Raw genomic sequence first — 72,089 nt, forward strand, 5'->3', positions numbered from 1 at the left:
AGATGCCTAGGAGTGGAATTGCTGGCTCATGAACATTAGTCTTTGTATTTGTCTAAGGATTCTCCACATTGTCTCAAGAGCGGTTATACTAGCTCACTCTCCCACACCTCTCTCCACATCCTCTCCAACACCGAGCTTCTCTTGTTTTATGGATGGAGCCCATTCTCACAGGTGTGAGGTGGGAGCTCCGTGCGGCTCTGATTTGCATCTCTCCAGCAATGATTCACTACACACGTGAAATTCTCAATCACCCAGGAGACCCTCTCGGCCATAGCAGAGATGCCTATTTCTACCCCGGCTCTTGAGGGTGAATCAATGTCCAGCTCCTCCCTTCATCCACACCTGTCCTGAGCTGGGATCTGGTGACCTGATTTGTAACCCAGAAACCCATTTTCCCTGAAGGCAGATGGTGGAGTCAGAGGGTTTGAGCTCATGCTCCCCATTTGCAAGGGGAAAACTTCAAAAGTGCTTAAGCAGATCTGCAGGTGCCTTTCTTTCTTTTGCCTTCTATCTCCCCCTCTTCTCTTAATTTCTTTCTGTCCTATCCAAAACAAAAAAAAAAAAAAAAAAGAAAGAAAAGAAAGGGAAAAAATGGCCTCCAGGAGCAGTGGATTTGCAGTGCCGGCACCAAGCCCCGTTGAGAACCCTGGAAGGGAAAAGAAAATGGCCCAGACTCCCAGAGGGGGAGAAATGTCAGGGGAAGATGCCCAGAGGGCTCTGAACTCCAACTCCATCAGGACCCAGAGAGAAGAGGAAAAAAAGGAAGGACGCTTAGAAGTAGTAACAGATGTAGGTGTGACTAGAAAGGAAGAGAAGGCAGGCAGGACCATAAGAAAAACCCTCAACAACCCTGGGTCCATGCTCCCAGAGGGATAGAGAATGGGAAAGCTATCAGGGGAGGGGATGGGATATGGAGATTGGGTGGTGGGAATTGTGTGGAGTTGTACCCCTCCTACCCTATGGTTTTGTTAATTTATCCTTTCTTAAATAAAAAAATATATATTAAAAAAAGAAAAATTGGAAAAATATAGCTAGCTAGATAGATAGATAGATAGACAGATAGTTACAGTAATAATAATCAGCATGTATCTGTGACCTTGGGAAAACTACTTCAGTTTCCAGCGAAGGGATGGGGACACAGAACTCTGGTGGTGGGAACCGTATCCCTCCCATTTTTTTTTGCTTGTGTAAATCACTAATTAAATTAAATTAAATTTAAAAATAACTTGGGCCTCAGGACAAAGAGAAGGAAGTATGTCTGGGGACATGGCTCCCAGGGCCGTGTGAACATCCTGCTGAGATGGGCTGAACACTCCTCAGACAAGCCCACCTCCCAGGAATCACATGCCCAAAATGGTAGGGCTAGAGGTAGAAAGAGTAACCGCCGTGGACTCTTAAAAATATGCCTAGAAGAATGTGAGGGCCTCTGAGAGGTGTGTGAGATTCCAGCAGATAAAATCAGACGGCCGTAAGCACAGTTCCCTACCTGTCACATTAGCTAAAGGCTTCTGACAGCAGAGAGGGAGCACAGCCAGACTGGGCCGGAGGAATAGCTCGCCAGAACCGTGTGCTGCTCTGCCCTGTGGACGGCCCAGGTTCAAACCCCACTCCCACAGTGTTACGGCAGCTTTGATGCATGCTTTGGTTTCTCTCTCTCTGTCTGTTCTTTTTCTTTTCTTTTCTTTCCTTTTTTTTTTTTTTTTTAACTCTCTATAAGCTAATTCTTGGAAGTTTTACTTCATTATTGCCTTGCCCAACCTTAATACATTCTTTAGAGTCAGAGAGAGAGAGAGGAAACACAAAGTAGCACAGCAAAAAGGCTAGAACAAGGATGAAAATCTTTGCCCCAAGGGAAACTTCTAGAACCAAGTCCGGATGATCAATCCAGCCCTAGCTGGAAGTCTTTCTGTTGGCTTTACCTGACAAGCTTCACTGAAAGGAGAGACTCTCCACAGGGAGCAGCACAGCCTTGCTCTGAAGGGACATTTGGCCACGTCTAGCCCCATCTTGGACTGTCCGGAGGCTGGTGAATATCCCATAATACAGAGAGACACCCTCCCCTACTGGGCACACAGCCAGCATGTGGGGTACACTCTGGGGCCCTGGGTGACAGTCACAGCCAGGTGGAGGGACCTTCAGATGAAGGGCATGTCTCTGATGACTTCCAGGGGCCATGGTCCCGGATCTCAGCATAACAAGGGTCCCTGGCAGACACTACCTACCAGATTATTCTATTTTATTCTATTTCATTTTGCCTCCAGGATTATCGCTGATGCTCAGTGCTGGCTCTAAGAATCCATGGCTCCTGGCAGCTGTTTTTATCATGTTATTTGTCAGGACAGAGAAATTGAGAGAGAAGGGGGAGATAGAGAGGGAGAGAGAAACAGAGACACCTGCAGGTGGAGAGTGAGGGTTTGAACTTGGAGCCTTGTGTGGGTCCTTGTGCTTCATACTATGTGCAATTAACCCAGTGCACCTCCCCATCCTTCCTCAGGCAGGTCCACTTCCCTGAACCCCCTCACTTCACACTGCCACTTCAAGAACTGTCTTCCTAGGAATATCCGCTCTATCAACACTCAGAGAAAATTAAAAATATATCAAATATGTAGCTCCCACTTCCTTATTTTTTTAAATTATTTAAGTTTATTTATTTCCTTTTGTTTCCCTTGTTGTTATATTGTTATAATTATTATTGTTGTTATTGATGTCATCATTGTTGGATAGCACAGAGAGAAATGGAGAGAGGAGGGGAAGACAGAGAGGGGGAGAGAAAGACAGACACCTGCAGACCGGCTTCACTGCCTGTGAAGCGACTCCCCTGCAGATGGGGAGCCGGGGGCTCAAAACCAGATCCTAACGCAGGTCCTTGCGCTTTGCACCACCCACACTTAACCCGCTGCGCTACCACCCGACTCCCTCCACTTCTTTATTTTTAACGGATGACTGCAGGGTCTTAAAAACAGACAGGTAGTGCGTCTAGATGCTTTCTTTTCTTTTTATCAAATCATGTTTGACTTGGTTAATGTCCGTGAACAGGAATTCAACACTCCGTCTTTTAAGTTAGATCATGACTATATTAATGGGATCCAGACTGATTCAAGTGAAAAAAAAATGATTAAAAAAAAAAAAAAACTAAAATGTCCCCTTGCTGTTATTCAAATGCGTGGAAGGAAAGAGGTGGTGCTTTTGAAGCTTGCGCCTTCTCACTCTCTCTCTCTCTTCTCCCAGCCTAATTGACTTGGACCTGGTTCACTTTGAGTAGGCTATGTTTTCTTATTGTAACAGCCTTTCGCCAGCAAAATCATTGCCCTCGCTAATGAGCTCCATCCTCCGATGAGAGGGAGACAGTTTTAAAAACACCCACTGTTCTCTCTCGATCATTTGAATGGCACCAAAGGGGTACCTTTTCCCATCATTTCTAGCAGGGAGACAAGGCGAGGTCTCATTAATAAAAGGCTGGCTTTGCTCGAGAGAACCCTCGGGTTGAGCCTTAACCTAGATTAGACTGTGTCCCACACAGAGCCCCCGTTGCAGAAAGCATGTCCTGTTTTTTCCCTTCACGTGCCCACCGTTGTCCCAAAGAGTCTGGCTGGTGAGCATCTGCTTAGAGACCTTCCACGGGCTTTTATCCTCAGACATCTTCCTGCGGGCCACACCGGACCAGGCCTTGGCGTTCAAGAGATCCGGCACAAGACTCGCAGGTGACAGAAGCACAAAGCCTTGCCCCCTCTGTCCGCACACCCACCCCTCACCTCCCCGACACCACGAACTTGCTCCCATCTCCCTGCTTCTGTGATGAGCAACCGAAGTCTCTTGTTTTCAGAGAGGTGTCCAAAGGACTTGTCTATCTGCCCAGCCGCTCTCCATCTTGCAGATGCTCTGAGAGTCCACACTGGAAGTGGGGTGCAGTGGTTAGAATCAGTCAGGGCTTGCCTTGCACTCACTCCTCACTGCTAAGAGTCTCACCTCATTGATCTGAAACAACTGTGCTTCTGCACTCCTTGGTGTGGCCCGGTAAGGTGAATCGGACACCTCACAGACCACCTTGTGTGTTGTGTGTCACTGAGACAGAGTGATTCTCAAAGGCTCAAGGCAAAGGAACACAGGATATTCAAAGTAAAACCCAGCAGGTTCAAGTTACTGACATCTCTCCCATCAAGGCCTGGGACAGGGGTCAGAGAGATAGCACACTGGGGAGGGCAACTGCCAGGTTTGAGCCCCAGGCCATCCCAGGAGGTGTTTTAATGCTAGAGGAAGCTGGGGGTAGTGGGGTGCCTCTCTGTCTGTCTGTCTATCAATCTATCTATCTATCTGTCTGTCTGTCTATCCATCTATCTATCTCTATTAGAGTGGAAAAGTGCTTCAGGAATGGTGGACTCAGTCTTGAGACCCTGGTTTAAAAAAGAGAAAACAAAGAATGAAGAGGTGGAGAATGAGGGACAGGAGGAGGAGAAGAGGAAGAAGAAGAGAAAGAAGGAGGAGGAGGAGGGAGAAGAGAAGGAGGAATAAGAATAAGAAGAAGGAGGAGAAGAAGAAAAAGAAGGAGAAGGAGGAGAAGGAGGAAGAAGAGGAGGAGGAGGAGGAGAAGGAGGAGGAGGAGGAGAAGGAGAAGGAGAAGGAGAAGGAGAAGGAGAAGGAGAAGGAGGAGGAGGAGGAGGAGAAGGAGAAGAAGAAGGAGGAGAAGGAGGAGAAGGAGAAGGAGAAGAAGGAGGAGAAGGAGGAGAAGGAGGAGAAGGAGGAGAAGGAGGAGGAGGAGAAGAAGGAGGAGGAGGAGGAGGAGGAGGAGGAGGAGAAGGAGAAGGAGAAGGAGAAGGAGAAGGAGAAGGAGAAGGAGAAGGAGAAGGAGAAGGAGAAGGAGAAGGAGAAGGAGAAGAAGGAGAAACAGCTTGATCAAGGCCCTGGAAGACAGATCAATTTAGATCACTTAGCACTTGCATATCTGAGATCCTAGAATTCCCAGCTTCAGTCTCAGACTGTGTAAAGATGGGCTGTACTCTGGTCTCTCTTTCTACTCTTATTTGTTCTTGCTTATAGTTAATAAATCTTAAAAATAAAATCAATGGGGGAGGTAGCATCATAGTTATACAAAAGGCTTATGACTGAGATTCTGAGGTTCTGGGCTCAATCCCCAGCATCAGTGTCAACCAGAGCTGAACAGTGCTCTGGTGTCTTTCTCTCTGTGTCTCTCATAATAAAATAAATAAAATATGAAAAATAAAAAATATAAAATACACCCCATAATTCCCTTCATGTCCAATTCTCAAAGTGCAAAGGAACCTTTTATTTGGGAGAGCAAGGATTGATTACACAAGGGTCTGAATACACATCCTGCAAGTGTTCATCGAAGATGCACCAAGCTAGGAGCTGGAATTCTGTGCCGTTTATGATACATCAATTATAACTTCATAAAGTTGTGAAAAAAGAACCATGTGACTCACAGCAAACACATAAGAGATGGGTCTCACTGCAATATGTTTATGTTGCAATTGTAGTGGAAAAAGAATTAGAGGAACAAAAAAAGCTGAAAAGAAAGAAAATACTTTCATTCCACCTGTCAGAGGATATAATTAAATACAGGAAAATGTAAGACTTCTGCATTTTAAAAAAATTGGCTGCAAACAATAAGTGCAGTGTGAAAATGTCACTTCCAGAAAAATCTCTGAAATTAATAAATAGAAATGAGGATGTGTAAACAGTGAGTAATTGGGAAATATTTAACAGAAAAAAAGATTCCCATCCATAATAACATGAAAAAACTCATGATTCCTGGGAATAAAGTGAGATACAGATATTCTTCAAGAAGACATTGTTAAAAGGCTATGAAAAAACACCTCAGTTTTGAATAAGAAAATGTACCCTGGTTTGGAAAGGAAAATTCGACACAATAAAAATGCCAGGCTTCCTATTTTAAAGAGTTAACACTGGGGGCCGAGTGGTAGCCCACCTGGTTGAGCGCACATGTTACAGCGCTCAAGCACCCAGGTTCGAGCCCCCGTTCCCCACCTGTAGGGGGGAAGCTTTTTGAGTGGCGAAGCAGGGCTGCGGGTGTCTCTCTGTCTCTCCCTCTCTATCATCCCCTTCCCTCTCAATTTCTGGCTGTCTCTATCCACTAGATAAATAAAAATTATTTAAAAAAAACATAAAGGGAGCATTGTTTTGTTTGAGTTGTCATTGTAACTAGAGGAAACTCGCTCTAAACTGTGTGTAAAAATCACTAATTTTTGCCTGAGCCAGATGCTGATGGCTGTCTGATCCCAGGGCTCCCGGAGCTCCCTCGCGGGCCTCCCTATGCTGCGAGTGTCCGAGTTTCAGCCACTGCATAACAGAGCAAACACTTTATTCAGGGAGCTAGCTCTCTGGCCCAGCACATCTTAACATCTGCTTCCCTCCCACCAGAGCTTCACTGGGGCTTCATACTTCACACTTCCACTGCTTCCTCATATTCCTCCAGTTAGCAGGTGGAAGACAGGGAGAGACGGAGAGCAGTGGAGAGATGTCCAGAAGCTCACCACTCAGGAAACCTCCACTTGCCTGGAGCCCAAATACAGCAGCAGGTAGCTGGAACCTGGTCTTAAGACATGGCAGAGTGTGAGCTCTGGGCACTGGGTGATGGTGTACCTAGTTAAGCACTTATCATCACGCTCAAGGATCTGGGTTCAAGCCCCCGCTCCCCACGTGCAGAGGGAATGCTTTCTGAGCAGAGAAGCAGGTCTGCAGGTGTCTCTCTTTCTCTCCCCCTCTCTATCTCCCCTTCTCTCTCAATTTCTCTCTGTCCTGTCAAAGGAAAATAGAAAGAAAGAAAAACATGGAGTGGTGGGTTCACAGAGCACCCACTGAGCCCCACAGGTAACCCTAGTGGCAAAAACAGCCCCCACCCAGTACTACCAGTGGGTGAGCTACTCACAACCTTCTCTCTATGTGTTTTGTTAATGGAAGAATGTGTGATGATTGTCTCTACTGCCTACAAAATCTGTATTTCTAAGGAAATTAAATTGCATGATTTGTTGTGATCAAAGGATAAAGAAGCCTATGTTTCAAAAAGTCCCAATGTGGGCAGAGATGTTACCACTTCAGAACTTCAGAACGTTATCACTCTGTGCCTCACTCCCATGCCAAACTAAAGTCCTGTGCAGGGGCATCATGAATGGAGAAAAACGAAGCTCTAGAAATAAAAGGGGGCGAGGAATGGCTTCTTTTAGAACATCTGAGACAGAGGGAGTCGGGTGGTAGCGCGGCGGGTTAAGCGCATGTGGTGCAAAGTGCAAGAACCGGCATAAGGATCCTGGTTCGAGCCCCCGGCTCCCCACCTGCAGGGCAGTCACTTCCCAGGCGGTGGTGAGGCAGGTCTGCAGGTGTCTGTCTTTCTCTCCCCCTCTCTGTCTTCCCCTCCTCTCTCCATTTCTCTCTGTCCTATCCAACAACGACGACATCAATAGCAACAATAATAATAACTACAACAATAAAAAAGGGGGAATAAATAAATATTTTTTTAAAAATAGTGTTGGAGACAGAAAACCTCTTTACCTATGACTCAAAAGACACAAACCATGAAAAATTGATAAACTCGACAACAGAAAGAAAATAAATGCTTGTCAGTGTCTAAACACATCAAGAAAAACATTGGAATAGAAGTAACACGATTAGGGGAAAAGACCCAGTTCAGCTGGGGTTAAGGGCTGATTTATTTTTATTTTTTTAATATTTATTTATTTTCCCTTTTGTTGCCCTTGTTGTTTTATTGTTGTAGTTATTATTATTGTTATTGATGTCATTGTTGTTGGATAGGACAGAGAGAAATGGAGAGAGGAGGGGAAGACAGAGAGGGGGAAAGAAAGACAGACATCTGCAGACCTGCTTCACCGCCTGTGAAGCGACTCCCCTGCAGGTGGGGAGTTGGGGGCTTGAACCGGGATCCTTACGCCAGTCTTTGCACTTTGCGCCATGTGTGTTTAACCCACTGTGCTACTGCCTGACTCCCGAGGGCTGATTTCTTAAAGCCAAACTTTTATAAGGTACGTCAACCACCTCAGTAAAAATAAATAATAATTATCTGGCAACAGATGATATTAATAAAAAGTTCTCAGCAAGGGAAATTCAGTATTTCTAGAGAGATGAAAAAATCCTTAAGGAACTCATAACCTAACAAAATTAAGATGTAAATAATACTATAATCCATGCCTTTTTTAAAACCTACCAGACGGACACATATTCTCAGGTTCTTCTACCATTTTTGAGAACAGTTGTTACCCAAGTGCAATTAGAGGGACATTTTAAGCAAAACCTACCCTACTTAACAGTGAGTTGACAAAGTGATTCATGACAAGTCACTTTTCAGTATACATACATTTCAACTATTGCCATGATATATATATATATATATATATATATATATATATATATATATATATATATACTAAAAAAGTAAAACAGTGCATTCTCACTACTTTCCTCCTCAGATAACATCCCTCTTGGCAACAGGAAGCCTAGAGGTTAGTCCAGATGAGCAGGACGTCTCAGGCCATGCCATCTACATGTGTCTCCTGCCTCCAAGTTGGCGTCCACTGTCCCCAGCTAGGGGACAGAGCAGATCCCCTATGGCCAGTGCTTGGCCCATAGAAGCAAACGAGACGTCTTCTGAGCCGGCTCGAGGGGGAAGATTAGAAAATCTGAACTGGCAAAAGTTATGTCTTCCTTCTCCCCGCCGTGCTCTGGGAAGGAGAAGAGTGGTGAAGAAGTGATTTATTAACCTGCTGGAAACACTGGCCCAGCCGCCTCGGTTCCTCTTCACTGACCTATTGATTTAAGGACGCGGCCGAGGCCCGCTCAGCCACGAGTAAGGAAATGGACATCAGGGCTGAGGCCACATCACTGGGCACCCGGGCATCACGCACTGGAGCCAAAGTATTAAAGACTAACAGGGACAGGAGAGTAACCGTCCTCCGCCCTCAACTCTCTGCAGGCTCAGTGGACACTGGTGTCTTCTACATCACCGCCTCACCCACCTACACACACTCACACACACTCACACACTCACACGCACACTCACATATTCACACACACACTCACACACTCACACATATTCACACACACACTCACACACACACTCACACACTCACACATATTCACACACACACTCACACACACACACACACACACACACACACTCACACATATTCACACACACACTCACACACACACACACTCACACATATTCACACACACACTCACACACACACACTCACACATATTCACACACACACTCACACACACACTCACACATATTCACACACACACACACTCACACACTCACACATATTCACACACACTCACACATATTCACACACACACTCACACACACTCACACATATTCACACACACACACCCAAACTCACACACTCACACACACTCACATTCACACACTCACACTCACACAAACTCACACACATTCACACACGCACTCACACACACAAACTCAGAAACACACTCACACACACACACGCACACACACATTCACTCACTCAAACACACTCACACACACATTCACACACGCACACTCACACACACACACTCACACACACACTCACACACACAGTCACACACACAACCTCACACACACACTCAAACACACACACAAACTCTCACACACACTCACACACAAAAACACACACTCACACACACACTCATACACATACACACACACACACACACACACTCAAACACACACACACACACACATTCACGCCAACACCTCTGATCAAAGTACCTGGTCATAGCTTACATGTTTTTTTTTTAAATCTCTTTTTATTTTAACATGTATTTTATTTAACTTATTTCTTAGAGACAGAAACTGAGAGCGAAGGGGAGACAGACAGGGAGAGAGACAGAGAGACCTGAACACCTGCTTCACCGCTCATGAAGCCCCCCCCCCCCACAAGTAGGGACTGGAGGCTCGAACCTGGATCCTTATGCACTGTAAGGTGAGCACTAACTCGGTGTGCCACCACGTGCCTCCCAGTGTGTGTCTCTCACAGTGCGAGTTGAGGTCCCCTCTTGCCGGGCTCTCCTCTCAGACCCCTTGAATATCTAACCTTGCAAATTCACAGTGATCTTGCCCACCTAGACCGAGCTCTCCGGTAAGCTGACTGAGCGAGCTCCCTCTACCTCTCCTTAATGCTCTTCGATTTACTCTAACCAACGGCCCCTTCAGAGTCTCTCCTTGGCAAACGCTGCCTGTCTCCTTGTAAGAGGCCAGCTGGCCTTCCCCTGACAAATAGGAAGTGACAGCATATTCACTTCCTCTCTCCCTCTGGGAATGTCCTTTGAACTTAGGGTGGGCACCCCCCTGAGATATTGATTAAAATAGTGATTAGCAAATTATTGGCTTAATGGAGAAGAATTTCTGGTCCAGGTCTAATGGGAGGTGACAGGATTGTTTTATTAATGCTTCCAATTGATTCTTGATTTAAGCGGCAGCCCTGTTGGTTTAAAAATGGCCCCTAGCAGGAGTGGACACCTGGTAATAAAGACCTAGCCAACTAACACCGTTCACTTTTGCCTATATGTCTGTCCTGGTTCAGAAAACACTACTCAAGCCACAGTAGTGATCTGAACACACCCACTGAAGACAGTCTGGCAAAGAAAAGAATAAGATGATTGTCTCCACTATTCTGAGGCTGTGACTTTTTTAAATGTTTTTTCTTCTGATTTTTATAGCTTGTTTCATTGGCACCTTTTGTCACACTGCTATGCATGACTATAAAACAGAACGAAAAGATGACAGATTCATATAATCCCAGCATGGAATGGGAATAGGCTGGGTAGTGGGACACTTGGCTGAGCACACACATTATCATGTGCAAGGACCAGAGTTCAAGACCCAGCTTCCCACCGACAGGAGGGAAGATTCAGAAGCGGTGAAGCAGTGTTTCTGTCTCCCCTTCTCTATCTCCTCTCCCTCTCAGTTTCTCTCTGTCCTATATTTTTATAAGAAAAATAAAATTAGCAAAAAAAGGTAGAAAAAATTAGTATTTGATTTGAAGAAACATCTAAACATCACATTTCAGTTACCAAACATGCAGCCTGTGAGTGTGATGTATCTGAACGGGTTTGGAATGCAGATGTTAGCTGGGTTCTGTTTCCTAAGCCGACTTGAATTAACAGTCTCTTATTTATTCCGTTTGTAAACTAGGATTGAAGACTCAGAGAAGCTAAGCAGTTAGCTAAGGCCACTCAGCCATTGAAGCCTTTACACTCCCTTCCTTATGTTGCATCTCACATTTTCACAGATGTTTAACCTCTGTGTACCTGTCTTTGAGGGGGCGAATGTCTCTCTTAACTCTGCTTTGTGTCAGAGGAGCAGAGTGAAAGGAGTCAAGCAGCTGTCCCCTGAAGACCAAAGTCCAGCTTCTGCTGGGAGGGGGAGAGCCTGTTATCAGCAGAACACTCCCTGCACCACCCCTGCAGGGCAGAATAGTCTGATGGGAGTCAGTGTTTCTCCAGGGAGCAGAGATGGGAGGGCTGGCTTGCAGGGGGTGACCTGGGCTTTCGAGGAACCCAAGCTCCAGGATGCTCTGCAGGCACCCCTAGAGCAAGGCTTCTAGCCACTCCTGACAAGTTTTTTTTTAATTATTAATGATTTAATAATGATGAACAAGATTATTATCCACATAGTTCCCACCACCACCAGAGTTCTGTGTCCCAGCCCCTCCACTGGAGGCTTCCCTGTTCTTTATCCCTCTGGGAGTATGGACCCAGCATTACTGTGAGATGTAGAAGGTGGGAGTTCTGGCTTCTGTCATGGCTTCTCCACTAGACATGGGTGTTGGCAGGTGGATCCACACCCCCAGTCTGTCTCTGTCTGTCCCTAGTGGGGCCAGGGCTCTGGGGAGGGGAGGTTTCGGGACACATGGGTGAGGTTGTCTGCCGAGGGAGGTCAGGATAGCATCATGGTAGCGTCTGAAACTTGTTGGCTAAAAGATGGTAAGATATAGAGCAGGAAAAACTATTAAGAAATAGTAACACAAAGGTAGGAATAGAACAAATGAAATCAGGGGTCTTTATGTGGGAAGAAGCTAGGAAGTCTATTTTAGGTGTGTTCTCAGGAGCCTATGACTTTAATAATATATATATTCATTATTATTATTATTATTATTATTATTATTTTGCCTGAGCCCGGCAGCTAACATGCAGGTAGACTAAAATTACCGTCTGGGAAGATGGTGTCAAGAGTTGAGACTAGGACTAGAAAGCAGGACCAGGGCATAGAGTAGCTCCCAAGTATGAGGAAAGTCTATAAATACTATTGACTGTTAGTCCCGTTGATCTGCCCATAACTATATTTATGTTATGCCATTATTTATGTATTTAAGTTATGCCCATAACTTCATATTCAGCGCAGGAGCCTGTGTGACCTCCGCCTCCCTATTGGTTTGAGCTCGCATTCCACGGTCATAGTTAAGAACATTCTAGGCTGCACTCATGTCAGGGCCCACCATCCTCGAGTGGCAGAGTAGGCTGACCCAGCCTCCCTGTGAGTGGGGCCATTCCTTCCATGGCTGCTTCTGCAGTGAGGGCCAGGTCCTGGAGGGGCCCACGAGAGGGCTTATGATGATGTTCCTGATGGAAGTGACCAGTAATGGTTGAGATGGATCTATTAGAGGTCTACCAACAACATCAACCACAAAATGGCCCCATTCAAAAGTGGGAAAGGAAATAAACGGAACGCCCACCAGACAGTCTTCATGACACGTCATGAGTGGGCCCTGGGCTGGACTGTGTGAGCTTCTCATCTGGCCTCTCATTCCCAAATTCCCTTTTAGTGTCTTCACTGCTGGGTCCTGGTAGCAGCTGACGCTGCCTCTCCTTGGTCCCCGGACCTAGCAGAAGTTCTGGCCTTGCAAGGACCTTAGGTCAACAGTTACTGAGTGGGCCTTCCAGGTTGAATCAACTGAAAACATTCATGTCTCTCAAACCTGCAGATGAGCTGTCTTCAAATGCTTCAAATGTGTTTCTGTCTATCTAAAAATATACAGCTTTCCCATTCATTGTTTTCTGGTTAAAAATGAATTCAGATTCATAACGAAAGTCAAAGATATGCCCTTAACATTTTGAACAAAGTCCCAGACGTGTGTTTGTTATAGTTTGTTCGTTTCTATGTTTCTGGAAAATCAAACAAGTTTAAATGCTGTTTGATGGCCCATTTTATCTCTTGAAAATAAGCCATTGGAATGTTTGGCACGGTGTTCAGGGCAGTGACATGTGTTCTGATGTTAGAATATTCAGGGCAGGATCTAATGTGAGCATCTGGGTTTGCAGGGCTGGGGTCTTGAGTTTGATCTTGGATACTGTGTATGCCAGAGCAATGTTCTGGTTCTTTTTCTGGCTCATTAATAAATAAATGAATCAGGGTCACTTTCCTGCCTGAGGTTCTTAGATCCCTGGTTCAATCCCCAGCATCACCATAAGCCAGAGCTGAGCAGAGCTCTGGTAGAAAACCCGTCAATTAAACACACAAATGAATAAAGCTGAAAAGACTATGAGTGTCTCTGCTGTATTGCTCCACTGAGTGGATAAAGCACATTTATTTAAGAAAACCTGCCAACACATCCTTTATGACCTCACTTTATTTCAGCTTGTAAAAGAGCATCACAGGTGGGTTACGCGTTTTTAATCTCAATTCATTTTCCAAGTAATTGACTTGTGTTTGTAGAATATCTATGACAAAGTCCTCCCAGTGGGAAGAACCCGTGAGATTGTGTTCAAGAATGAAGACGATGAATTTTTCTTTTCCTAAAAATTATTTTTAATTATCTTTTATTTATTGGAGAGAGATAGTCAGAAATTGAGGGGAAGGAGGAGACAGAGAGGGAGAGAGGCTTCACCACTTGCAAATCTTTCTTCCAGCAGGTGGGGACCAGGGACTCAAACTCAGGTCCTTGTGTATTGTAACATGTGCACCCAACCAGAATGGCACCCCCTGGCCCCCAAGATGATGGATTTCCCCACGATTTCTCAGAGAACCAGTGACCTCACTGGAGTGGCTCTATGAGATTTTCTAAAGCAGAGAATAAGAGTTATACCCCTTTTAAACTCTGTACTTTCCTTCTCCCTCTCCCTCTCTCTTCCCCCTCTTTTCACATATACATATATTTCTTTTTATCTCAGATATCTACTTATACTTTGCACTGGACATGTAGGTGAGAGAAAGACAGAGAGCTTTATTGAAGCTCACATATTGGCCATGAAAATCATCTGAATGTTTGACACGTAAGACTGAATGACTCGTTCCCGATTCGGTGCTGCTTTTGATTAGACTACTTTGGGAAGACATGGGATTGGTCTTCCACTGGACAAATATTCTAGTTCAGAGTTGCGGGGGGGGGGGGAGGTCTCTCGAGGTCTTCATGAAACTGTGAATGAATGGAATGAGTTGAAACAGCGACTTGAAATGGAGCTTAGAATTCAGGTACCCTTGAGAGACTCTCAGAAGAAGGATGAGACCTGGGTCAGGGTGACGCCTGGCTGCCCAACCCCGCTGAGCCCCTGAAAACAACAGGCTACGTCATCTCCTTAGTGGCAAAGGAAGAGACAGATGCCACGTACCTATCCGTTTCTTCAAGGGCCAATGGGAGAGGTCCCTAACCTCCTCCAACACGCACTAGTCATATTCCCAAAGATGTAGCACGCGGGGACCGGTCGCTCGCTGCCACACTCGTCAGGCCTTTGGGCCCTGATCTGAGGACCTTCTGTTGTACATTAACCTTTACTTCTCCTTTCCCTCCTCCTCCTTCTACTTTTTTTTGAGTCTTTTTTAAAATCAATATTTTTAAAAATGTTTATTTTCAATGAATGAGAGACACAGAAAGAAAGATACACACAGAAAGCAACCAGTGTCTTGCTCAGCTCTGGCTTACGGTGGTGCCGGGGATTGAACCGAGGGCCTCCGAGTTTCAGGCATAGGAGTCTTTTGCAGAACCATTGTGCTGTCCCCCCTTCTCTTTCTTCTTTTATACCAAAGCACTGTTCATCTGGCTGATGCTATTCCTAGGGATAGAACTTGGGACCTCAGTTACTCAGGCATGAACGTCTTCTTATAGAACAATGACTCTCTCTCCTCCAGATCGGTCCATTAAGAGCTAAGTTTAAGGTATCGGGACACAGTCCTGATTTTATAAAATTGTCTGCCTCTGATTTTTTCTTTCCTCAGAGGAATACATATAGACATGTTGGTGTTTGTACACACAGAAAATAATTACACACACTCACTTGCAGATGCACTGGCCTACATACCTGCACAGCACACAGGTGAATGGTTCAGTGGAGAGGTGGGTAGGTAGGTATATGGGTGTCTATGAGAGAGAGGGGCAGATTGATAAGATGGCAGGTACTGTATGGTTTATAAATATATAAGTAGAAAGGTATGACAGAGAGGTACCTGGCATGATGGATGGATGGACAGATAGGGGGATGGATGGATAGATGATACAGACAGACAGACAGATAGACGGCTGCTAGGTAGATACAGAGGACTGGCTACAGACGTTCATTCACCGCCCTCTGCTAGCTGCCTCTACATGGTGAGTTCTGGTGACTTTTATGGTAAATAAGTCAAAGTCACTGCAGGTAGAGAGAGAAGAATTTCTTCATTTATCACAAAAGACACTTTTGCTTTTTATTTTTTTTTAAGTCTCACTTTACTGGGGAAGTGTTGGCATAGAGGATTTTTGCTGTCACAGGGAGAACACGTCCATATTTCCCCCAAAGTGAGTATCAATACTTCTCACCTTCTACCAAGGCATCATCCTGGTCCAGAACAGACGCACATTCGGTGTAGACAACTAGAGTTTCTAGATCAATTTATAGCCAGGAAACACCACCACTGTCCAGATGCCATCCTCTCCTATGTGGGCTCCCTGACACCATCTCCCCAGACAATACCTTTGGCCCACCTGCATGTTAGCTGTGAGGCTCAGGCAAAAATGAGTGAAGTCAAGGGCCCTTGAAATAGACCTGAAATAGACTGACTAACTTTTTCCAAAACGGAGACCCCCAAATCTCACCTGCTATATTCCCATCTTTAAGCTCCAGATTATTAAACAACTTGTTAGTCTTTATATCTTACTGCTTTCTCAGACACTGAGTTGCAGATGCTACCATGATGCCAACCTGACTCCCCCCGGGCAGACAACCTCACCCATGTGTCCTGGAGCCCCACCTCCCCAGAGCCCTGCCCCACTAGGGACAGACAGACACAGGCTGGGGGTGTGGATCCACCTGCCAACACCCATGTCCAGCAGAGAAGCAATGACAGAAGCCACAACTCCCACCTTCTGCTCCCCATAATGATCCTGGGTCAATGCTCCCAGAAGGATAAAGAATAGGGAAGCTTCCAGTTGAGGGAATGGGGCACGGAACTCCGATGGTGGGATTTGTGTGGACTTGTACCCCTCTTACCATATGGGTGTTTTTTTTTTGATATTTGATATTTTTATTTTGTAAATAAATAAAATAAAAATTTAATATTACAATTTCCTTGTAATAAGAGCAGTTCACATATGATCTACCCCTTTAGGAAATATTTATCTGAGCAATGTAGTTTTGCAAACTATCTTCTCCAGGCTGCGATTAGAGCATAACAGAACTCAACACCCTTTTGCTTTCTGTCCCCAACATCTGGAGACTTGCTTTGATGTCCTGATTCTGAGTTTGACTCATAAAACAAAGGACCATACAGTATGTGTCCTTCTGTATCTGTTCCTTTCACTTGTCAAAATGTTCTCAGATCCTTACCTGTTACTAGAAATGACGCCATTTTGGTTTTTTATTTTTATTTTTTTATGTATAGACCACATGTTATTCAGACACTCATGTATCAGTGAGTTTTTTTTTTTTTACAATTTCTGTATCTTTGATACTATGAATGACAAACATGTTCTTTGAAACACTAGAGAAGCATGTGTGTACCTTTGACTTTGCACAATGAAACATATTTACTGGAAAGATAGAAACAGGCTGGGGGGGGTGGATCCACCTACCAGCACCCAGGTCCAGCAGAGAAGCAATTACAGAATCCAGACGTCCCACCTTCTGCACCTAATAAAGAATTTGAGTCCATATTCCCAGAGGGATAAAGAACAAGGAAGCTTCCAATAGAGGGGATGGGACATGAAACTCTAGTGGTGGGAATTGTGTGGAATTGTACCCCTGTTATCTTAAATGCTGTTAATAATTATTAAATCACTAATAAAGTTTAAAAAAGTAAAATACTTACTGGTTCCTGTTTTAAACTATGAGCCTTTTAAAATTTACTATATGGCTTGTTTGGGATTCTTACTGAAATAATTGTGTCTTCATCCCTTCCATGATCAAAAGCTTCAAGTTGATGAGCACAGATATTTGGTTACTGAATTCTGTTTAAACTTGGTGAATTGGAAACATACATTTTTTTTCCTATGCTTCTTTCTTGGAAATTAATACAATGAGAACAAAACAGCATTAAAAGGAGAAAGTCAGATGAATATTTGGGCTCTCCGCTTTGGAAATTGCTAATAGGTCTATTTTAGGTGTATTCCAAATCTTCATCTGCAATATTTCAGCCTTTAGGTTCATGATTAATCAACAATTTGTATGGCTTATATGTTAACTCTTTTGCAGCCACCAGATTCCAGATGCTACCATGATGTCAACTGGACTTCTCAGGGAAGATGACCCCACCAATGTGTCCTGGAGCTCCACTTCCCGAGAACCCTGCTCCAATAGGGAAAGAGAGAGACAGGCTGGGAGTATGGATCCACCTGTCAACGCCCATGTTCAGCGGGGAAGCAGTTACAGAAGCCAGACCTTCCACCTTCTACATCCCACAATGACCTTGGGTCCATACTCCCAGAGGGATAAGGAATAAGAAAGCTATCAGGGGAGGGGATGGGATATGGAGTTCTGGTGGTGGGAATTGTGTGAAGTTGTACCCCTCTTATCCTATGGTTTTGCCAGTGTTTCCATTTTATAAATAATTTTTTTTTTTAAAAAGAGAAAGTTAAAGAATGGAAAGAATCAAAAAGTCCATCACAGGAAAGGAACTGTCACAATACAGTGAGCACAGAGGATGACCGGTGCATGAAGAGACCAGAGACCAGTCCTTAGCCACAGAGTGGAGCTAGGTAGAGTCTTGTCTTTCATAGAAAAATGGTGATAAAACATCAGGGTATTTATGCCTCCAGAGCAAAGAAGTGGGGAGAAGTCTGAGTGGCTGGCTTTCTCAGAATGCCAAGCAAGGTCTGAAACCTGAACGGTGGTTGTGAGTGGCAGTCAGAGGTCTAGACCTTTCTTTGTTCCATGTAAACAGTTCTTGTTCTCTCTCTCTCTCTCTCTCTCTCTCTCTCTCTCTCTCTCCTCTCCCAAATCAGAGAAGACGCGTGGCTTCTTTAGACAGATGAGGACAGAGTCGTCTGGGGCTGTGGGATCCAGGAGGAGATGGTGATTCTCATCACACAGGACAGAAGGCAGGAAAAGAGATGAGTGAAAGACTTATCACAAAAGGAAGACGCCCCAGAGAAGATTTTCCTTCTAAGACTTCTGGACTGCTGAACACCTCAGGCAGGAGGTTGACCACCTTTTTGTGGAGACCTGGTCAGCTTAGGATAAGAGACACAGTGAAAGACCTTGACGGATTCCCTAGTTGCAGGCTCCTTGGAAAATGGTGTAGACATTCTTTAAAAAGCTCAGATGGAAGAGCAGTAATTCTAGTCCTCGACTTTCATATAGAGGACATCAAGACAGTGAGAGAATATTGGTATCCTTAGACTCCTAGCAGCACGAGTCACTGTAGATGACACACCCATCAACATGACAGGATAAAGAAGATTTGGGGGAAAAAAACCCCACAAAAATCACTCAACTGAATGCTTCTTCCCTGCTCGAAATGATGATCTGTTCCTTTCCCTGCTGCATGGCCTGAGGTGACGAGGTTAAGTGAAATAAGTCATGAAGTGGGATGCCATGGAAATAGCCAAAGTGGGGGCTGACAGTAGCACACCTTGCTGGGTGCACATGTTACAATGCACAAGGAACCGGGTTCAAGGCCCCTGGTTCCCACCTTCAGGGGGAAAGCTTCACAAGTCGTGAAGCAGGGCTGCGGGTGTCTCTCTGTCTCTCTCTCTCTCTCTCTACCACCCCCTTCCCTCATGATTTCTGGCTCTCACTATCCAACAAACAAACATAATAAAAAGTTTTTAAAAATAAAAATAAAGTGAGCCGGCAACACACACAAAATAACTCTTAGATTTGAAGAAGTCTGATGGAGGCTGAGGGGAGGTAGAGTAGGGCTGGGAAGACAGGAAGAGGGAGTCATTTTGATAGTCTGATGGCACTGGGTGTTGGGTGTGGATGGAGTGAGCCTTTGCATGCTTGGTGGTATACAACCTCACAGAAAAATCACTGGCAAGCCAATACAATCTGATTTTGGAAGTAGACACCATGCTTGGAATTTGAATTATTACAACTTTATATCCAAAATGAGGTGAAAGAGATGAATTCATTATTCTTCACAGCTGAGGTGTATTATGACCACAACATTCTCAGCCACTCATCTGTTCTTGGGCACCTGGGTTGCTTCCAGGTTTGGGCTCTTAATAATTGTGCTGCTGTGAACATAGGTGTGCACAGATCTTTTTGGGTGGATGTGTTTGGTTCCTTAGGATTTATTCCCAGGAGAGAGATTGCAGGATCATTTTGGATGGAGCCTGAAGGAATCTTGTGAAGTGAGATCATCCAGAAAGAGAAGAGTGAATATGGGATGGTCTCACTCATGGACAGAAGTTGAGAAATAAGAACAGAAGGAGGAAATACAAAGCAGAACTTGGACTGGAGTTGGCGTGTTGCACCAAAGCAAAGGACTCTGGGAAGGGAGGGGGGCTTTCAGGTCCTCGACTATGATGGTGAACAAGGGAAAACGAGGCTGAGGTAGTGTGTTTTGCAGAAAACTGAGACATTTTACACATGTACCGACAACTGTGTTTACTGTAAATTATTAACTCCCTAGTAAAAATTAAACAAAAACATTAATTCATTGACAATGTCAACCTCAAGAGCAGTAAAGCTGTAAACATAAACCAACAAAAAAACCTTTGCATCCAGTTTCTGTGCTTGTGAATGACTGGATAGTGCTAGCTTCTCCAACTTGTCTAACGTGATGTGTCACTCACAAAGAACATGTCAATAGGGCCGACTCAGGAGAGGACACACACACACACACACACACACACACACACACACAAGACTGATAGTGGGACAGTGGAACTGAGACGCTAGAGCAGGTCCTCTGATCCCCAACACTCCACAGACTGTTCTCCCCACAGGCTAAGTAAAGCAGACAGTACATTTTCCTTTGGAGAAAGGACCACAGCTCTAGGGTTGTGGAGGTAAAGTTACAATGTCTGTGTCCACAGGACAGTGCATGATCTGATAACTGAAAGTCAGGGCTTCCTGGAAGAGCCCACTCCCCGTTCTTCAGTCTCTCTGCCAGTAGGGGCTGAACTCCTGGCTTGGAAAGGGCCCTCTTCTCATTCTGCTTTGTAAGCCCACCGAGATGCTGATACTCCCACCAAGCATCACATGTGAAGATTGGGACAAACAGCGAGGATGAAGCGAGCCGACACTGAACAGATGAGTCGTGTCAGCACAATTCTGGGGAAACATTCCAAACTCTTAAGATCACCCTCTGCACTGAAGCATCCTCCAGCCCTTCCCAGGGACCCTTCCTCTTGCAAATGAATGATGGACTAATTACAGACCGTGGTCCCCTGCTCATTAAACCTATCCTTCCAAGGCTGTTGCTGACTTAACTGTCTGCTCATCTCCTTCTGTCTGGACCTGTCCTTGAAGGAAATACAACAGGAATCACTTTACCAACTGCCTTCCAGCCCCACCCTCGAGATTTTTGCTCCCAAGGTTCATCTGGACCAAGTGAATCTTTGTGGTCACTGAGCTCACAAGTCTTCCTGGCTTTGCCCAGAATCTGACAAATTGAAGAAATGTGACTCCCCCGACAGTGTTTTCCCAAATTGGGCATCGCTTAAGGACTATTTGGAAGAACTTAAATGGCAGCTTTGACTGAGGTTTTATTTGAAAGTGAGTTTAATGGGAAAAGAAGAAGAACAAGAAAGAAAGAAAGAAAGAAAGAAAGAAAGAAAGAAAGAAAGAAAGAAAGAAAGAAAGAAAGAAAGAAAGAAAAAGACAAGAGATGGCCAAATGTTTAGAAAGGAAAACTCTGAGTTCTGGGAGATATTTCAGGATTCTCTTTGCTTCTTCTTTGGCCCCTGTTCATCAAGGCCACTCCACCCATGTTTGATGGCCAGCCAGTATCAACAGCCAGAGTCCAAACTTCTTGCTGTCCAAGGCGCTCGTGGGCCGCCTCTGTGCAGTCTGTGCCTGAGGCGTCCGGCCAGAGGGAACCTCAGCCCTATTCCTGTGGTCCCTGCCTTGTCCTTCAGGACCTGAAGCTGGTCCTCAAGCCTGTCTCCCCACAACAATTTCCATTGCTTGCCTCTCCCCCCTTTCTATCTTATCTCCCTGGCATTTGGGGGTAAGATATCTGGGTACCACATGGAAATGTGACCCTTCAGGATTTACTCCAGCCTTGGGTTCCTGGATTAAAGACTAGTTGAGCAGAGTGAGTTTATTCTAGGAAAGACAAGTTCCTGGGGAGTGTATGTCTCTCCCCAGGGCTCCCACAAGCAAGAAATCACAGCCGCAAGGGCTGAAAACATGACCAATGTGTGGTATTCCTAGGGAAGGTGAATTGATGGCTGAAAACAAGATGGTGGCCTAACGGTAGTTCTGAGGGAGGATGTCCCTTGACTTTTGTGGGCACTCGTGAGGTTCTCACAAATGCTCTGCTCATATTCCCCAGCTTTGGTCTGCAGCCCATTTTCAGTTAAGACCACTGGAGATCTAGAAGTGAAGGAGAAGCCCTTGTCCTTCCCTTTCTCCCTCCTATCAAAGACAGATGACCATTGCACAAGCTCTTCCCTGCCCTCTCCTAATCAAAACATCTGTCACTGTGCCTCCCTGCCCTGTTATGACGAGAATGAGGTCTAGTAGCATTTGATCCAAGTTAAGTCCATCTGTGAACCAGTCTTCTCTGGGCTTCCCAGCATGGTTCTCAGAGTAGAGGCTACTTCTTCACGCTGGGCAAAAGCATCCCTCTCTCCTCTCTCTAAGGTCCTCCAGATTCCCCAACGTGGGAGTTATACACCCACAATCTTTTGCACAAGACAGAGTTCTCCTGTGCACGTTCTAAATCGACCCACCCCCGTTTGTGAACCTGCCTGATGCTGTTCTCACGACTCATCCAGACAGAGAAGGAGCCAGAGGAGTGGAGGGTAGGAACCCTGCACCCAGATGCCAGTCATGCTCAGTACCTCTTTGCTCCAATGTCACATGCCACATGGTATGGTCTCTGGGGCGCCCTCCCTGTTCCTAGGACACTAAGCCAGTCTGGTCTCATCTTAACTAGTGGTATCTGTATCAATTCTCAGCTAAGGCCAATCTGCGAGGTTCTGTGAGCCCGCTGCATCTCAGAGGCCCATTCATGAGTCACGGGAGACCATGATGCCTCATGCACCAAGCTCCCCCTCACGCCTCTAACCAATCTTTACTAAGTCATGTTTCTGCAGTAGACAAGCGTGTGATCAGGAAAGCATGGACCTCTCTCTCTCTAAGGTCTACCAGGTTGGATCAAGTCTTAAGACACACAAACAGGCAAAAGGACTCTGAAGAAAGATGAGAGGAGGCCAGGTGTGATAGGGATTCCAGGGAGAAGGAAACTAGGTCTAGCCAAAGATACCAGATAAATCAGCTTCTAGAATGGAATCGGGAGATGCAAAATAAGATGCAAACAGGCCAGAGAGAAAGGAAAGCTTTTGGGTCAAAACCACTCCACTATTTGATTTGAAAAACAAGCTTCCTTTTTGACACCAAAGTTATCAGAAGGGTTCAAACCCATTCCCAGAAGACTTTTTTTTTTCTTTTCCTCTAGGATTATAGTTGGGGCTTGGTGCCAGCACTATGAATCCACTGCTCCTGGCAGCCATTTTCTTCATTTTATTGGATAAGACAGTGAGAAATTGAGAAGGGAGAGGGAGATAGAGAGAAAGAAAGATTAAGCTTCCCCTCAGTGGATGGGGAACCGGGGGTACCAACCCAAATTTTTGTGGGTGTCCTTGTGCTTAGTGCTATGTGCACTTAGCTAGGTGCACCACTGCCCCAGCCCCCAGACTCTTCAAAACTTGCTTTTTTAAACATCTGAAATGAGGGTGAGAAACAGAGGGAGGATGGGAGGGAGGGAAGGCGAGAAAGAGGGAGGGAGCCAGAGAGAGAGAGGGAGAGATCACAGTACTGACATACATTCCTAATGTTTCTCCATGCAGAGGCTGGGGGCTCGAACCCAGGTTCTCACTCAGATCAAGTGTGTGTCATGACGGTTGAGTTGTCTCCAAGCCCAAAGTTTATTTTTTAAGGAAATCCTGAGAGGAAGTCAACTCAACTAACCCTAACCCTTCTCCCCACCACGTCCATCAGGTCCACTCTCCACATTTGCTGAGTCCATAGTCCATCAGAGTAGCTCCCAGGGAAGAAATCACTCCAGAGGCTGAACTTGAAGACTGAGACCTACCCAGACTCCTCAGTGACCCCCCCCCCTCCACTCCCCTGACACCAGCTATTCAGATGGCAATGCCCCGTCTTGCGACTCCGTGGCTGGATGGCAGGATCTCTCAGCCTATGTACGTATGTACAGTCTGGATCCAGTGACAGGAAAATCCAGCCCACAGAAATCCTATCCACTGAAAAGCAGCCACGCAGCTTCCATGGTAAATAATTAGAAACAGCAGTCTTTCCACAAGACTCAGAGAGATTCAGACGCTCTGAATATAGCTTGTTTAAGTACTCCTGCACGTGTGTGAACACACACACACACACACACACACACACACACACACACACACACGGGTATTGGAGTCACAGCAGAGCGGGTAACACTCTCCAGCCCCCTCTCTGCCTGGTACTCAAGCAGGGGTAAAAGACTTGACTGTCCAGAGAACCCTGGGTGGGTTATCACAGCTCAAGCCCTACCCCACCCTCACCCAGACAAATAAATAATGGAGGCCCCTTCCCACTTTGAGGGCTCCCTCTCTGACTTCCAAGGCACACCCCTGCCCCCCCCCCCCCATCAAAGCAGAGCTTGGTGTCAAAGCTGCCACATGGAACCCACAGAGACTCCTGATTAATCACTTTTGCGTTTCGGAAGCACATCCAAGGAGGTTGTAAAAACCGTGTTTGTTTTTGCCGTTGCCAAACCTTGTTGAAGCGGCTCTCCGGAGGCTGCCCATGATGTGCTCAAGATGCTGGGAGAGGCGAGCTGATCCGTCCAGGTGCGTGTGCCAGCTCCACGCTTCTGGAAGCTTCTCCAGACAGGTACCGGGAGAGAGGGAAGGAGGGAGGGGACGGGCAGGCGGGCGGACAGAGCAGGAATCTGGCCGCTGGCTTGGCCACTCTGGGCCTTCTCTTGGCAGTCCCGTCCTGCGTGACTCGGTGCCAAGGACCTTCCTGAAATCGGCTCTCGGATGACTGGGGGGTGTGTGGGCTTGTTCTGTTCCAGAACATTCTGTCAGCATCTACAGGCCTCACACCAAGCTCTGCCTTCGATCAACTCCACATGTGGACACACTGTCCAGCTTTGTACTTAATAGAACTTGTCCAAACACATCCATCAAGGGCTGGGGAGCAGACATGTGTGGCCAGTGGGTGGAGTGCCATCCCCTGGTGGCCACAGCGGTTCTCTACTGGGTCCTCCTCCCCCAGCCAGGGCAACAGAGGAGGAGGCAGGCTTTGGGCCTGTACAGTTACAGAGTTTTTTTTTTTTTTTCGTTTATTTATTTTTTTTCCAGGAATTCTCACACCAAGCAGTTACCTTAAGAGCACATTTGTTGAAATTCCCTGATTCCCACTTTGAAGTGGGTTCTGGGTCTTTCTTGAAACTGTGGACGAAGTAAGACTGGGTTTACATTAGCTGGCGGAGCTCACCAGACCTGGTGTGTGTGTGTGTATGTATGAGCGAATGTGTATGCATGTGTGTGCGTGCGTGTGTGTTTGTATGTATGAGTGAATGTGTGTGAGTGTATATGAGTGTGTGCCTGTGTGTGCATGTGTGTGAGTGTGTATGTGTGAGTGTATGAGTGTGTTTGCATGTATGTGTGTGTTTGCATGTGTGTGTGAGTGTGTATGTGTGAGTGAGTTGTGTGTCAATGTGTGAGTGTGTGATTGAGTGTGAGTGAGTGTGTATGTGTGTGAGTGTGTAAGTGAGTGTGTCAATGTGTGAGTAAGTGTATGAGTGTGAGTGTGCTGTGTGAGTGTGTGCATGTGAGTGAGAGTGTGTGTGTGAGTGAGTGTGTGTGTTGAGTGTGTGCATGTGAGTGTGTGTGTGTGTATGTGTGCAGATCCGCAATATTTAGAGACAGGCTGCTGAGCTGGTGGGCGCCACACACTCTGGCTCTGCCCCGTGTGGCCTGAGTGCTCCTAACAGAGCCTAAGGCACAGACTGTCTCTTGCATCAGAACCCAGTTCCCCTCCCACTCGTCTACAGGTAGGCTGTGGTGGGGCCGGGCAGTGGTGTACCCAGTTTAACGCACACAGACCTAAGGGCACGGACCCACACAAGGATCCTGGTTTGAACCCTCGCTCCTGCAGGGGAGAAGCTTCAGGAGAGGTGTGGCAGGTCTCTCTCTCTCTCTCTCTCTCTCTCTCTATCTATCTATCTCCTTCCTCTCTGTTTCTCTGGATATCTCGTTCTACTGTGAGACCAGTACTGGAGGGCAGGCTTGGCACAGGACTGGGGCTGCCCAGCACTTGCTGTGTGAATGTTTGGGGTGGGCGGGCAGGACGTGGTCCGGAATCTGGGCTCTGCGAGTGCTGACTAGCTTGGCTGTCTCGAGTGACAGTGGCGGCCGGATGTGGGGAAAGGCAGTCTCTCCTGACACCCGGTGTCCACACTGTCACTCGCCGATGGCCTTGGGGACATACATGGGGATGAGCTGCTGGTGTCATAGCCAGAGACCTGTGCAAAATAGGTCAGGTGCTGTAACAGAACTCGACAGGTCGCTCAGGAGAGACCCGGCTGTCCCAAACAATTCCAGTCAGGGAGCCAGGCCACAGCCGGATGAGCAGAGAACTGGGGCATCTATGGGGGTGACGGAGCACAAGGAAGTCGGGGCAACGGGGGCCTGCATGGGTCTGCATTAGATCAGTCATCGCACCTCTCAGTGAGGTCCCCTCTTCACTGATAAAGGGACACACTTGCTCGTGACACATGAGGTCAGTCGAGGCCTGAGTCCTGCTTCCTGCAGGAAGACATTCTCATCCCTTTTCCAGCCTGACATACCATGCCATTGCCCCTGGGCCCTTTCCTGGACAGAACCTCAGGACAAAGTGACCTTGGGACATTTCTCCTGGCTCCATTGAAACATTCTGCCACCACGGATATTTCAACTCTTTCCTTGTGTGTGTGTGTGTGTGTGTGTGTGTGTGTGTGTGGTAAGCGGCTTTCAGAGCCCTTGAAGGCTTGCAGGGCTCCCACACCAAATACTTTGTAGGGCAAGGGATGAATGTCAGTCCGGAGAAAGCAGTTTCAGGGAGTGTGTGACAATACAGATCTGGAGATAATAGGTTACTAGGGAATATACTGATGATGATGGCTCCCTTGTGACAAACCCTGTTGGAGCCTCACTGACAACAATTAGACGTCCCAACTCCTAGCAAGACCTCTCTCAGTCTGGGTGCTTTCCCTGTGAACTCACACTCAGACACACAGGTCACCTTGCTTCCAAAACCTGCACTGTTATGTAGCTCCTTCTCTCTCTCTCTCTCTCTCTCTCTCTCTCTCTCTCTCTCTTTCTCTTTCTCTCTCTGGAAGAGATAAAGAGGTAGCTGTGGGGTAGAAAACTGGTAGAAAAGAGAAAGCTGGGGGTCTGGATCCACTGCCAACATCCATGTCCAGTGGAGAAGCAATTACAGAAGCCAGAACTCCCATCTTCTGCACCCTGCAAGAACTGTGACCCAAACACCCAGAGGGGGAGAAATGTCAGGGGAAGATGACCAGAGGGCTCTGAACGCCAACTCCATCAGGACCCAGAGAGAGAAGGGGAAAGAAGGAAGGACATTCAGAAGTAGTGACAGGTGTAAGTGTGACTTGGAAGGAAAGAATGTGAAGAGCCCTAGAAAAAAAATGGGCACTTCACCAGTGCGTCCTGGAAGTCCACCTCCCCAGAGCCCTGCCCCACTAGGAAAAGACATAAACAGGCCATGTCCAGCAGAGAAGCAATTACAGAAGCCAGAGCTCCCACCTTCTGCATCTCACAATGATCCTGGGTCCATGATTCCAGAAGGATAAAGCAGGGAAGCTTCCAATGGAGGAGAAGGGACAGGCAACTCTGGCGGTGGGAACTGTGTGGGATTATACCCTGTGATCTTACAGTCTTGCTAACCGTTATTAAATCATGAATAGCGGAGGGTAGATAGCATAATGGTTATGCAAACAGACTCTCATGCGAATAAGTAAACTAATATATATGTATTATTTATTGTAATGAAAGAGATAATAATATAATAATATATGTATATTATTATTTGTTGTAATGAAAGAGAGATACAGAGAGAGACCAGAGTCCTGCTCAGCTCTGGCTGATGGAGCTGGGGACTGAACCTGAGATTCCAGAACCCCAGGCAGGAAAGTCTTTTGCAGAACCGTGATGTTGCCTGCCCTTCCCCAGAGGAATCTCTATCGAGCAAAAAAATTCCTTCAAACCGTATAGCAACTCTTGCCTGAATTATTTTTGTCACGTGTAGTCGATGCCCTAATCACATTAATAAATTACTGGTCAGGAACCGGGCACTAGGACAGCGGGTTAAGCCCTCGTGGCACAAAGCGCAGGGACCCGCATAAGGATCCTGGTTTGAGCCCCTGGCTCCCCACCTGCAGGGGAGTCGCTTCACAGGCACTGAAGCAGGTCTGCAGGTGTCTGTCTTTCTCTCCCTCTCTGTCTTCCCCTCCTCTCTCCATTTCTCTCCGTGCTATCCAACAACGATGACATCAATAACAACAATAATAACCACAACAACACTAAAACAGCAAGGGCAGAAAAGGAAAAAAAATGGCCTCCATGAGCAGTGGGTTTGTAGTGCAGGCACTGAGCCACAGGGATAACCCTGGAGGCAATAAATAAATAAATAAATAAATAAGGAGTCAGGCGGTAGTGCAGCGGGTTAAGTGCAGGTGGCGCAAAGCACAAGGACCGGTGTAAGGATCCCGGTTCGAGCCCCCAGCTCCCCACCTGCAGGGGAGTCGCTTCACAGGCGCTGAAGCAGGTCTGCAGGTGTCTGTCTTTCTCTCCCCCTCTCTGTCTTCCCCTCCTGTCTCCATTTCCCTCTGTCCTATCCAACAATGATGACATCAATAACAACAACAATAATAGCTACAACAATAAAACAACAAGGGCAACAAAAGGAAATAAATATTAACAAGTTAATAAACAATAAATAAATGAATAAATAAATAACTGGCTGGCTCCAATGTGCTGTTTTCTGGCAACAAAGGGTGTATTTGCTGAGCCGATGAATACACATTCCCTGCATGAGGACCTGGGTTCAAACCCAGCTTTCCACCTGCAGGGGGAAGTCACAGGAGAGGATACTGTAGGCATCACCTGTCTCTTATCCTCTCTGTCACCCTCTCCCCGCTTGATTTCTCTCTGTTCCTGTCCAATAAAAGGAGAAAATGCTTACCAGCAGCAGTGGATTGATATACAGGCAGTGAGCTTCAGTGATAACCCTGGTGGCAATAAAAAACAAAACAAACAAGCATACAAATAAATAAACAAAGAGGCTGGGTCTTGGTGCACCCTGTTAAGAGCACAGTATGAAGCATGAAAAGATCCGTGAAAAGATCCAGAGGTTCAAGACCCAGGCTCCCCACTCGCAGGGGGGAAGCTTCTTAAGTGGTGAAGCAGGTCTGCAGGTGTCTCTCTTTCTCTCTCTCTCCCTTTTTATCTTCCCCCTCCTCTCTCAATTACTCTCTGTCTTATTTAATAAAAAAAGGAAGAAAGGAAGGAAGGGAGGGAGTGAGGGAGGGAGGAAAGAAGGAAGGAAGGAAGGGAAAATGGCCTCCAGGAGCAGTGGATTTGTAGTGCAGGCACCGAGCCCCATCAATAACCCTGGAGGCAAATAAATAAATAAACGAATGAATGAATGAATGAATGAATACATAAATAAACAAATGGTGTGTTTGTGCACTCCCTCTTTTCAGAGCATGGGCAAGTGTTCCTCTTGTCTGCAGGTTTCTGTTCTAATTGGTTAATTCTGTTTACCATCACCTAACATTCTCTCAGTTTTGATCAGGTTCAGGTTTATTTTTGTTTGGAGACACTGCTTATCTGACAACACTTTCATGCCTCTTTGCACACAAAAGAAAGTCAGCTACATACAGTTCTGGTGGTGAATAGGTTTTGACGTTGGACTCTCATGAAGATTCACATTTAGGGCTGCAGACGGACCGTCTGGGGGTCTTGTGAACATATCCACGTGCAATGAGGAGACTGTGATTCACATCAGTCCAGAAACTGGCAGATTCAGTTCTGCCCAGAGCACACAGTCTGCTCTGTCTGACCAGCGTCGAACCTTCCTTCACTGAGAGAACAGTCTGGGAATTCGGTGATACCAATGCCCTGTGCCTTGTTAGGACAGACAACAACAACATCACGGTTCCTGTCTGCTACCAAGGTCTCCACTACAGATGCAAGGAATTCTTTAAAAACATTTTTTATTATCTTTATTGGATAGAGACAGCCAGCAATCAAGAGAATTGGAGGAGATAGAAGGGGAGGGAGGGAAGGAGAGAAAGAGGGAGAGGGAGAGGGAGAGGGAGAAAGAGGGAGAGAGAGAGGCCTACAGCTCTGCTTGACCACTTGCAAATCTTTTCCCTGCAGATGGAGACTGGGGCTTGAACCCCCCTTCCTCATGCATTTTTTTTTTTTGCTCTCTTGTAACAAATCAAGAAGTGTGCATTGAAAAATACTTATAAATAAATAGGACCTCAAGACCAGCTCTGTGGTGGTGTCAGGATGCCAACCCAAGAGCCTGTTTTGTACTTGACACAAAGAAGGACACTTCATGCTCTTGGAGGTCACCACCAGGAAGAGATGTCTCCTGCTGCCTTGGCCCCTCAGTCGGGATGGACCTCCCTGATGTTCCTGGGCTCCCCCAGCTGTGCCCAGTGCTCTGTCTTTTCCCCTCTGGCTCTGATTTCTTATCAGGGAGTTAACTGTGAGGTGAAGGTCTCTTTTTTTTTTTTTTTTTTCTTCCTTTTTTTTTTTTTCTTCTGGCCCTGAGCACTCAGCTCGGAACAATGGCCCGGCTGCCAGAAAGATATCGTCCTCTCTGAATTTTATCTTGTGTGGCTCTTCCCTGCTACCCCCCCCCACACACACACACACATACACCTTTTCTGTGCAAAGAAAAGACTGTTTTCTTCAGGTCTTTCGCCTCCACTCTGCAACCTTGACGTTTGTAGAAGGTACAGAAAGGACCCGGCCTCCTCCTTTCCCTGGAAGAGCTCAAGGCTTGCTTTTGCTTTCGGGGGTGGAGTGTGGGTGTGTGTGTGTGTGTGGGGGGGGTCACACAATAGGTTGAATGTCCTCCAACAATTGAATCTTCCAGTTGAAAAGTGGTGATGGATGTTCTGCGCTGCTGAGTGCCTTTTCTTATGACGGAAGCTTAGCTAGTTTCTTTTCCTCTTGAATTAAAAAATATTCGGCTTCTTCAACTTTTTGCTTTCCTTTTAATTATTTTATTGGTGGTTATTTTCTTAGTATGCTGTTGGGTTCGATTTGCTAAGATCTTGTAGAGGATCTTTGTGCTTGAGTTCATCATGGACACATAGGTCTATAGTTGTTTTTTTAAATTTTTTATTTATAAAAAGAAAACAGTGACAAAACCATAGGATAAGAGGGGCACAACTCCACACAGTTCCCACCACCAGAACTCCGTATCCCATCCCCTCCCCTGATAGCTTTCCTATTCTTTATCCCTCTGGGAATATGGACCCAAGGTCATTGTGGGATGCAGAAGGTGGAAGGTCTGGCTTCTGTAATTGCTTCCCCGCTGAACATGGGTGTTCGCAGGTCTATCCATACTTCCAGTCTGCCTCTCTCTTTTCCTAGTGGGGAAGGGCTCTGGGGAGGCAGGGCTCCGGGACACATTGGTGGGGTTGTCTGTCCAGGGAAGTCTGTTTGGCATCTTAGCAGCATCTGGAACCTGGTGGCTGAAAAAGAGAGTTAACATATAAAGCCAAACAGATTGTTGACCAATCATGGACCTAAAGGCTGAAATAGTGCAGATGAAAAGTTGGGGGCCCCTCCATTTTGTAGATAGCTAATAGGCATATTTTAGTTATATTCCAAAGGTTCTGTGGCTATACTAGGTTTTGTTTTTTGTTTTTTTTCTTTTTCTATTTCCCCTGAGCCTGAACTCTGATATGCAGGTGGATCCAAGTTTTTGTCTGGGGAGATGATGTCATGGCTGGAAAAAGTGAAGGGAGGATGGACAACATACTCTATGCTGCACCTGAGGAAGATGGGTCCTGACATTGGGGCAGTTTGGAATGTTCCTACTCATGACCACAGAATGTGAGCTCAGATCTACAGGGATGCAGAGGTCACACAGGCTCCTAAGCTGAATATGGGCCCCAGATCACATCAAATTGATGGGGTTTACAGTCAACACTATTTATACCCCTTTCCCATATCAGGGAGACACTCTCTTCCCTGATCCAGCTTTCCGGTCTATAGTTGTCTTTGCTGGTAGACTCCTTTCCTGCTCTGGGAATCCCAGAGATGTTTACCTCATAGAATGTGTTTGGGAGTCTTATCCTCTTTTTGATGTTCTGGGGGAGTTTGAGAATTGGTGTGAGTTCTTCTTTGAAAGTCTTATAGAGTTCATTAGCTAAGGTGCCTGGGCCTGGGCTTTTATTCTTGGGAAGGTTTTAGATGACTGATTCAATGTCTCCATGAGTCACTGGCCTGTTGCAGTTATCTACCTCCTCCTGGGTAGAGCTTGGCAGGTGGCTAAGATCCAGAGAGTGCACCCCCTCATTCCTGGGGGTCGTCTGATGGACTTGCACGGAGATGCCCACGGTGTTCTCGCATCACCTGTACCTTCCGGTCAGCAGGTACCAGTCCATCTCTCTTCTCATTCCTGATTATCTGTTTCATAATGTTCTCCTCTCAACCCCCACCCCTCTCAGTCGGTAGTCAAGTGAGTGATTTTTCCATTTTATTTATCCTTTTGAAGGGCCTCCTCTTGGTTTTGTTTGTTTTTTTGACTTTTTGGAATCATCTTTCTGGTTCTTATTTCATTAATTTTCTACCCTCATTTTAACTGTTCCCTTTGTCTTGTGGACTCTTAGGTCACCCTTCCTTCCTTCTCCTCCTCCTCCTTCTCCTCATTCTCCTCCTCCTTGTCCTTCTTTTTTGTTTTGTTTTGTTTTTACCAGAGCCCTGCTCAGCTCTTGCTTATGGTGGTGCGGGGGGTTGACCCTGGGACTTTGGAGCCGTAGGCATAAGAGCCTGTTTGCAGAGTCATTATGCCATCTACCCCTGGACTCTTGGACTTTCTTGCTAGTTGGTTCTGTTGGGGTATTCTAGAAGAGTCACAAGAAGAATACAACATTCTCATTTAATGTCCCCTGAGATCAGAATCCTCAGGCCTCACTCCTTCCCCTTCCTCCTTGATCCGGAAGCCACTTCCAGGTCATTGGCTACATCCGGTAGCTGCATCTTTACCTTTTTCATTCTTTATCCTCCATTTTCTATTGTCCCTGCCTTGTTTGTTTGGGAGGAATTCTGTTCATTTACTTTTTTTATATAAAAATTTTACTTAGGGAGTCGGCGGTAGCACAGCGGGTTAAGCGCATGTGGCACAAAGCGCAAGGACCGGTGTAAGGATCCTGGTTCGAGCCCCCGGCTCCCCACCTGCAGGGGAGTTGCTTCACGGGCGGTGAAGCAGGTCTGCAGGTGTCTGTCTTTCTCTCCCCCTCTCTGTCTTCCCCTCCTCTCTCCATTTCTCTCTGTCCTATCAAACAACAACGACATCAATAACAACAACAATAATAACTACAATAAAACGAGGGCAACAGCTTAGAGGACCCGCGTGTCTGTCCTATCAACCCCCCTGCCCCCTGCCAACACAGACACACACACACACACACACACACACACACACACACACACACACACACACACTTTGCCTCCAGGGATCTTTTGCAAACTTCCCTCCTCTCCACCGCCAGTCAGCAGGCCTCGGGCCCTGCCCCTTCTTGTCTCAGCAGCACAGCTAGATCAGACCTGTGCTGGTTTTCTCATTTAGATTAGAGGCACGGCGTGGAAATCCATCATCCCAACTGCTTCGCTCCCAGGCCAGGCTCAGGGGAGAGGGCTATTTTTTACGTACTCAAAAGCAGCAAAGTGACAAGAGCTTCCTGGAACCCACTTCCAGGCCCGCTGCCAGTGCGGCCCATGCTATGGTCTGACCTGCTTCCTGGCTCTGGAGGACACAAGCCCAGTGGCCCTCAGGGCAGAGGGAAGAGGGAAGGTTCTGGAAGGGGGCAGTGTGTGCAGAGTCCTGTGTGCCGTGTGCCGGTGCGGAAGCCAGCGGGTGGGGTTACACATGGTGGCAGAAGTGGCCCCTGGCTGTCACCTTCCCTGCCTCCATCTGTCTGGACTTGGCTACAACTTTCTGCATACCCACCCCCAGCAGCAAAGCCAAGGAAGGGGATGGTTGGGGTTTGGGGTCAGACCTCAGCCCCTTGTGGCAAAGACCTGCCAGAGAGGTGGGTGGACAGGTGTGTGTGGGGGAGGCCTTCAGGATTTCACATCAGCCCAACACCCAGCTCCAGAACCTCAGAGGCCAGAAGAAGGCCTGTACCTTGCTGTTTCTGGCTACTTAGAAGGCGTCTCTTTGCAAAGTCACCTGAGCCTCTTGCGTTCTGGTCCCTGAGTGGAACAGCAGGGGAGTCAGAGGTCATGATTTCCTGCTGTCCCGTGTCCTGTACAAAGTCAGCCCTGAGTCCCAACCAGGCCTCTGGGAAGGGAAGGCCTGATCTGAAAGACTAGACTTTCTCTCTAAAGAGAAGCATGTTGGTATTGGGCTCGGGAGAGACAGCTCAGCCAGTGACGTGTGGGCTTTGCCGCAGATACGGTCCAGGCTCAGGTGTGGCTGGCACCCCACGAGAGGTGGCAAGGAGCCTAGAGAAGCCCCAAGACTGTGACATCTCTCCCCTCATCCTCCTCACTTAAGCCTCTAAATGCTAGATAAAAAGGTGGATTTTTTTTTTCCCAGAGAGAAATAGATAGAACTGAAAAGTAAGAACAGAAACACTATTGTGGTTGGGGGTATAGCATCATGGTTCTGCAAAGAGACTCTCATGCCTGAGGCTCTCAAGTTCCAGGTTCAATGCCCCCACACTGCCATAAGCCAGAGATGAGCAGTGCTCTGGCCAAAAAAAAGAGAAAGAAATACTATCATAACGGTGAAGTGTTTTTTTTTTTTTTTTTTGGCCTCCAGGGTTGGCCACCACTTCTGGTGGTCTTTTTGTTTTTTTCTTTCCCTTTTTCTATTGTTATTATTTTATGATTACTTATTTCATAGGACATATATATTCCATGAAATATCACTCTGCAATCAAAAAAAAGGTGACACTGTGTCCTTTGGGACAAGGTGGATGGAACTGGAGGTGACGGTGCTTGGTGAGATAAGAGGTCAAGGGTAACTGCCGGCTGACTTCAGTCATTGGTGGAATCTGATTGACATGATCTTGCTAATAAATAAATAAATCCAAACAAAACAGAAGCAAGCACATTGTACTCTGGTGGTTTATCTTTGGGAGGATGAAGGGTTTGCTGCTGTTACCTTTTCTGATGTATGACATTCTCACAGGAGTGAAGTGGTATCTCATTGTTGTCTTGATTTGCATTTCTCTGACAATCAGAGACTTGGAGCATTTTTTCATGTGTTTCTCGGCCTTTTGGATCTCTTCTGTGGTGAATATTCTGTCCATGTCCTCCCCCCAATTTTGGTCGGGGTTATTTGTTGTCTTGTTGTTGAGTTTGGCAAGCTCTTTATTGGTTATTAAACACTTGTCTGATGTATGGCATCTTCTCCCATTCTGTGAGGGGTCTCTTGGCTTGGGTACTGGTTTGTTTTGCTGTGAAGAAGTTTTTAATTTGATGTAGTCCCATAGGTTTATACTTGCCTTAGTCTTCTTTGTAATTGGATTCGTTTCACTGAGGATGTCTTTAAAATGTATATGGAAAAGAGTTCTGCCAATATTTTCCTCTAAGTATCTGATAGTTTCTGGTCTAACACCCAAGTCCTTGATCCACTTGGAATTTACTTTTGCATTTGGTGAAATACAGTGGTTCAGTTTCATTCTTCTGCATGTTTCAACCCATTGTTTCCAACAACATTTGTTGAAGAGACTCATCTTTCCCCATTTAATAGTCTGGGCCCCTTTGTCAAAGATAAGATGTCCATAGGTGTGGGGCCTCATTTCTGGGCTCTCAATTCTATTCCACTGGTCAGTGTGTCTATTCATGCTCCAGTACCAAGCAGTTTTGATGACAATGGCCCTATAATACAATTTGAGATCTGGGAGTGTGATGCCTCCAGTTCTGTTCTTTGTTCTCAATGTAAATGGGCCCAACCTCTGTGGAGAGCAGTCTGGAGAACTCTCAGAAGGCTAGAAATGGACCTACCCTATGATCCTGTAATTCCTCTCCTGGGGATATATCCTAAGGAACCCAACACACCTATCCAAAAAGATCTGTGTACACATATGTTCTTGGCAGCACAATTTGTAATAGCCAAAACCTGGAAGCAACCCAGGTGTCCAACAACAGATAAGTGGCTGAGCAAGCTGTGGTCTATATACACAATGGAATACTACTCAGCTATAAAAAATGGTGACTTCACTGTTTTCAGCCAATCTTGGATGGACCTTGAAAAAGTCATGTTAAGTGAAAATAAGTCAGAAACAGAAGGATGAATATGGGATGATCTCACTCTCAGGCAGAAGTTGAAAAACAAGATCAGAAGAAAAAAAAAAAAAACACAAGCAGAACCTGAAATGGAGTTGGCGTATTGCACCAAAGTAAAAGACTCTGGGGTGGGTGGGTGGGGAGAATACAGGTCCAAGAAGGATGACAGAGGACCTAGTGGGGGTTGTATTGTTATATGGAAAACTGGGAAATGTTATGCGTGTACAAGCTATTGTATTTACTGTTGAATGTAAAACATTAATTTCCCAATAAAGAAATAAAAAAAAACCACAAGAAAGAAAATAAGAGCAAAAAGACGTAGACACGGAAAGCAAAGAGACTTAAATTCACACAGAGAAGGCCAAGTGTTCTGAGCTGACACTCAAGGCTTCTTTCCTGGACCCGCAGATGGGAGGCAACAAGGAGCAGCTCAGACGACCAATGTTTTGCAGCAGAGCAGATGTGACCATTTGATAGACGTACATCCATCAATGCCTTTGCCCCCCGTGGCTCCGCAGAACTTAGTCCTCCTCTGGGCTGGACATGATGGCTTTAGCAGCCAGGAGCACGGCCCCAGAGGACCACAAGGCAAGGCCACGGAAGCTGATTATTTAGACAGCTTCCCGGCAGCCTTCAGCCATGGAGGGAATATATCCCCACTGTCCTGGGCCAGGTGGATGGTTTATAAATCAGCTAAATAACTTTGTCTCATTGCCAGGAACTTTCTATCCTAGTGGGTGGGAGTGTCTGACTTTTTTACCAACCACATGTTCCAATTGTTCAAAGTAAAACTTCCGTCTGGGCTGGAAAGAGACTTGGTGAATTAGGGTGCCTGGCTTTGTCACACATGTGTCTGAGTGCTGTGGGGTTGCTCCCTCTCTCTCTGTGTCTGTCTGTCTGAATGGAAAAGTGGGCTAGCGGCACTATTCACGATAGGCAAAGAGTAGAAGCAGCCTGAATGCCCATCAGCAGATGGCTGGCTAAAAAGGTTATGGGATCTATATACTCTGTGGAATATTACTCTGCAATCAAAAAGATGACGTTGTGTCCTTTGGGACAAACATGGATGGAACGGGAGGTGATGATGTTTAGAGAAATAGAGACCTGCAGACCTGTTTCACTGCTTGTGAAGTGACATCCCAACCCCCACAAGTGGGAAGCCCGGATCTTTGCAGGGTTCCTTGCACTTCATACTATGTGCACTTAACCTGGTGAGCTACTGGCCAGCCAGCCTCTCTCTTGAACTTTTAGGGGGAGACTACGTGCTGAAATGTGGGCTTATCCTTGCTAATACAATGGGGATGGGGAGTGGCATCTGTTAAGATGTTCTTCTCCACAGAGGGATGCGAGTGCCTCACCTGGGGAGGCACGGGACTGAAGTGAATGTCATTAACCTTCTTCCGCTAAGGGGACCCAGGTGGGTGGTCTTTCTAATGACTGACAAACACCTTCCATGGCTCCCTGAGGCCAGTGTCACATCTCTGCTTTGCAGTTTGGGCGAAGAGGGACATTCCAGTTGTGATGTTAAGCTGGGGCTGGGGCAGCCTCCGTCAGAAATGGAAGCAAACCACTGTCGAGTTACATCCTCCTGCTCCTCCTCTTCCTCCTCCTCATTCTTTCCTTTTTGTTGGAGTGTTCTCAGTTTCTCTCTATCCTATCCAACAACAATGATAGTAATAACAGCAACCATAATAATAATAATAATATATATAATAACAACAATAAACAACTCCGACTCCCTAGACCCAAATTCTCTATGGGGAGCGGAAGGTGGGAGTTCTGGCTTCTGTCATTGCTTCTCCGCTGGACATGGGTGTTGGCAGGTGGATCCACACCCCCAGCCTGTGTTTGTCTGTCCCTAGTGGGGCAGGGCTCTGGGGAGGGGAGGCTCCAGGACACACTGGGAAGTCAGGATGGAATCATGGTAGTTTCTACAACTTGGTGGCTGTAAAGTGGTAAGATATAAAGGCTATTTTTCAATCAACAGGAACCCAAAGTAGGGATAGAACAGATTAAACTAGGGGTCTTTATGTGGGAAGAAGCTAGGAAGTCTATTTTAGGTATATTCCAAGGGGCCCATGACTTCAGTAATTTTTGTCTGCACCCAGCAGCTCACGTGCAAGTGGGCTAAAAGTATTTTCTGGGAAGATGGGGTCAGACTTGGAAACAGGACGAGAAAGCTGGATCCGGGCCGGGACAGCAGATACATACCAGTAACTGTGAGTGCGCTGATCCGCCCCAGGGCTCTTGCTTATTCACACAGGGCTGATGTCTATTCACTGCAAGGGCCATTTGAAACCCTGCTTTTTCTCCCTCCCTCCCTGGGATGGCGCTTATTCTCATCTGGGATCTGAAGTCTATCAGCTCCAAGTCTTTGTGTCTTGGCCTCTCCATGGGAAAACAAAACAAAACAAAACAAACAAACAAAAACACAGAAACAAAAACGAACTAACGAAACCTCGGGATGATAGCGACGGATTCACCATAGCCTCTTGGAAGGGCCGGAACTCTCGCCATGGTGCACAAGACCCTGGAGCCCCTGCCTGACCCCCAGCCAGAAGCCGGAAGCCGGAAGCCGGAAGCAGGAAGCAGGAAGCTGGAAGCTGGAAGCCAGGAGCCGGAAGCAGGAAGCCGGAAGCCGGAAGCAGGAAGCAGGAAGCCGGAAGCCAGAAGCTAGGAGCCAGAACCCGGAAGCCAGAAGCTGCTTTCCTGTGCTCACTAAGCCTCCAGAACTTTCTTCCCACAATGACTGCAGTGGATTTGCAGTCCGGAACTCTGCTCTTCAAAAAAAATTAAGGGTGGGGGTAGGGGAGTCAGGTGGTAGTGCAGGATCCTGGTTCAAGCCCCCGGCTCCCACCTGTACGGAAGTGGCTTCACAGGCGGTGAAGCAGGTCTGCAGGTGTCTGTCTGTCTGTCTCTCCCCCTCTCTGTCTTCCCCTCCTCTCTCCATTTCTCTCTGTCCTACCCAACAACAACGACAACAATAAAACAACAAGGGCAACAAAAGGGAATAAATAAATATTAAAAAAAAGCCCAGCCCCCTTGAGTGTTTAGAAACAAAACAAACCTGGGCGGGGAGGGGAGGCAGACAGTGGCGCACCTGGTTAAACACACACATTACAGGGCACAAGAACCCAGGTTCAAGGCCCCGGGGGGAACGCTTTGTGAGTGGTGACGCAGGGCTGCAGGTGTCTCTGTCTCTCTCTAGTTCTCTCTCCCCTCTCAATTTCTCACTGTCTCTATCAAATAAATACATAAAATGTTAAATAAATAAACCTGTCAGGATTGCAGGTGTTAAAAAAATAAAATAAAAATTGGAACAAACCCAGGGGCCCCTGGCTGCCTGGCATCTTCATCTCTGGGGAGGGGGTGCTCTACTTGTGTGGGGGGAGCGTCCCTACTGGGTGAGCCCCAGGGTGGGCACCTATGAAGATGTAGCCCCCCCCCCCAAGAAAAGTTAATTAAAGTTTTATTTTATTTTATTTTATTGCTTTGGAATCAAAGAGGCCAGGGATGAGGCAATCTGCAGGAATTATCTAAGGTCCCTCCAACCTTAGCATTTATTATTCAGCGCCTCACTCATTGCCCTGATTCTAAATATTTAATTAGACCACAACTGTAAGTGCTTGATTCTTTCAGGAGGGCCAGGGATCACTGGGTGTGGGGGCCAGGCCAGGGGAGGGGTGGGGAGAAGCCAGAGGTAGGGAGCCCCGTACTTTGCGGGGGATGATGTAAGGTCACGGGAGGGGACTCGGCCTTGAAGACAGACGACTAAATGCATGAACATGGTCTGCTTTGCACATTCTCCTGGGAGTTCAGAGCCCACCTCCACCCCACCCACCTGGTAAAGCTTCACAGCCACTGTGGAGGGGACCCTGGGGAAAGGCAGCTGACAGAGGGCAGAAGGCAAGGCCTGGCACCCAGAGGTGTCTGCTTGTCAGCACACTTACGTGCGCGCGCACACACACACACACACACACACATGCAAACACACACACTTGCACACACACACGCACACACACACATGCACACACATGCAAGCACACACACACACACGCACACACACATGCACACACACATGCAAGCACACACACATGCACACACACACATGCACAAACACACACACAGCTTGGCCAGCCTGGGCCTATTCATAATGCACGCTTAGCACTGTCTGCAAGCCCCACACCCAGGCAGGGAGAGGGTGGGGGGCAGGGGTCTGTGCTACGTCTGGGCCTTGCGGGGGGGGGGGGGCTGTCTCCCCGGCCGGGTGGGCTCCCTAAATGTGAACGGGGCGGGGCTGGATGTCACCAGCTCAGAAGCTCGCCCTGCCCACCCAGGCGGTCTGCTGTGAACTCAGGAAGTCCCTGTGTTGTAGCCGGGGTCCCCATGGGGCTCAGGTGGGACCCCATGAAATACAAACTCACAGCTACTCTTGGCCCCTGAGCCTGAGCAGTTCTGGCGTGCGGTGACCCTCACCCACTGCGACTGGTGACGGGAAAACAGGGAATTTGGGGTCAGAAATTCCTTACCAGGAGCAGCATTTTGTTTAATATTTTATGATGAACATTTTTAGAGAGAGATCCAGAAAGAGAGAGAGAGAGAGAGACCGAGACCAGAGCCCTGCTCAGCTCTGGCTGATGGTGGTGCTGGGTACTGAACCTGCGACCTCAGAGCCTCAGGTAGGAGAGTCTTTTCAGAACCATGATGCTGCCTCCCCAGCTTCCTCCACCACCACCTCCTCCTCATTATTATCATTATTCCATTTATTTTATTTAAAAAAAATTTTTTTTAATATTTATTTTATTTATTCCCTTTTGTTGCCCTTGTTGTTTTATTGTTGTTGTTGTTGTTGTTGTTGGATAGGACAGAGAGAAATGGAGAGAGGAGGGGAAGACAGAGAGGAGGAGAGAAAGACAGACACCAGTAGACCTGCTTCACCACCTGTGAAGCGACTCCCCTGCAGGTGGGGAGCCGGGGGCTCAAACCGGGATCCTTATGCCGGTCCTTGCGCTTTGTGTCACCTGCGCTTAACCCACTGCGCTACAGCCCGACTCCCTCCATTTATTTTTTTTTAAAAACTTTAAGTCCTGCTGACCTCTGACTGATGGTGGTACTGAGGATTGAACCTGGGACCTCAGAGCCACAAGCAAGAGAATTTTTTTTTTTTTTTTTGCAGAACCCAGGCAAGTAGCAGGTCTTGTGTGTGTGTGTGTCAGTGTGCTTAAGAATTATTATTATTTTTTATTGTTGTAGTTATTATTGTTGTTGCTATTGATGTCGTCATTGTTGGATAGGACAGAGAGAAATGGAGAGAGGAGGGGAAGACAGAGGGGGAGAGAAAGACAGACACCTGCAGACCTGCTTCACCGCCTGTGAAGTGACTCCCCTGCAGGTGGGGAGCCAGGGGCTCGAACGGGGATCCTTGTGCTGGTCCTTGCACTTGGCACCACCTGCGCTTTGCACCACTTGCGCTTAACCTGCTGCGCTACCACCTGACTCCCTAGTGGGTTTTTTTTGCCATATACTCAGCCTAGCTTCAAACCCAGCCCCCATGGCATTGAAGGTGCTGTGGTCTCTTTCACTCTCTTTTCACTCTCTGACTTCTCTTTCTCTGCCTAACACACACACACACACACACACACAGAGAGACGTGTAAGACATAGAAAGGGAGAGAGAGATCACAGCACAACTCAGCTCTGATGTGGTATTGCAGGGAGTTGAAGCAGGGAAGACTGCGGCCTCAGCCTTGCAAGTCTGGTGTTCCACCACTGGACCGTCTTCACCAGCAGATTCTCGAGGGCAGTGAGTGGGGTGGCAGGCAGGAGGCTGCTGTCCAGACCCGCACATGCTGGCTCTGTGGGCGGCGCAAGAGAAGCCCGGCCTGGCAGGAGAGCCGTAGCTTTTACTGGCGGAGCAATAACGTCATGATCGCTGTCGTTGCTGGCACCATATAGCTCGTTCTGGTAGATCATAATGGCTGCTAATAAAATATTCATGCTCTTTACTTCTATTTCTTCACATATTTCATCGCAAAAACAAGACGTGTGTTTATTCTCCTCTAGTGCCGTCATTAGTCTAAAATTGGCCACCCAGGAGCGTCAAGGCTGGAGTCAATAGGAACCTCTGTGTGTGTGTGTGTGGGGGGGGGGGGGGGGGTAGCGCCCTCTCTGGGGCCTGCCGGAGAACTCAGATGAAAGGAACCTTCCTCTAAACAATATCCACCATTCACAGATTGGGTGCAGGTGCTCCCAGGAGAGTGCAGGTGTGGCCAGGTGCAAGACCCTGAGTTCAAGGCCCCAGTCTCCACCTGCAGGGGGAAAGCTTCACAAATGGTGAAGCAGGGCTGCAGGTATCTCTCTGTCTCTCTATCTCCCCCTTCCCTCTCGATTTCTTTCTCTGTCCAATAAATAAATAAATACATAAGGCATTAAAAATATATTCAAAAGCACTATCATCATACTACCAGCTTCATTTAAATAATGCAAAAAAATCAGCCACAGACAGTGCAGACTTGGTTCCCTTAGACTTGTAGGTAAGTGACTCAGGGAGGCTCAGTGTGGGGGAGTGATGGACTCTGCATGTCTGAGGTCCTGAGTTCAAGCCCCAGCATCGCCAATGCCAGACCGATGTTCTGATTCTCACAGTCCCTTTTGCTTTGGCTCTGTTGCTAAATGAACCACCACATCTCACATCTCTGAAAATAACCCACAGACTTACACGTATAAGCGATTCTGTACACACCAGGGATCGCTGATGGTCTTACAAGATATAATATCTAATTTAATGTGAGTTTTATGACCATCCTTCCTTTTTCACATGTTGCCACTTGAGTCTAATTTGCCCCACAATAAATTAGTCATGAGAAACTGCTCTTTATTTTTTAATATTTTTATTAGTGATTTAATATTGATTTACAAAATTATGAGATAACAGGGGTATGATTCCACAGCGTTTCCATCACCAGAGTTCTGTGTCCCTAGTCCCTCCACTGGAAACTGCAGTGGTTTTCCTAAGGTCACAGATATAGATTGATTATCTATCTACCGTCTATCTATCTATCTATCTGTCTCTTTTCACCTATTTTTTTCTACAGCCCTGCCTTTTCTTCCTGAGTCATACACACCTACACCTGTTACTAATTCTGAATATCTTTCCTTTTTTCCTCTTCTCTCTCTGAGTCCTGGTGAAAATGGGGTTCAGAACTCTCTAGTTATGTTTCCTTAACATTTCTCCCCCCTCTGGGGGCAAGGACCTAAATTCTTTATGGGGAGCAGAAGGTGGGAGTTCTGGCTTCTGTAATTGTTTCTCTATTGGACACTGATGTTGGCAGGTGGATCCACACCCCCAGCCTGTGTCTGTCTGTCCCTAGTGGGGCAGGGCTCTGGGGAGGGGAGGCTCCAGGACACATGGGCGAGGGCGTCTGCCCAGGAAGTCAGGATGGGGTCATGGTGGCATCTACAGCTTGGTTGTGGTGACTCAGTGACTCGCTCAGAAATATATAATTCACAATTATGTATTATTCATTTTTCACATATTGCCGATTGACTCCACTTTGCTCGTGGTGTGAGAAACTGACCCTTTCTTATTAACAACAGGTGATTCCAGGTGGTTCATTTCTGCACTGGGATAACCTCCTTTTTCATCCAATTTTGCATTCTGTGTGGATCACTTGTGTTATCTTACAAAGAAAGAAAGAAAGAAAGAAAGAAAGAAAGAAAGAAAGAAAGAAAGAAAGCTGTCCAATGACTTGAATGGACTCCATCATGTGGCTATATTTTCTACCACCAGAAAGAGACAGAGGGAAAGAGGGAAAGACACCACAGCATCAAAACTCACTTCAATGTGGCAGGGACCAACCTGGTGCAGCAGGCCCCTTTGAGATGAGCTATCTTGCCAGCCCTAAAAGGTATCCCTTAGGAGAATAACATTCTCAGAGACAGACTCAACTGCCTTCACCATGACTTCCTCCCATCCTCACCCCTCATGGTTTCTCTTTTCTTCCTCCTCCTCCTCCTCCTCCTCCTCTTCTCCTTCTTCTTCCTTTTCTTCTCTCCTCCTCCTCCTTCTTCTTTTCCTTCAGGGTTATCACTGGAGCTCAGTAACTGTTCTACAAATTCACTGCTTCTGGTGGCCATTTTCCCCCATTTTATTGGACAGGACAGAGAGAAATTGAGGGTGGAGGGAGAGACAGACAGAGAGAGAGACAGACACCTGCAGACCTGCTTGACTGTTCGTGAAGCATCCCTGCCTGCAAGTGGGGAGCCGGGGGCTCTAACCAGGATCCTTGGGTGGGTCCTTGTGCTTAGTACTATGTGCACCTAACCACCACTGCTCACCACCCGCCCCGTGATTTCTCCAGGAGAGGGATCGCTTGGAGAATACATTTATTTAAGACTCTTAATGCACTTGTCACTTAGCTCTCCACAAGGACAGCACCTCCCGTCCTGCCGCTGCTAATGTGTGAGAACCCTCATTAATTTCAGAGCTTCAGCTAAGTGCCCGCTGTGGAAATTTTTATCTTCCGCTTGACGAATGAATGGGGTCTTTCTTTCCTACACCACGTGGTCACCGGGCCGTATTTCATCTTTTCTAGACATTTCTGCTTCTCTCGTCTCTGCCATTTGAGGGAATATATCCTCAAATCCAGGCTGGTGCTCTCAACATCAGACGTGACATCAGAAGCCACTGACCTCCTCTGCTTTTCTGTTTTCTAAGGTATTTGATGGGCGTATGTTAAATGGACAGTCTGTTTCCTTTCTGTATTTGTGAGGCTTGTTCCCGGGGGAGCCTGTGTCCACGTGTGGGATAGAGAACAGACTCACTATCATCAGAGAAAGTTCTGGAAGCAGCCAGGGCTCAGGCCCCAGGAATGTGTTCCTCATGGTGGTTTTCTCTTCAAGCCCTCACACAAGTTGTCCCTTTCCCTTTCTGACTTCCTTCCTTGCCGTAGCTATCCATGGTTTCATTCCCTTTTTAATTAATGAATTTATTATTCGACAGAGAAAGAGAAATTGAGACAGGAGGGAGATAGGGAGGGAGAGAGAAAGGGAGACACCTGCAGCCCTGCTTCACCACTCGTGAAGCTTTCCCCCTGCAGCTGGGGACCAGGGGCTTGAACCCGGATCCTTGTGCACTGTAACATGCGTGCTCAACCAGGCGTGCCACCACCTGGCCCCTTTTTGTTTATACTCTCCATTTTTTTGTTTCTGTTTTGCCTGCCTGTCATTATGTCTATGTATTTATTTTGGATAGAGACAGAGATAAACAGAGAGGGGCAGGTAGAGAGGCAGAGAGACACCTGCAGCCCTGCCTCACAGCTCGCACAGAAGTCCAAAGACTTTTTTTTATTTTTAATTTTTTTAGCAGACCAAGAAATCCCTGGCTACACTCAGTCCATTAGCGCGGCCTCCCCTCCAGCAAATCCCCAGAGCTCTGGGCAGGAACTAGCTCATGCAATTAAGGAGATAGAATCAAACAAGATATTTACAACAGATTTTTTTATTTGCACACTCAGACATAATGAATTAAAAAAAAAACTCAGGACAATAGCAAAACACAACAGCTATCTGTAAGTCTACTTGGAAAGTAAATGACAAGCTCTACAATTTAACCTGAAGTCCTTCTTTGCTTCTCTCTCCCTGTTTCTCTCTCTCTCTCTCAATGGATGAAGATGAAGCCCGCAAAACTATTCACAGGTGTTCAGCACCTTGGAATTTAAATGCTGGTCTTTCTGTGAAGGCGTTCTGAAGAGGGGCTGGGTTGGCTGTGCTCATTCACCATCACGTTGTTCTCTTGAGGGGTCGACATGAAATTAACCACCACCACCCCGTCTCAACACAGGTCACTATTTGTTGTTTAAAGGATTTATCCATTCACTTACTTTAAAAAAAAATCAGTTTATGGGTTCACCAGCACAGCAGCTGTTTCCAATATTTTGATCCAGGGTGATATAGAGAGTTAGACAGAGAGAAGTCCAGGCACCTGCAGCAAATCTGAATCATTCACAAAACACACCTACAGCCCTCACAAAGCTTCCCCTGCCAGTGGGGACCAGGGGGCTTGAACCCAGGTCCTTGAGCCTGCTAACCTGTGCATTCCACTAGGTGAACCACTGGAGCTTTTGGAAAACAGGTGCAAAAGGAGATTCCTCAGGACCTGGTCTAAGACAGAGCAGACAGTCAAGAATCTACTGAGCGTTTGTTCTTAGAATGAAAGACTCAGCAGCCTGAGCAGTGGAGAGCCCCATGCTGTGTACAAGTTCCCACAAGCTCTGGGACCCTGGTTCCAGCTCCCAGTCTCCACAACAGGGGAAAAAGCTTCTGGAGAGGTGAAGCAGGGCTGCAAGCGTCTCTTTTTCTTGCCCTATGTATGTCCTCTTCCCTCTCGATGTCTTTCTGTCTTATCAAGAAGAAATTTTAAAAAGGCTGAAATACATGCAGTATCATTGACTGATTATATTCACCCCCAAAATATTTCTCATCCCTGGAAGAAAAACAGTCTCCTTGGGGACTGGGCAGTGGTGCGTCTGGTTAAGTGCACACGGTACTAAGCACAAGGACCGGCGTGAGGATCCCGGTTGGAGCCCCCGGCTCCCCACCTGCAGGGGAGTCGCTTCACAGGCGGTGAAGCAGGTCTGCAGGTGTCTGTCTTTCTCTCCCCCTCTGTCTTCCCCTCCTCTCTTCATTTCTCTCTGTCCTATCCAACAATGATCAACAATGGTAATAATAATAACCACAATGAGGCTACAATAACAAAGGCAACAAAAGGGGGAAAAATGGCCTCCACAAGCAGTGGATTCATGGTGCAGGCACCGAGCCCAGCAATCACCCTGGAAAAATAAATAAATAAATAAATAAATAAATAAATAAATAAATAAATAAGAAGGGGGAAACAGTTGAGAGAGAGAGAGAGAGATGTAGACCTGCTTCACTACCTATGAACCCCCCCCCCCACAACTCCCCACTGCAGGTGGGGACCGGGGGCCTGAACCAGGGTCTTTGTGGTGTGGCAGCATCCACCCGGCCCCCAGTCTGGGGTTCCTGACACCCTCTTGTATGCACCCCACCGCACCCCACCCCACCCCGAGGAGGCATGTTTTCAGCTCCAGCTTTAAGAACCGGAGTCCTGCGTGGTTGGCCGCATGGAGGTGCCCTAGCAGCCCCCTGCCCTGCCTTATGCCTCTGCCTTTGACCATCCTTTTTATTTTAATACTTTTCTAATTAGGAAGATTCATGTTTTACAGAAAGCAGTCAATACGGTTGTTGGTTCATGTGCCAAAGTTCCCCTTTTTATGTCACACACTCTCCCCCGAGCTGAGGTCCTTCCACCATCAGCACCTCAGCACCGGGACCTGGATCCCCCATCCCCCAAAATCCTTTGCTTTGGTGCAAGACGCCCAACCAGGCCCCATCTCTGCTGTGTGTTCTTTGTTTGTTCCAAGACTGTAAGGTGACAGAGCTCACACCACCCCCACCCCCAAAGCTCTGTGTCCCCACCCTCCATCCTCCCAAAGACCACCACTAGAGTTCTCAAAGCCCTACAGTCAGTTTGCTTGCTTCTGTTTTGTTGGGATTTTTTTTTTGGGTGGGGGGCACGTTCATGTCAATGAGATCTCTCGATTCCACATATGAGAGAGACCATCCCGCAGCCGTCTCTCAACTCTTTCCTCATCTCACTAAGCACCATCACCTCCAGTTCCATCCATTTTGTCCCAAAGGACACAATATCTTTTTTTTGTTTGTTTTGCTTGCAGAAGAGTAGCATTCCATGAAATACATATCCCATAACTACTTTAGCCAATGATAAATCAGGAAATGACAGGTGTTGGTGAGGTTGTGGAGAAAAGGGAACTCTGCTTCATTGCTGCTAGAAATGAAAACTGGGTCAGGCCCTGTGGAGACTGTGTGGAGAGTCTGAAAACAAATAAAAATGGAATCACCCTGTGATCCAGTAGTCCTACTCTTTTTTTAAAAAAACTTTTTTTTTTTTTTTTTTTTTTGCTGCTGCTGCATTTACTAGTTAGTGTGGAAGGAGTGAAGAGGGGGTGTCACTTTTTAAAAATATTTATTTATTCCCTTTTGTTGGCCTTGTTGTTTTATTGTTGTAGTTATTATTGTTATCATTGTTGGATAGGACAGAGAGAGATGGAGAGAGGAGGGGAAGACAGAGAGGGGGAGAGAAAGACAGACACCTGCAGACCTGCTTCACCACCTGTGAAGCGACTCCCCTGCAGGTGAGGAGCCGGGGGCTCGAACCAGGATCCTTATACTGGTTCTTGCGTTTTGCGCCACCTGTGTTTAACCCGCTGAGCTACTGCCCGACTCCCCCAGCAATCCCACTTCTGGGCATTTATTCAGCGGACACTCAGACACCCCTGTGCTCACAGCTGAACTGTTCACAACAGCCAGAGTGTGGACGTAGCCTCAGTGCCCGTCAGCAGGTGACTGGGTAAAGAAGTGATGGAATCTCTGTTCCTTTCGGTTCTTATTTCTCAACTTCCACTTTATGCGTGAGACCATCCCATAATCACCCTCTTCCTGGCTGGGACACAGCTTAAAAGAAGCTCCCAGAAGAGACAGACAGAGGGGCTACTTTAAGGAGAAACACACAGGCCAGTCCTGGACGTCATCTCACTATGAGATGAAGCTGGGAGACTCTTTGGCCCAGAGTAGACATGTTTTGAACCTGAATGACTGTGTGTGTGTGTGTGTGTGTGTGTGTGTGTGTGTGTGTGTGTTTCTTTTGTTTTGTTTTCAAGGAGGGCTGCTGGTGGTGTGGAGATTTTGGACATGGGACTTGAGACCCTGAGGCATGAAAGTCTTTTTGCAGAAGCACTGTGTTCTCCACTTCCAGCCTACTGGGTGAGTTATTATAAACAGTGACTAAAGAAATGACGCTTCCACCGTGCCCTGGATACCCCCAAACAGGAAGCCAATCGTCTTTACAGGAAACGTGACAATCTCTGCTCTTTGCAGATTCCCTTCCGGTTCTGCAGAAGCCAGCGAAAAATGTCTACCTCCGGCTGTGACAGGACACCTGTGTTTAGAAACATTATCAAATGAAGCCACCCCGACCAGGCTGATCCTCGAGGTGTGGCCAGATCATCTCTCTCTGGCTCCTGGGGCCGGTTTCATTCATCACTGGCTGAGAACTCCAAATACACACACACAGAGACAGACACACACAGACAGGCACACACAGACACACACAGACAGACACACACACAGACACACACACACAGACACACACAGACAGACACACACACAGACACAGAGACAGACAGACACACAGACAGACAGACACACACAGACAGACAGACACACACAGAGATAGACATACAGAGACAGACACACACACAGAAAGACACACAGACACACACACAGACAGATACAGGCTCCATCGAATTTTATTCACAAGTCACTAAGACATTCTATAAAACCCCTTTCTAACATAGATTATTGAAAAATCTCTTTTATTGTCTTGCGAAGAGGAGGAGAATTTGATTAAGTCTCCAAGAAAGAAAATCTGGCCTTGTAACATGTGCACTCGTAGAAGGGTCCTCGTAGATCCTGGGCTCACCGGGATCTCATTATAAGAAGTAGGAACCTTCCCGGGGAAATGATTCCGTGAGAGAGGAACTTGGGGGGAAAGGGAGGAAGCATTTAGCACCAAGCAAATCACTGACTGAAATTGCTTTGCTGTGAAACTTGGGGCACTTTGTCAGGGATGTTCAGTCGGCCCAAGATGCCTGTGTGGAGAGGGAGAGAGAAATTCAGCTTTCACAGACCAGGCTGCAGGGTTGTTGTGAGGTTACCCCACTTGGAGGGGAGGGTGGGGGCAGGAGTCCCAGAGGATGGAGGGTCCAGGGACAGAGACATAGGCCCTCTGCAGAGCTCTGAATCCTGGCCCCAAGGCTCTGCAAGATTCCAGGCCCTTCCATTTCTGGGAGCAGAGAGGCACCCCCCCCCGCCACCCCTTGTACCTCTGTTTATCTGCAGCCGTGAGGGTCCTCACTGATCGTGGCCAGGAGCACACAGCCCCTCCAGCTCAGCCGTGATCACACACCAAGTGGCAGGTTGATGGATGGCCTCTCCTGCGCCTAAGCTTTCAAAAGGTTTCATGTCACTTAGCTAAGAGGCAGAGCACATCCTTCCTGGTGAAAAGAAGCAGTTAGACTCACAGTTTCCCTAATAGGCCCTGGGGATCAGGGGAGCTTATCTGGTGCCAACTGGGGGGGGGCAGACTGCAGGGTTTTGAGTCAGAGGGGCCAGGTGGTGGCACACCTGTTCAAGCACACACATCACTATCCTCAAGGACCGGGGTTCAAGGCCCATGCTCTCCCTGCCTGCAGGGAGGAAGCTTCCCAAGTAGTGAAGCACGTCTGCAGGTGTCTCTCTGCATCTCTCTCTCTCTCTACCACCCCTCTCCTCTCAATTTCTTCCTGGCAAATAAAGTAGAAAGAAAAAATAATAATAATGGAAAATTACGGCCACACAGGAGGCCTTGACTTCAGACCCAGACACCACATGGCAGGAGCCATGACACCAGGGCAAGCTCCACAAATGGCAGAGTGGCCCCGTGAAGCCTCTCCTTCTTTGTCCATTTATCTCTCTCTCTCTCTGAAATGAGATCTAAGAAGAAAAGATAGCCCTACAAGGGTGGATTGCACATATCCAAGAGCCTGGGTCTGCTTCTAAAATGAAAGAAATGAGAGGGGTTGCAAAGATAGTTTATCTGGTAGAGCAGCTGCCATGCAACAAGATGAGAGAAGCAGGCACCCCTGGGGGGACCAGAGGACAGCTCAGCGCCCCCAGAAAGGCGTTAGGTGCTGCTTCTCTGTGGCTCCCCGGCAGGTCGAAAAACCGTCAAATTCAAATCTCCCTGAGACTCGAGCAGGTGTCTGGGGGCCCCAGTTCTCACCCTCCCACACAGCAGCAGAGATGGGCTAGAGGCTCCTCTGAGCCCTTTCTCAGTGTCCCTGGGACAAGCACTGTCATCTCTCCAGTGGAGACAGCACCTTGGGCGTTCCCCCGTGACTTTTCCTTGTTACATCTCTCTCCTTGGAGCACCTGCAGGATGGCCTTTCCCCTCTCTGTCTCTGTGTCCTCTCTCTGTGCTCGGGACCCCACATGGGTGCTGACTCTGCTGGGGTGGGGTGGGGTGGAGTGGGGTGGGGTGTGGGGCAGCCTGGGTCCCTGTTTCTGGCTCTGCTAATATGGGTAATCACCCCCCCACTCCCTGCAGCCTGGTGTCACTGTCTGTTGTAAGGGCGGGGAGGTGTGTGAGGCTGGCACAGGCTCCCTTGATCTAGTGTGGGTGTCTGTCCAGCTGTGTGTGTAAAGAAGTCTGTGTCTTTCTAAATGTCCACTTGGATCTCTGTGTGAGACACTCAGGCCTGCCCAGATTCCCAGGAGGTGTGTGTCATGGCGTGAGAAGCACCCAGGAAATAAAGCAGGCCGGGCCCTGGCTTGCCCTCTGGGAGGAGGGAACCCCAGCTCAATGCAGGGTTCTGCAAAGGAGCCTCCTGCACTGCTGGTGGGAATGTCAGTGGGTCCAGCCTCTGTGGGGAACAGTCTGGAGAACCCTCAGGAGGCTAGAAATGGACCTGCCCTATGATCCTGCAATTCCTCTCCTGGGGGTATATCCCAAGAAACCAAACACACCCATCCCAAAAGATCTGTGTGCACCTGTGTTCATAGCAGCACAATGTGTGATAGCCAAAACCTGGAAGCAACCCAGGTGTCCAACCACAGATGAGTGGCTGAGCAAGTTGTGGTCTAGGTACACAATGGAATACTACTCAGCTGTTAAAAATGGTGAAAGCACCTTCTTCACCTCATCTTGGATGGTGCTTGAAGGAATCATGTGAAGTGAGATAAACCAGAAAGAGAAGGATGGGGATGGGATGATCCCACTGATAGAAATTGAGAAACGAGATCAGGAAAACACAGCGCAACTTGGACCGCAGTTGGTGCACTGCACCAAAGTCAGGGACCCTGGAGTGGTGGGGAGGGTTCAGGGCCTGGAACATGATGGCAGAGGGGGACTTGATGGGGGTGGGGGTGGGGGTTAGCTTGTTATGTGGAAAACTGAGAAATGTCACACATGGACCAACTACTGTCTTTTATTGTTGACTACAAACAGTTAATCTCTCAGTAAAGAAAGATATTTATCGTTAACATAATTAATAAATATTTCTTTTTTTTTTTTCTTAAAGATTCTGCAAAGTCCTGTTGGCTGATAGGAAGCTGAGCTCTTGCCGCAGCCTTGACCCCTGCCAAGTCTGTCAGGCACTCTTGGCCAGCTTCTAGCACAACTGGTTTAACTCACCACCCAGGCGCCTTCTTAGGATAGGGTCATAAAGCCAAGATGAGCTGCGTCCCAGCAAGAGGAAAAAAACAAAACAAAAAAACACAGTTAGCAAATGGCATGCTGGTCTCAGGGCTGGTGGTCGCTTTAAGCTGAAGAGCAGAAAAGAGGCATTAAAACCTTTCTTTTCCTTTCTCTTTCTTTCCTTTTTTTTTTTTTTTAAGTTTTTTTTTCTTTTTTCCTTTTTTATTTTATTTTTTAACCAGAGAACTGCTCAGCTCTGGCTTATGGTGGTGTGGGGGATTGAACCTGGGACTTTGATGCCTCAGTCATGAGAGTCTGTTTGCATAACCATTATGCTGTCTACCCTCCGATTTTTTTTTTTTTAGTCAGAGCACTGTTCAGCTCTTTCTTTCTCTCTTTCTTTCTTTCTTTCTTTCCTTCCTTTCTTTCTTTCTTTCTCTCTTTTCTTCTCGACACCAGGACACTGCTCAGCTCTGGTTTGTGACGGTGCTGGGGTCTGCACCTGGGACCCTGAAACTCCAGGCATGGGAGTCTTCTGCTGCTGTTTGCCCAGCCTGGGGAGCACAGACCTGACTTGGATCCAGCAGGTCCACACCTCCCCTTCCCTTGGAAGACTCCCGCGCCACAGGCTAGAAGGAAGCACCCACTGTCAGCTACTTATTATTTTTTTCCCCTGGGCTTCCCTGTTGTGACACAGTTTTCTGATCACCTAGCATATCTTGAGTCTCCCGCCTGTTTTTTTTAATTTCCTTTTGTTGCTCTTGTTGTTTTATTGTTGTAGTTATTGATGTCGTTGTTGGATAAGAGAGAGAAATGGAGAGAGGAGGGGAAGACAGGAAGGAAGAGAGAAAGACAGACACCTGCAGACCTGCTTCACTGCTTGTGAAGCGACTTCCCTGCAGGTGGGGAGCCGGGGGCTCGAACCGGGATCCTTACCAGTCCTTGTGACTTGTGCCACCTGCACTTAACCCGCCTGACTCCCCTTCCTGCCTGGGTTTGAGCTGAACTGCATGAGTGCCAGCCAGAAAGATCAGTTCAAGCCCTCCCGTTCCCTTTGAATTCAACCTTCCCTACTCAGTAGTTGTGCTTGGTTCTCAAGATCAAGTCGGTCTGGGCTTCCAAAGGCTCCTGAATCCTTCGACAAGCGTTCCTAATTAGAAGGGACACAGAGAGACAGGGAAAGGGAGGCTATGTGGAGATTAGAATGAGGTGTCCACAGACCCAGGAAGGTCAGGCATGGCTGGAGTCCCACTGGGGCTTAGCAATGGGGGAGGCATCGCAGAGGCAAAAACAGCAAGACTCAACAAGCCTGAGGTCCTGAGTTCAACCCCTGGTGTTGAGTGGTCTTTGGGTTCTCCCATATTCAGTACAGACGAAAAGGAAGGGGGCCATGGACTAGCCTTTGTAGCATCCCTGCCTACTCAGCCGCACGTGGGCTTATAGGTGGCACGGCCCCTTGGCTTCATAGCATGGGCATGGGACATGCCTAGTACTGTGTCCACAACCCATCTCCTTAGAAATAAAGACACAGGGGGCTGGGTGTTGGCACACCTGGTTGAGTGAACATGTTATCACACACAAGGACCCAGGTTCAAGCCTCGGGTCCCCACCTTCAGGGGGGTCATTTCACAAGTGGCCAAGAAGGTCTGCAGGTGTCTAGCTTTCTCTCCCCCTCTTTCTCCCCATCTTTTTCAGTGTCTCTTTGTCTTAACCAGTAAAAATGAAGAAAAGGGGGAGGCCCTCCAGGAGCAGTGGGTTCATAGTGCTGTCATTCACTAAGCCCCAGAGATAACCCTGGAGGCAACATAAATAAAATTAAGTAAAATCCTTATAAAAAACATTTTCAAAGAAATAAGAGCATGACTATGTTGGCTCAGTCCTCATTTTAAATAACCCCATTTTAGGGGGCCGGGCGGCAGCGCAGTGGGTTAAGCGCACGTGGCGCTAAGCTCAAGCACTGGTGTAAGGATCCCGGTTCGAGCCCCCAGCTCCCCACCTGCAGGGGAGTCGCTTCACAGGCGGTGAAGCAGGTCTGCAGGTGTCTGTCTTTCTCTCCCCCTCTCTGTCTTCCCCTCCTCTCTCCATTTCTCTCTGTCCTAACAACCATGACAATAATAACTACAACAATGAAAAAAAAAGGGCAACAAAAGGGAATACATAAATAAATAAATATTAAAAAGAAAGAATCCTATGTCTAAATAAGGTCACACCCACAGGCACTCAGGAAGGGTCAGGGCTGGAATACATTTGAGGGCAGGGACACAGCTCAGCAACAGCAGAAGGACAGCCTGTTCATCCTGGTGTCTCAGGGAGGATCACCTGGGTCTTGGCTTTGCTGACTTGCTTCAAAAGCCACTCAGCACCGGCAGTTTCTTCCAGTAGCTCAGCGAGGAAACACACCCCCCTTCACAAAGCTGTTCTTGTCCCCCACCTCTTTCCTCCTTCAGCCACATAATGATTGCCTCTACACAAAAGCATTCAATCTGACTTCGTTTGATTTGATTTGAATGCAAGCCATTCAGAGGTATTTATTCCAATTTATTATACAACAGCCAAGGGGCTGTCGTGCGGGCAGAACTGAGTGAAGCTGTTGTTCTGAGAGGAGAGGCAGAAGGAGAAGGGCCACGGCAATTCCGCTCCCTCAGGGATGTGGTCACCGCGGAGCTGAAAACAAGCCAACAATGTCTTTGCTCAAGGCCGCCATTTTATTATTATTATTATTGATTTAATAATGATTGACAAGATTGTGAAATAAGAGGGGTACAATTTCATACCATTCCCACCACCAGAGTTCCCTGTCCCGTCCCCCCCATGGGAAGCTTCCCTGTTCTTTATCCCGCTGGGAGTATGGGCCCAAATTCTTTATGGGGTGCAGAAAGTGGGAGGTCTGGCTTCTGTAATTGCTTCTCTGCTGGACATGGGTGCTGGAAGGTGGATCCACACCCCCAGCCTGTCTCTGTCTCTCCCTAGTGGGGCAGGGCTCTGGGGTGGTGGGGTTCCAGGACACATGGGTGATGTCTTCCGCCCAAGAGAGTCAGGATGGCATCATGGCAGCATCTGCAACTTGGTGGCTGAAAAGGCAGTAAGATAGAAAGCAAATTGCTTAGTAAATAGGAACCCAAAGGTAGGAATAGAACAGATGGAACTTGAGGGTCTTCATGTGGGAAGAAGCTAGGAAGTCTCTTTTAGGTCTATTCCAAGAGCCCATGATTTTGCTAATTTTTCCTGAGCCTGTCAGTTAACATGCAGGGGATTGAACCTGGGGCCTCAGAGCCTCCGGTATGAAAGTCTTTTGCTGAACCATTTTCCCAGCAGCCATTTTCCCAGTTGGAGGTCATGGACCTAGGACTTAAAGAACTGGCTATGTCACCCCTCAGTGGGTGAGTTCAGTCCTTCCATGGGGCTGTGGGAGTGCTGGACTGAGGACTCCCATCCCGTCCTCATGCCTACTCTGTGGTTCACTTCAAAAGCCCATAGTTTTGAGTGTCTGCCCAGGGTCACCCCTGTGCCAGGAGCACCCTGTGTGTCTGTGTCTGTCCCATGAGCAGAGCTTGGATTCTGTGTCTTTGAGACGCAGGCGTCAAGGTTAAATGATCGCTCTCTGCGCTCAGAGTAACTTGGCGGACAATGCTGCCTCTCTCCCTCCCGAGAGCCGATTAGATCACCTTCCAATGTGATGCATCTTGAGGGCCCTGAATGGAAAGCCTTGGCGAAGGCAAGAAAAGGCATGCCTCTGTTGCTCAGAGGATGTGTTTGTTGTCTTTTGCAAATCAAAGTATGAACTGTTTAATGGATTTGTCAGTTACGGATCTTGAAAGAGGGAGGGGTGGCTGGAGGCCCGGAGCAGAAAGGAATCCATTCAGCTGCCTGGCTGCCCTGTGGTCTCACAAGTAGATGAGAGTCCTGTCTGCACTTGGCCCGTCCGTCAGGTCTTATTCCAGCTCCAACAGACAGACAGACAGGCAGGGAGGAAGGCAGAGAGGCAGGGAGACAGAGAAAGAGAGGTAGGGAGGCAGGGAGGGAGGCAGGGAGGGAGGCAGGGAGGGAGGCAGGGAGGGAGGCAGACTGATAGGCAGGCAAGGTGGGCAGACAGGAAGGAAGGGAGGAAGGGAGGTAGGAAGGCAGAGAAGCAGGCAGGTAGACAGACAGACAGACAGGCAGGCATAGAGGCAAGTAAGCAGGCAGACAGGCAGACTGACAGGCAGAGAGACAGGCAAACATGTAAGCATGGAGGTAGGTAGACAGGCAGGCAGGCAGGCAGGCTCTCCCCCGGCAGACTCTGGGCCCTTCCCGGAGCTCCAGATGACGGGGTGCCCTGTCCTGTGTGAGGGAGCAGGAGGCAGCGGGCCATAGGGACTCCTCTGTCCAGGGCTCGTGCTAGTTCTCTGCATCCCAGAATTAAATAATGATGGGGCTGGAAGGCTCTTGGTTACCAAGGATTCCCAAGGTCTCTGCCTGAGAACACAGAGGCTCCCGCTGCCACCACACCCCCTTCCAGACCAGAGCAGCCATTGGCCGGCGGGCATGGGCCCAGAGGCCCAGAGGTGGGGAACGGGGCAGTGCTGGCTGGGGCAGAGGCTTCAGGAGAGGCCCCCAGGAGTCTCCCGGCTCTGCAGACCCCAGGCTGGCTGCCACTGCTTCCTTGTCTTAGCTTACACTCCGCCGAGGAGTCATGAGGCTCTCTCCTGAGTCAGGTTGACAACCCTGCCCTGTGCAACCTCCCTCATGGTAGCCCCCAGAGCCCTCAGGCTACCAGGTCCCCAGACAGACCGGCACAGAGGCCCACCCCACCACACACACTCCCCAGAATTCCTTGCTGCCCCAGACCCTCCCTCTCTCCTCCCTCTGGCCAGAGCAGATTTCCCACATCAAAGCTTTATATGTTAACTCTTTTTTTTTCAGCCACCAGGTTCCAGATGCTAACATGATGCCAACTGGACTTCCCTGGACAGACAACCCCGCCAATGTGTCCTGGAGCTCCGCTTCCCCAGAGCCCTGTCCCACTAGGGAAAGAAAGAGACAGGCTGGGAGTATGGATCCACCTGTCAACGCCCATGTTCAGCAGGGAAGCAATGACAGAAGCCAGACCTTCCACCTTCTGCATCCCACAAGGACCCTGGGTCCATACTCCCAGAGGGATAGAGAATGGGAAAGCTATCAGGGGAGGGGATGGGATACGGAGTTCTGGTGGTGGGAACTGTGTGGAGTTGTACCCCTCTTATCCTATGGTTTTGTCAGTGTTTCCTTTTTATAAATAAAAATTAAAAAAAAAAGATATAAAACAGGAAAAAAATAAAGCCCTACAAACAAGGCCACAGTTAATTTTGCTCAAGTATTTATTTCTGGGGAAGCCTGGTGATGGCATCCCTGTTACAGCACACACGTTTCCATGCACAAAGGACCCAGGTTCAAGCCCCTGGTCTCCACCTGCAGGGGGAAAGCTTTGTGAATGCTAAAGCGGGTCTGCCAGTGTCTCTCTGTCTTGTTCCCTTTCTGTCTCCCCACCTCCCCTTTCAGTTTTCCTGTCTGTAATAATAAATAAATATATTTTTATATTTTTTGATATTTATTCCCTTTTGTTGCCCTTGTTGTTTTATTGTTGTAGTTATAATTGTTATTGTTGATGTCATTGTTGTTGGATAGGACAGAGAGAAATGGAGAGAGGAGGGGAAGACAGAGAGGGGGAGAGAAAGACAGACACCTGCAGACCTGCTTCACCGCCTGTGAAGCGACTCCCCTGCAGGTGGGGAGCCGGGGCTCAAACCAGGATCCTTACTCCGGTCCTTGAGCTTGACACCACCTGCACTTAACCTGCTGTGCTACCGGCCGACTCCCAAGTAAGCCTATTTCAAGAAGAGAGAATTTGAGTGAGCAGTCCTCACCAGTCATCAAAGAACAGTCTGCAATAAGTAGTTTCAACTAGACTCTTCCCATCTCTTCTCTGCATTGAAGACGTCTTCCAGGACGGACCCTGTGTTACTGGGAGGAGTCTCTGAACTGTCCTGTGTGGCTCCAGTCAACTCAGCATCTATGGTGGCCTCAGTGTTGTGTCACCCCCACCCCGACACAAGGACATCTGTCATCCTCGAAGTGTGCCCCCCCCTTCAGAGAACAGAGAATGTGGTACCTACCCCGTGTCTTTCTCGAGCAGAAGGTCACTGCCCTGCATCCCCTTGTGTTGGCTTCCTTCTCTTGTCCCCTGGTCCCTTCCATCCTGGGTAAGTGTCTGGGGCACAGCTCTACCCATGGTGTCTTCAGAGTGGGACTCCTGTGCCATTCCACTCCCACTGGGCCGTTTGGTCGGCCTTTTCTTTCCCTCACTTACATATAAGTTGTCCTCTTTCGTCTGGTGTTTTTCAAGAGTAATAAGAGCACACCCGTACATGGTTCAGAAAGGTTCGTCATTACTAGTATGATGCCTCGCCACGCCCGCCAGCACAGTGCCGTGTCCTCGCCCTTCCAGAGAGAACTGCCAGAGTTCTCACAAGTCTTACACACAGTTTGCTTGCTTCTGTTTTGTTTTGTTACCTTGTTCTGGCAAGTTCATAGCAGAGACGTTTTTGTCCACTTCTTCTTCTAGCGTTTGCCCTTCTTCCGTAGCCAGTCAACAGCGTCAGGTTGAGCCTGATGTAGAGTTTCGAGACCTCCTTTGAATCTGGAGAGGTGGCAGTCGTTGACTATGTGGGTCATAGTTTGTCCACTTAAACATGAAATTTTGAATAACTCTAGCCTATATTCTGAAGACTCTTTTTTTAAAAAAAGAATACTTATTAGTGATTTAATAACGATTAACAGGATTTTTAAGATCACGGGTACAATTCCACACAGTTCCCACCACCAAAGTTCTGTGTCCCATCCCCTCCATTGGAAGCTCCCCTGTTCTTTATCCCCCTAGGAGTCTGGACCAAAGATCTTTATGGGGAGCAGAAGGTGGGAGTTCTGGCCTCTGTAATTGCTTCTCCACTGGACATGGGTCTTGGCAGGTGGATCCGTACACCCACCCTGTCTCTCTCTTTCCCTAGTGGGTCAGGGCTCTGGGGTGGCGGGGTTCTAGGACACATTGGTGAGGTCATCTGCCCAGGGACGTCAGGGTGGCATCATGGTAGCATCTGCAATTTGGTGGCTGGAAGGTGGTAAGATATAAAGCAGGACAAATTGTTTAGTGAAAGGCAGAAATAGAGCAGAAATTAGGAAATTATGGGTCTTCATGTGGGAAGAAGCTAGAAAGTCTATTTTAGGTCTGTTCCTAGGGCCTGTGTCTTCAGTCACTATTTGCCTGAGCCTGATAGCTAACATGAAAGTGGACTAAAAACATTGTCTGGGAAGATGGAATTCTCAATCAGAATTGAGCACAGGGATAAAAATCTGGATCAGGGCAGTTCCCAAATATGAGGAACGTAGAATAGATCTGACCCAGGGCCCGTGGCTATTCATACTCAGCACAGGAGCCTGTATAACCTCTGAGTCCCTGTCAGTCTGAGCTCATGGTCCATGGTCACAGCTGGAAACATTCTGGGATGCTTTCTCTCCTACTGGGGTTGGGTTGTGTCACATCATCTTGTTATTCCAGTGGCTGGGACAGCTTAGGCTCCCGGTAACAGCTGACTGGCTGAATAAGCACATCCTTCCCAGGGCAGGGTAAAGGGTAGAGAAGGATATCACCCTGTTGTGTGGGAATTCGATTTCCCCACCAGACCAAGTGAAAAGCATCTGCACAAGGAAGTCTTCCATCGTAGAAGAGTGTTATTATTTTTTTTTGGAAGAAGAAATACTGATTTTTTAGCCTCCATTGAAATGCCAAGCATGTTGGAAAGAAGAAAAAAAAACTATTTAGCTCACTGATATCAATAACTCTCATGAATTACTTATTTTTAATTAAGTGCTTGATTATTAAATGATAAAATCTGCTCTCGGCAAGGCAGACCCACTCCTCTCCACACTGATTTTAGAGACAGACGGGCCAGACAAGGCGGCTTTGCAAAGACAGTGATGAGAGTCTGAGTGTCATGCCAGGAATTCGATCTGCGGGTCTCCTCTCCCTAGCTGGCGCTCTGCACAGAAGCACACTTGCTGGGTGGGGGTCTCTGTGAAAAGGAAGCAGAGCAGAGTTCTCAAGAAGTCCTGAGGAAAGACATGATGTGTCCAGAGAATTCTTCAGCTTCATGTTGGGATGGTGGGCTTCTCATCTAGCATCTTGCTCTGAGAGGTGTGGTTGAGGTCTTGGTACCATGGTCATTATTGAAGTTCAGGTGTTATGCTACATGCAATGGATCTGGCAGTTGGCTTCTTTAAATTTTATTAATAAGTGATTTAACAATGATTAACAAGAGTGTAAGATCACAGGGGTATAATTCTGTACTGTTCCCGCCACCAGAGTTCTGTGTCACATCCCCTCCACTGGAAGCTTCCCTAGTCTTTATCTCTCTGGGTGTATGGACCCAAATTCTTTATGGTGTGCAGAAGGGTTCTGGCAAGGGCCTGGTAAGGGGTCTTGAGATTCACAGGCACGTGGAGGGCTGAGACGGGGCTGCTTCAGACAACAGTGAGGTCTTCTTATTTTACTCTGTCTTCCCAAGGACGCCCACAGCCAATCTCTCATTCCTACTTAAGAGGTGAGAGTAAGTACTGAGGTCCAGAAAGCACAAGTCTCTCTCCATGTCTCCTCTCCCTGTTTCCATTAGCAGAAGATGCTCAGTTCTTTCTCTCTCCATTTGAATGGGCTGCAGGCAAATCCTGTGAGGAGAAAACAGCGGGAAGAACCAGACAGTGGCGCATCCAGTCAAGTGCACATAATACTAAGCTCAAGGGCCCAGGTTCAAACCTCTAGCTACCTACCTACCATGGGGGGTCAAATCACAAGAGGATGCAGCTCTGCAGGTGTCTTTCTCTTTCCCTATCTATCTCCCCCTCCTCTCTCAATTTCTCTCCATCCTATTCAGTAAAGTGGAAAGAAAAAAATGGCTGCCTGAAGCAGTGGGTTTGTGGTGCTGGCACCAAGCCCCAATGACTGGAGCCACAAAACAAACAAACAATCCAAAAAAGAAAAGAAATCAAAAGAAACCAAAAAAAAAAAAAAGAAAAGAAATCAAAACCAGCAAGGACTCAGCAATTTGATTTTTCAGATCAAAATCTTAGCATGCAGCAGAAGAAGGACTAGCCAAAGGAAGTGGAGGAAGGGACTCTCCACATTTTCTTAAAGAAGAGATGGGTCTGGAGTTTATATCTCTAACTGGGCACGGCGCGGCCTGACCCTATAGAGCTTTCTCAAGAGCAAGTCTATCATCTGTCGATATTGTCATTTTTTTCTCTTTTGAAAATTGACTTTATTTTTTTATTGAAGCTTTTTTATTATCTTTATTTATTTATTGGGTAGAGACAGCCAGAAATTGAGAGGGAAGGGGGTGTTAGAGAAGGAGAGAGACGCCTGCAACACCACTTCACCACCTGAGAAACTTCCCCCTTGCACGTAGGGACCGGGGGCTTGAACCTGCAACAGGCATGCCCAGCCAGGTGCACCACCTGGCCATGAGACTGTATTTTCTCTAACCGTGTCCAGGCTCATGCTTAGTCTTGCAGTAACGATTTCACTCTGAGTTCATAGCTAAACGTCAGTGTGGGCATTTGTGTGCTAATTATCCTTCTGCTTTTAAGACCCCTGTGGATGTATGATTCAAGGGCTGTCCCCACCCCCCAGAGGGAGAAAGCAGGGACCAACAGCTCTGCCTCTGAGAAAAGACGCTGTCTGAAGACGGGCATCAAAATCAAGAAACTCGTCTCCATCCCCCTTGAATTCTCTCCGAAAGCACATATGGACATTGAGTGGCTGTGAGTCACAGCTTCAGCCCAGACCTCCCCCGTCTGTGCCCAGATCTTCTGCCTACTCCCGGCCCTCACTTCCTGCCCGGTCTCCTGTCTCCCCACTCTGCTCCCATCCATGACGCCTAATCTGCTTCCTCCTGAGGAGAGTGGCTCCAAATGTCAATTTCTCACCTCTGACCTTATTTGTCTACACATTCAATTCATTTTATGGCATATTTTTTTGTACCATATGCTTTGGAACATAAAAGAAAGACTTCAATGTATGTTCAACCCACAATCTTAGAAAAGATATTGCATTCCTGACATTTATAATTCAAACGAGTTAAGAATTTTGTACTAATGATAGTTAATTAGGGTTTAAAGTTATGTGTAAAACTCAGACTTAATAGATATTGAGATTTGGTTGTCAAAAATGCTGGGTTCTTTTCTTCCTTTTTCTCCTTTCCTTTCTCTTAGTCTTCTCTCTCTCTTTCATTCATTCTTTCATTCATTCATTTTTTTTTTTCCTGTTTCCTACTCCTCTCTTCAGATAAATGTGTCCAGATGAGGTCAGGATGTTTCGTGCTGCTGAGAGTTTGTTCCAAATTTAGGTTGAAAAGGCAGGAGACCCACTGGCTGGGTTTTGGTCCGATCAAAGTTTCTGATTTTACATTTAGGACAGACAGCCTCCTAACAGAGAGACTCACGCATGTACAGACAGCCCATGTTCTGCGTGCTCAAATGTTACCTCATTTTGTCTTGAAAACAACTGGAATACCCAGGCTGTCCACAAATGAAATAATGTCTGCTTAGTCCAGGGGGAGACTTTTAGAAATATTTTAATCTGTATATTGTGAACAGGAGGAAATGGGAGCGACAGGGAGAGCCCAGAGCACTGCTCAGATCTCGCATAAGCAGGTGCTGGGAATTGAACCTGTGACCATGCAAGTATTGTGTTCTCACAGACTGAACTGGCTCCCCAAACCGAGAAGTTGTGAGTAACGGAGTACATGTTCAAGTCTGTGAGTACTTGTTTCTGAACTGACAGAATTTAAAATAACCCGATTTACCCCAGTAAAACACTCACACTCTTATCGATGTGTACTTCAAGATCACAGGAATAAAACATGGGTGTCCTATTTTCTTTAACAAAGTTATTTTAGAAGTGAAAAAAAAACCTGCAAAAAAAAAAAAAAAAAAAAAAACTAACCACAGGGACCCATCGAAACACTGCCTGAAGTGAATTGCTTTTAGATTTGAATCTCATGCCACGTGTCCACAAGCCCGCCGAAGCAAGTCACCCATGTCTGTAAAAATCCTGATTATTCCATGAGTGTGTGAAAGCGGGAGATAATTTCTAACTGAGGAAAGTGAACCCTTTAAGAAACATAAAAGTGAATTTCAAAAGGGAGACGCCAGAGAGGAGAAGACATGAAAAGACCAAATTCATCCTCTTGCTAATTGCAACTTTAAAGTTGGAATAGTTTAGGAGCTTTTAAAAACATTTGAATTGTTGGGGGGGTGGGTGGTAGAGTTTGTTATCTTAGCTATTTGTGTGTTGTTTCAGATCTCTTGATACCGGGACTTATTACAAGTCTAAGTGAAGGAGGGAGAGGCAGCTAGTGGGGATGTGTGTGTGTGGAGAGAAGGAGCCAACAGCGAGAAGGAAGGAAGAAGTAAGTTAAGAAGAATAAGAGAAGAAGGAGGGACACTGGGGGAAGGACAAATGACTTTTAAAGCATTCGAAACATCAGAACATCCCCTGCCCACGCCAGGGAGTCCCTTCGGGGATTAAGGCTGTAATTGTGTCACTAATGTGTAGTCATCATGAGTACAGACCGGGGCGTCCTCCTCTCCCACGTCTCCAGACTTCATCTCCCTCTCTTGATTAGCTTCCCTGCCCCAAGGGAGAGACCATGAGCAGGTCCAAAGACTAAAGTCTCAAGTGTTTACAAAGATTTCAGTCTCACTCCAGCACTCAATACAGTGACGAGCTGAGATCTGGCAGGAGGAGCGGGAAAGGGAAAGGGGCTCATGGAACTCAGAATACACCCCTTCCCATCTCTGATGCGAGTTTAGACTTGGACGCCAGCATGCTGGTCAGAGTTGACTACTCACATTCCATTAACGCTGCGTTCAAATTACTTTTCTAATTAAGTGTCCGTTTATTAAAGATGCAATCTGCTCCAACACGGGAGTCGCCCGCTCCATACCCGCTTCCTTCTCTGCTCTGACCAGATGTTGTTTACCAAGAGGAGAGACTCCTCAAATTCTGCCGGGCCATCCCAGCCCTGAAATCACCAGGCTGCAGGAAAGTTCGCTTCTTTGTGGAACATAGGCTGAACCAACCCATCACTATGAGTTGCTGCTACTGGAACCCCACGCCCCACTCCCCCCACTTTCAGTTACTTGATCTATTCTTTGTGTGGACAAAAGACAAATGTGAAAATGGTCTACTTTTGACTTAATATGCTCCCCCCTTCTCTTTCTCTCCTCTCTCTCTCTCTCTCTCTCCCTCTCTCTCCCTCTTTCTCTCTCCTGACAAATCCCAGATGCATGTGGGTGGTACTTAGCACCTCCCCAGTGAGGAAGAGTCCTGGGCAATAATCAGAACCCCTTTCAGAACTGGCCATGCAAAAGTCTTATGCAGAGTCTTGTCAGCTTCCAGAAGCTTCAAATCAAAGACATTAAAAGAAATTTCCTAAGGAACCAAACACACCCATCCCAAAAAGATCTGTGTGCACCCATGTTCATAGCAGCACAATGTGTAATAGCCAAAACCTGGAAGCAACCCAGGTGTTCAACAGATGAGTGGCTGAGCAAGTTGTGGTCTAGACACACAATGGAATACTACTCAGCTATTAAAAATGGTGAATTCACCTTATTCACCTAATCTTGGATGGAGCTTGAAGAAATCATGTGAAATGAGATCATCCAGAAAGAGAAGGATGAAGATGGGATGGTCTCACTCACAGAAATTGGGAAACAAGGGAGTCGGGCAGCAGCGCAGCGGGTTAAGCGCATGTGGCACAAAGCGCAAGGACTGGCTTAAGGATCCCGGTTCGAGTCCCCGTCTCCCCACCTGCAGGGGAGTCGCTTCACAGGCAGTGAAGCAGGTCTGCAGGTGTCTCCCCCTCTCTGTCTTCCCCTCCTTTCCCCATTTCTCTCTGTCCTATCCAACAACGATGGCATCAATAACAACAATAATACTTACAACAATAAAACAACAAGGGCAACAAAAGAGAATTAATAAACAATAATAAAAAAAGAAAATTGGAAAAAAAACTAAAAAAAAAAAAAAAAGAAGCTAAGAAGTCTACTTTAGGTATGTTACCAGAGATCCATGACTTGAGTGGGTTTTACCTGAGCCTGACAGCTAACATGCAGGTAGGAGAAAACTATTATCTGGAAAGATGGTGTCTGAGCTGAGAAAAAGCCTAGAGAACTGGGTGAAGGCTCACAAACATGAAGAAAATATATAAGTACAATTAAATATAGGAAATGGTAGAAATAGCAGTCATCCCATGTCTGTGACCTGGGGAGAACCACTGCAGTTTCCAGTGGAGGGAATGGGGGACACAGAGCTCCGGTGGTGAGAACAGGGTGGGAGTGTACCCCTGTTTCTTGCAATTTTGTAAACCAATATTAAATCACTAATAATATATATAATAAAATAATTTTAAACAATAAGTGGTAAATTTCAGTTAAGGATTAGAGTTCATTTCAGGCAAGAGCACCAAACCCAAGAACCACCTCGCGTGTCCCGGCGGGTCCTCTCTCAGAAACCCACTAACAATGGTGGCTTCTTTCTGTGACTCAGCTGCTGTTCCAGAAACTTGGGATCCCCTCCACCTTCAGGCTGGACACTTACTGTAACCCCTGCTCCTCCCTGGAGACCTGTCTCCCTCCCAGACCATCTCTGGAGAACAAAGCTGGCCTGGTGTCAGCCAAGCATGGCTTTTGGGGACTGTGATGCTCAGTGACACCCAGTGGATGCCAAGAAACCAAATGCCACTCCAGCTGCCCTCTCAAAGGTCCCGTCAGCTTCCTCCAAGCCAGAGGGGGAGCTCAGGGATCCCTGCGGGTGCTGAGGACGGGCATGGACCCCAGCCCTCACCTCCCCTTGAGTCTGTAGGGGCCTGTGAGGTTGCTGACTCCTCAGCTGTTCCGACTTCCTTCTCAAGCCCCGTTGTTCTCTCTACAGCCAGGACTCTACAGCCAAGAGGGTGACTGGGTGGGTCTGAGAGCCGGCGCTGGCAGATGGGCCCGTGTGAAATGTTCTGTCTGGGAGCTCACGCAGTCGCCTTCACAGAACACCAGTGCAACCACAGCTTTGTAGGGGAGGCTCTCCATGGAGGGCCAGAGAGCCGGGCCGCCATTTGGCTCTTTGGAACTGACTGGAGGCGAGGCTGGACGCCTGAGCTCACTGCCTTCGCAGAATCCCACCAGCCGAAAACCTCGCTGCCGTCATCTGTAATCGGGAAAGACATCTACAGCCAAGGTGGCCCTTACTGTCGTCCCTGTCAGTATTGGTGTTTTTATTTTTCCTCCAGGGTTATCGCTGGGGCTGGGTGCCAGCACTATGAAACCACTGCTCGTGGAGGCCATTTTCTTCTATTTTATTGGACAGGCCAGAGAGAAATTGAGAAACGAAGGGGAGATGATAGATAGATAGATAGATAGATAGATAGACAGGCCAGAGAGAAATTGAGAAACGAAGGGGAGATGATAGATAGATAGACAGATAGATAGATAGACAGGCCAGAGAGAAATTGAGAAACGAAGGGGAGATGATATATAGATAGATAGATAGATAGATAGATAGATAGATAGATAGACAGGCCAGAGAGAAATTGAGAAACGAAGGGGAGATGATAGATAGATAGATAGATAGATAGACAGGCCAGAGAGAAATTGAGAAACGAAGGGGAGATGATAGATAGATAGACAGATAGATAGATAGACAGGCCAGAGAGAAATTGAGAAACGAAGGGGAGATGATATATATATAGATAGATAGATAGATAGATAGATAGATAGATAGATAGACAGGCCAGAGAGAAATTGAGAAACGAAGGGGAGATGATAGATAGATAGATAGATAGACAGGCCAGAGAGAAATTGAGAAACGAAGGGGAGATGATATATAGATAGATAGATAGATAGATAGATAGATAGACAGGCCAGAGAGAAATTGAGAAACGAAGGGGAGATGATATATAGATAGATAGATAGATAGATAGATAGACAGGCCAGAGAGAAATTGAGAAACGAAGGGGAGATGATAGATAGATAGATAGATAGATAGATAGATAGATAGATAGACAGGCCAGAGAGAAATTGAGAAACGAAGGGGAGATGATAGATAGATAGATAGATAGACAGGCCAGAGAGAAATTGAGAAACGAAGGGGAGATGATAGATAGATAGATAGATAGATAGATAGATAGATAGATAGATAGATAGATAGACAGGCCAGAGAGAAATTGAGAAACGAAGGGGAGATGATAGATAGATAGATAGATAGATAGATAGATAGATAGATAGATAGATAGACAGGCCAGAGAGAAATTGAGAAACGAAGGGGAGATAGATAGATAGACAGACAGACAGGGAAAGAGAGACAGCTGTAGACCTACTTCACTACTTGTGAAGCATCCCCCATGCAGGTGGGGAGCCAAGGGCTTGAACCTGGATCCTTAAGTTTAGTCTCGGTGACTGCATTATGAACTCACTGCTCCTGTGGCTACTTTTTCTTTCTTCTTCTCCTTCTTCCTCTTCCTCTCCTCCTCCTCCTCCTTCTTTTCTTCTTCTCCTTCTTTTTTTATTTTTGTGTGTATACAACTGAGAGAAATTAAGGGGGAAAGATAGAGACTGGGGAGGAGGGAGAGACACAAACACCTGCAGACCTGCTTGGCCGTTGATAACCCCCCTGCAGGTGGGGAACCAGGGACTTGAACTGATATCCCTAAGCTGGTACTTGTACTTCACACTATGTGCGCTCCATTCCGTGTGCTACCACCCAGCCCCCTTACCATTTCTTTATAGGGTTGGCAAGAGAGCCCACCTGGGAAGACGCCTGCTTTAAAAAGTGTGTGATCTGGCTTCCAGCCTGGTGCCCATCAGACTGGAGGTGTGATGTGTTTCTGGTTTTTTTTTTTCCTCTCTCTCTTTCTTTCTTTTAAAAAATATTATTTAAGTTCCATTGACTAGAAACCAAACATGGAGGTCATTCCTGTGTCCAGAGATTGGTGGCAGGGTCATTCCATCTTGCTGTGCATCCCAGGCACTAAGTGGGCACCAAGAGGGGGGGGGGGAGAGAGAGAGAGAGAGAGAGAGAGAGAGAGAGAGACTGACTCTTAGTTAACTTACATCATTGGCCCTTGCAGCTGGCTTTGTTGTTGGTATGTGTGGCTTCTGATTACACTAGGTCTCTCTCTTTCTCTCTCTCTCCCCTCCCTTTCCTCCTTACCCTAAATGCTGCTTTGACTTCAATCATCTAGAAAGTCCCTTGTCCTGCTCTCCTGTCATCTGTGAGGGGCTAGACCAGAACCAGCCATGTTACCCTGGCCCATGTCTTGAGCCAATACAACCTATGCCCAGGTCATGCCTCTGCCTATGCCTTTGCCTATGCCTATGCCTATGTCTATGTCTATGCCTATGCCTATGCCTATGCCTACGCCTACGCCTACGCCTACGCCTACGCCTACGCCTACGCCTACGCCTACGCCTACGTCTACGTCTACGCCTTTGCCTATGCCTATGCCTATGCCTATGCCTATGCCTATGCCTATGTCTATGCCTTTGCCTATGCCTATGCCTATGCCTATGCCTATGCCTATGCCTATGCCTATGTCTATGTCTATGTCTATGTCTATGCCTTTGCCTATGCCTATGCCTATGTCTATGTCTATGTCTATGCCTTTGCCTATGCCTATGCCTATGCCTATGCCTATGCCTATGTCTATGTCTATGTCTATGTCTATGTCTATGCCTTTGCCTATGCCTATGCCTATGCCTATGCCTATGTCTATGCCTATACCACGTCTGTTGCCTATGCCTATGCCTATGTCTTCTCTCTCCCCCCCTCTGCTTCTCTCCCTCCCTCTCTCTTTCTCTCTGGCTTTATTGTTTCATTTTCATGCCATCCACCTTAACTCTAGCTGTGCTTCCACTCTGAATTTAGAAAGCAGACAAGCAAAGTGTTCACTTAAATGCAATTACAACCACAATGACAGGCCTTGGGATGCCATCAAAACAGAAGCTTTTAGAAAATACAGTGTGTGTGTGTGTGTGTGTGTGTGTGTGTGTACACACACACACACACACACACACACACACACTTGGTCCCTCTCTTTCTTTTTTTTTTTTTTCTTTTTTTTTTGCTAAGAAGAATCAACATGATGACTGTGCTGGCCTTCCTTTCTGGGGCCTCTTCTCTCTGCTCAGATTTATTTTCTTTCCTCTTCCCTTAATTCCCTTTCTTTCTTTATTTCTTTTTTTTAAAATTTTTCTCAAAGGCTCTGGAGGACTGCCAGTTATTATTATAAGCTGAATGCTTTGGCTTCCAGCCAAGATGCCCCTAGTTAAGCGTGAAGCCAAAATGGATTTCTCTCCTGTCTCCTGTCCCGCCTCACACTCTGTGCCCCCTATACACGCAGAAGCAGGGGAGGGGGTGGCTGAGTGCTTCTGCTGCCCAGACTTTGCAAATATGCTCCTGAATTTCTGGAAGATGGGGTCATGGTAGGAATCTAAAAGCCAAGACTACTACAAGAGTTTCTCAGGGATTGGCAGCTAGTCGGCCTTTAGCCCTGGCACCACGACACCACGTGACATGGGGGGGTGACGGGACCCCATGGGTGGCTGAGTGGTACTGTCCTGACTCCTCTCTCTCACTCTCTCTCTCTCTCTCTCTCTCTCATCTCTCCATCTCTGACACGAAGGGATGAGAAAGTCAGCCCAGGCAGTGCCACTCAGCTGTGGCATCCTCTGTGAAGAATGGGCAACTCTGACGCCTCGTCATGGGTCAATGATTGAAAGCTTAGTGGGTATGGCCTTTAGGGTCACTTCTTACCTTACGTGTGTTTAACTGGAAAATCATGTGATTCATCTGAGGGGAGATTCCTAGTGAGAGCAGGTCTAGACCTTTGAGGGTTCAGCAGTTTCCACCTGGGACAGCCCATTATTATTTTATTTCATTTTCAGGGAACAGCATGAACGCAGTCCCCCACTACCACAAATTATGCAGCTGAGCTTCCAACATCTGGGGAAATTGCAGGGGTCAGCACATCCGGAGTGTAATGGATCAGCCTTGCCTTGCCCTGAGGAAAGCACCTTCATGATCATGGTATCTCCCCTGCCAGGTAAGTATCCCATTATTTTTTAAATATTATTCATTAATTAAGAATGATAGGCTGAGAGAGAGGGAGAAAGAATAAGATATCACTTTGGTATGTGAGCTGCCAGGGATTGAACTCAGGACTTCATGCTCAATTGAGAGTCCAATGCTTTATCCAATGGGCCACTTCCCAGATCATAAGATTTCATTTATCTATTAATGACAAAGAAAGGGAGAGAGAGAGAGAGATATTACAAGAATAAATGAACCAGACATCACTCTGGTACTTGTGATGCCAGGGATTGAACTCAGGACCTCATGCTTGAGAGTCCAGTGCTTTATCCACTAGGCCACCTCCTGGGCCATGGGCCAGGCCATTTTAGGGAAATGCCAAGGAAATAGATCATCACTTCCTTGCACTCAAGAACAATTTCCAGTCTTCTTCCTTCATTGTTCTGTGACAATCTTCATAGAGTGGGGCCCTCCAACTCACTGGCTCTTAGTACATTAATTAATTTAATTTAATTTAATTTTACTTGTTGGATAGAGACAGCCAGACATTGAGAGGAAGAAGGGGAAAGAGAGGGAGAGAGACACACCTACAGCCCTGCTTTACTATTCACAAAGCTTGTTTCCTACAGGTGGAAACCAGGGGTTTGAACCTGGGTCCTTGCACATTGTAACATGTGCACTCAACCAGGTGCGCCACCACCAGGCCCCGTAGACGATTTCATAAAAATCTCAAAACACAATTTTATGAAAATCACACAAAAACCATCCACATTCCAACCCCACTCAGAATACACACAGAATCTTAATTGCCCCCTTTTTAAGCAAGACTTCTTTTTTAAAAGTGAGCAAATTAATATATTAGCAATTCAAAATAAGTTAATAATCAAATCAGAGTAAGAGAGAGAAAAAGAAGAAGCAGTCAGCCTGGTGGGACGCAGAAGCAGGCTACCTGACGCTAAGAAGCCTAGAGTGCGCACAGAAGTATGTTTGCCTCGTATAAAAACTCCATCTCCTTCCTTTGCAATAACCTTTGTTCGATGCAGATATTAAAACCTCGTGGTTCAAACATGTTTTTGTACAACTGAATAAATAAAAGAATATTATTTATAATTCTCCCCAGAGGTAAGGCTTAATATCTCTTCATTATTAGGCATGCTTGAGTTTAAATTATTTCTGCAGTTCTCTAAATGAAGGAGAATGTTGGTCTACTTAGAATTCATAAATGTTAGATGGTACAGAAGCTATAGAGAAATGACAGCCTCTAATTTTTTTTCCCTGAGAGCTTGCTTTTGTGATAAGAGAAATCTAGGTATAATTTGGTGAAATCCCATCAAAAGGTGTGGTGATTTTGTGGGGCCCTTGCAAAAAGGTTTTTATTTGGATAATTTCACTCATAGGTGGGACTTTAACGGCAGAGGGGGAAAGCACCGAGTCAAATTTGGAGTGGATTTGGTATGCTGAGCCAAATTAGGGGG

General features: G+C 47.1%; 1 long non-coding RNA gene and 1 other non-coding gene across 2 annotated transcripts; one reads left to right on the forward strand and one right to left on the reverse strand.

Annotated features, from left to right (window-relative positions):
- Nucleotides 1–24,269: 24,269 nt before the first annotated feature.
- LOC132535391 (uncharacterized) lies at nucleotides 24,270–49,374 on the forward strand. The gene is made up of 3 exons (XR_009547168.1): nucleotides 24,270–24,468; nucleotides 44,728–44,849; nucleotides 49,109–49,374. It is a non-coding gene; the product is annotated as an uncharacterized LOC132535391 (long non-coding RNA).
- Nucleotides 49,375–70,466: 21,092 nt separating this feature from the next.
- LOC132535468 (U1 spliceosomal RNA) lies at nucleotides 70,467–70,635 on the reverse strand. The gene has a single exon (XR_009547275.1). It is a non-coding gene; the product is annotated as a U1 spliceosomal RNA (small nuclear RNA).
- Between the last annotated feature and the right edge of the window lie 1,454 nt (nucleotides 70,636–72,089).

Source organism: Erinaceus europaeus, chromosome 22, assembly GCF_950295315.1.
Source record: "Erinaceus europaeus chromosome 22, mEriEur2.1, whole genome shotgun sequence".
NCBI lineage: Eukaryota > Metazoa > Chordata > Mammalia > Eulipotyphla > Erinaceidae > Erinaceus > Erinaceus europaeus.